The sequence below is a fragment of the Hibiscus syriacus genome, unplaced genomic scaffold (genome assembly GCF_006381635.1).
Source record: "Hibiscus syriacus cultivar Baekdansim isolate YM2019G1 unplaced genomic scaffold, ASM638163v2 tig00110214_pilon, whole genome shotgun sequence".
Classification (NCBI taxonomy): Eukaryota; Viridiplantae; Streptophyta; class Magnoliopsida; order Malvales; family Malvaceae; genus Hibiscus; species Hibiscus syriacus.
Window position 1 is genome coordinate 91,664 of NW_024062631.1, and position 72,089 is coordinate 163,752.

The window sequence follows — 72,089 nt, forward strand, 5'->3', positions numbered from 1 at the left end:
TGTTATTTTTAATAAAATATTAATTTTTATTAAAAAGACAAACTTGGGGTATGCGTTACCAAAATTTGAGTTCTAGAGTCGGTTACGCGTAGGGAAGTATTAGCACCCCACAACACCCTAAATCTGTACTTAGTCGATTAATTAATTGTCTTTGCAATGAAATTTACAAGTTCGAGTCTAATTTAATTTAAGATCCCCTAAAATAACATTTTTCGAAATTTTGGATGAAAAATAATAATATTTAATTATTTCCTATCGAGAAGAACCGATCTATCATACCTTAAAACAATCAATTCTTAATCCAATCGAAATAAAAAATATTAAAATTCCATTCTAAATTTCTAAATAATAACGCCCAAAAATAATTTTTAAAGAGAAAACAATAATATTTAATTATTTTTGATCGAACATTATTTTTTGAAAACCTTTTGAAAACACATGCAAAAGTAAAATATGTTAAAAAGCCTATCAAGCAATTGATTAATTATTTATTTTATCAATATTTAATGAGAATAAGGATATTCAATTAATTAAATATCTTGAGACGAGACCATAGATTCGATCTAACTGTCTTTTTTCGATGAATTTAATTAAAAGAATACGATCTTTTTCTCAATCCCCAAATTTTTAAAAATGGATTCAATTTAATTAGTGTCACTTAACAGGATAGACTCTTATTTTAAAATTATCGAAAGTAACTTTCTTATACGTTAAGACAATTACTTTACTACAATATTAAAATGATCGAATATTACCCTTAGTCAATTTATTTAGATGCAAGTCAAGTGATGCTTATGAAGATATCATAAGAGATAATAAAAAATGAATTACATCTAGACCTATATGTACAAATAAGCAAGCTTATAAAAACATGTAAGAATTAAGTTAAGTAACATGCTATTTTTGCGTAAATCAAACTAACTAAGATTTAAAGACCTCAAACAAACATATTTATTGTAAATAATATATATATATATATATATAGAAGATAATACATGTGGTATTAATAAATGAAATATGACATTAAACTTAACATGGAAAGGTTTAATAAAATACATATATATCACAACATTCGTGAAACATGGTAAATAAAATATATAATTTTTCATTTTTTGCATGTGTTTAAAAATATTGCCATTTTCCATTGTAGTATAATATATATATATATATATGGTACGAAAGTTACCTAATATGTAAAAAATAGGTCATAAATAATTTAGGTAATATAATATAATATAAGATCAACTTATACATATATATAAGGAAAAACCTTAGCTTTAAAATTAATTCACCGTAATAAAGGTGAAATTGTTTCAAAAATAGAAAGAACCCATAATATGTGCATTAAAATCTACAATAAACCCAAATATTATGCATGAATAAAATTGTGGTATTTAATACAAGGCACCTCGTATACAAAGAATGCATGTTTTGAAAATAAATGAGTAAAATTTAAAAATTGACAAAATAATAACGTAAAATATAGGATGAATAAATTTAAAGAGACAAGAATTAAGGGCCCGAAAGATAAAGGTACAAACTTCACCTAGGGACAAAAAACGATATTAAACAAAAAAATTAAGGCATGCTTAAAAATGGATAAATATTATTTTCAGTCCTTACAAGTGACCTTTTTGTAAACAAGGTTAAACGTAGAGGGATTTATGAAGAAATTTAGCCCGAAACTATTCCTATATATACAACTTTTTAGCTTTTTTTTCATTTAATACAAAACTAAGAAAAAAAAAATTGAGAGCTCTCTCTCAAAACACTTGGCCGGTCACTCACCAGCCACCATACGTTTCCCCGACCGTCGCCTGAACACCACTCCGGCCACCCTACACGGTGGTCGGACCTCCTAAACTCAACCAAAACTCCTCAAAACGCTCATCCCACTATTCCTAACCTAGATCTAGGGGTAAAACTACCTAAAACTCCCTTTAACAAACCCAAAAAGGTCATTGAACCTTTCGACTTCCTCACCTCCGGCGACCAGCGAAGACGTATCGACTTCCCTCTGACTCAGGTAACTACACTCCCTCTTAGGCTTTGATTTCGTTTGCATGCAAGAGATTTATTTTTTATATATATAATTTTATTCGAAACAGTGAAAACAAATAAAATAAAAATATACCTCGAAAGTTTTGATTCTGCTTCTCTTATTGCTTTTTGATTTCAGAGTTCCCCTTACAATGTTTATGATTCGGGTATTTATAAGCCCTGATTACATTTGTTTTTGATTTCTTCTGTAAATCTCGTGACTACACTGAAGTCCAAATGTTTGTGTATGTCTTGGTACTCGGTTGTTCAGTGATGTTCTGATCTATGCTTCTGGCACTGCAGGGACCCTGATCGGTGACAGCGACGGTGGCAGCCGACTGGTGGAGAGAGGCGGTTGATAGAGGCTCGATCTGGTCCGTTGGATTGGTCCAGATCCGATGGCTCTCGTGGAAGGCGGCGCCTGAAGGGTTCTGGAAACCTTATCAGAAACCCTAAATGAGTTTAGGGTTTCCCTTTGGGCTTGGATCGGTTATGGGCCTCAAATGGGTCTTGGGGTTGGGCTTGTCTGGTTGAGACTTGGGGGCTCTGGACTGGTTGAATCTGTTGTAATTTGGGCCCAATTATTTTGAATCCTGCAATAATAATAATAATAATAATAATAATAATAATAATAATAATAACAGTAATAATAGTAATAATATAAAAACAGGACAAAAAAACGAGTGTCGACAATGTTAATATTGTCATAATTCTCAGCTTTGTGCCATTGTTTCACTTTCTCTTGCAATGTTTCATGCTCTTATCTTTAGTAGTTAATAATACTACTATTCATAAATTAAAGAGGCAAATAAACTTTTTAAATTATTATTGTTAGTCTTCCCTATATTGATCAAACCACCTACTACCCAGCATTAATGACCATTATCAAAGTGGAGAAACCTTTAACACGACTAAATTACATAAACAAGTTAAAAATGTAACCCCCTTCATTCCATTTATGTCCTATTCAAGCATTACATTCATCATTTGCCCTTCAAATTTGGTAGCACTAATTATTCGATATTTATCCGATATTATTGAATTTATTAAATGGTCTCAGTAGTTAAGGAGATCATTGTTCTATCTAGAGGTCCTAAATTCAAACAATTATATTTTTGAGTGTGTGTGCGTTGTCAATAACTAAAGAAAAAATTTAAATATATTATATTTAAACATTTTATGTTTTTTATTTTAAGTTGATGACGAGTAGAGCACTTAGACATTGTATAAATAAATAAATAAAATGGGTTGAACTTCAAACGTGGAAAGCAATTGAGATAGTGGCGTCGGAAAAATTAATTGTTCTTCTATATATATATCCACACTAACTACACCAACTCTGACCACTAGATTTTTCTTTTTCCCTTATAAATCACAGAATTGACATTAAAGAAATGGGGTATCATAGATCAAGGAGACATGGAAAATTCAATCAGGAAAGATTTGTCTCTCGGAATCCTGTTGACTACCTTCATGATTCTGCTCAATATTACAATCCCATCGGAATCAAAAAGTGTTTCAGAGCTGAAACATTACTTCCATGGCCTTGAAAACGTCACCACCATCGCTGATAACATGGAGTTTGAGTTCTTATATAGCTCCAACATCGAAAGGATGCTCGCCGACCAAGGCGAGTCGTACGTCAGTCCCGGTGCTCTCATAGCCGAAGAAGCTGCTGTGACCAAGTGCAGTAGAGGGAAACCCTATCAAAGCTGCCTTCCTCCTCCGAATGTTCACAAAAAAGACGAAAACTGTAAGTCATCAATTTACAATCGCGCATGCAAGTAGGATTTTCCAGACTATATATGGTTCTCTTTAGCTACTGCTTATGTATTGTACACTAAATAAAGATTGTATGTATTTTCGTAGCTCTTCGTCGTTGATGCTCACTTAACGGTGGCGATCGCTTTAGCTAGTCCATTATTTTTGGATATTTTATTTATGCTTTTTTATTTCTTGGTCTACTTACCTTTTTTTATATACTTTTTTCTTTCTGATTTTTCTTGTAAATACTTGCATGTTAATGTTGGCGAGAACATATGTCGTTATTTTAAAAACTTAAATCAATAAATATACTTTTTAAATAGATTATAAATAAAATATTTAATTTAGATTAATTAATTTTAAATTTTAAATAGATTATAAATCATTACGACCCTCTATATTATATTAACAAGATAAATTGTCCGTAAACACAGACTCCAACTTCATATATCAACACATTTAAATATACATTAAAAACACATGATAATATTCTAACTCCTGTAATATAATTAAAATTCTATCACATATACAATAAAAAATTGTTGATATATATATATATATATATGTAATTGATTTATATTATAATGATCTCAAAAATTAAAATCTTAAACACCGATAAAATTATATCATTTCATCAAATTTTAAAAACATAAAAATATAATAATACGTTCATCCCTATTTAAATTCTATCAACTCATTTTAATTATAATTAAATGATTGAAAAATGCATTCATTCTTACCTAATATTATTTGCTATATATATATACACACGAACACGGCCAATGTGTACAAGTTTACATATGTAGTTAAAAATGTAGAACGTGCAGGCAATGAGAAGGATGTGGGTATTGGTTTTCATTATTTTAAAACCATGATTTAAAGTTCCACTTGCTAGCAAACAGTTGACAGTTATGGTTTAGTTGCAATTTGCATGAATAGTCCGAAGAACCATTCTTATTTCAGCTATATATAAACAATATCCCACCGGCCACCACCTTAAAAAGACGCGTTTGAGTTGCGTTATTTATTAACACGTCTGAGAGAGAATAAAGTCGGGGGTAAAACCTGAAGCCAAAATGAAGAAAGAATGTCTCTCTCTTGCAATTTTAGTGGTGGTATGCTACAATTCAATGAATCCCTCCAGAGCTGGTTTAGTAGAAACCAACAGCACCACCTCCATAATCGCTGACGACATCGAGTTGGTGTTTCTGATGGATTCGCATTTTGGTAGGATCCTTCAAGGTGGCGGAAGTGTGACCAGAAACACCGGCAATGCCGGTCGGCCAGCAGCAAATTGTGGCAGAGGAAATCCTTATGATAGCTGCCTTCCGAACCCCAACCGCCCGGTTACGCAACAAAATTGCGGGACTTACACCCGTTCCTGCGGAAGGTGAAAGGCCATGAAATATCTCTCCGTATAATGTTAAGGTTTGTTGAAGCCTTTGGTTGCTTGGATAATTTGCTGTGAATTTAATAATCTCTTTTCAATCTCTGTTGGGTAGTGTCATTAATATGTACTAAACTGATCTGCGAATATTCAAAATTTGAATCAACTGCCGCTCTACCAAACAACACTTCAAATAGAACCACACCGAAAAAGTAGACATCGGATTTCTCGGTTAATTGTAGGCGCCTGTAATATTCAGGATCCATGTAGCCGAGAGTGCCCTTTACCACTGTTGTAAGTGGAACATCTGTCTTGCTAAATGGACTCATTTTAGACAAGCCAAAATTAGAGACTTTAGCCGCATATTTCTCATCCAATAAAATTTTGGAGCTCTTCACATCCCGATGTATGACTCTGCGAGCTGCTCCTGAATGAAGGTAATCTAACCCATGGGCTGCACCAATTAAAATTTCGAGTGTCTTTTTCCGGGACAGATGAGCTTTTTCAGTGTTATAGAGATGATCACGGAGAGTTCCATTGGTCATATACTCATAGACAAGTATCATCTCATTGTTATCGTCGCAATAGCCGATTAGAGACACTAGATGCCTGTGTCGAAGTTGAGAAAGCAGTTGGATTTCTGTCCAAAACTCAGGTGCTCCTTGTTGGGACATCGAGGCTAACCTCTTGATTGCTACTTCACATTTTATCCTCTCGATGCAACCCTTGTAAACATTACCATATCCACCACGCCCTACGACGAAAGCATCATCAAAGTCGTTGGTTGCTGATTGGATTTTTACTAAAGTAAAGCACTGGCATAGTTGGTCCGGTAATGATGAAGCTTTTCTTCTTTCCATGGACTTGCTTTCGTAATAAGAGTTGTTTTTTCCTCGAGAAAATCAAGAAAGCTACAAGGGAAAGTGATATTGTTGCTGTGCAGCCCAGGGCAGCTCCAATGATGGTCTTGATATGATGCGAAATTGTTTTGCCCTTCCTTTTTTTTCATGTTCTCAGGTTTTGGCACCGCAAGACTTGAACCAGGTTCCGGATTTGGCACCGCAAGACTACCATCTGATTTGTTGAGTCTAAAAATCTCTAAACCGTTTAGGATTGCATCAACGAACTTTGAACCAACATCTATGGCAGGGTGTAACGATAGCCATAGAATTTGCTTACTTTGACCTTCACTTGGAACAAAAAAGTGTAGTCTCTATACACCGGAATGTTATTACCGCCACTCTAATGTATCACATCGGCACCAGACTCGGCAGTTTTATTGTCCATGAATATTTCAAAGACGCGTTGGCCTTCCTCTGTTACTTGTAGTTGTGTCTCACAGAAATGGAGCCTAAGGAGATAGTTGAAGCCAGGATCGATATATAAGTTCCATGTGAGATTGTAGTTCATATTGATATATGGGTCCACGCCCATTGTTCTTGACGTGGTGTGAACAATAGCGGGAGCAGTATAAGCCGGGGTTTCTTCTTTGTATTTGACTTTCATGTTAGACCCAACTAGTAACAACTCCTGTTGCAGCTCCAATGATATAGGGTGAATCGTAGTACCAAGTTCGAAACATGCCTGAATCACCAACGTATGCCATGGTTGCTCCCCCGACGTTTAGACGACAAACAGTTTCAAAAGTTGTGGCGTCAGGAATACCCATTGCGGTAGCATCATTTACAAAGGTTACTGAATTTTGCTTTTGGTTCTCGTACATGTTGTTTCGCATGGAAACGACTTCAATACCGTTTACAAAGGCCAAAGAGTGTGGTGATGGCAAAAAAGGTGACATATAGTTTACCGGTTTCTGAGACGGCAACAATTAAATTCTTTGAACAACTATGCTTTCCCGTCATCTTCCGCAGAAATGGTTAAATAGGCACTGAAATCTTGTAGTACGTAATCATTGGCGATAACAGAGAAGAATGAAACAGTTGCATCAAAGCCAGAGTATCTAACGGGATAGAAATACAATCGGAGAAATTTAAGGCCAGCTGATACCGGAAAGCTATAAGTGAATTTATCACGAAAAACTCTAGCAGTCATGTAAGGAACTTGAGTAACAGATTGATCATGCCTGGAGGCTTTGGATGTGAATGAAGTGTTGTTGGAATTTAAGGTGGAAAAGTTGGACCCTTCATCAGTGACCCATTTCCGGCCATCTTCTGGTTTTGGAAATGATGATGGAGCACCACAACTGAGGAGAATATAATCAGTTGGTGTGTAGGCTGCTGATTCGCCACCCATAGTACTAGTAGTGGCGGAGATTTAGAAGATGAGAAATAAACACGTACACAATAAAAGTGAGCATTGCACGAGACTGAATTCAAAATCTTCCCTCTTTTTTGGGGTAGATGATTAATTAAGGGTTATAGGGAACACTAACTTGGAAGCAATTATAGGGCTGGAGAGACCAACGAAATTGATCAAATTCTAAAAAAAGTGATAACTATGTAGGTCTTCTAATGAAAACAACTGGTAAATTGTCATCTTTGGCCATTGCACCATTGTTGTGTCATTTTTTCTTAGACCCTTAACAAAGTCAATAAAACTTGATTTGGCTTTTGCTAAGTTTCCATAGGATGGCTTCAAAGTTCCAAAACATAAAAGGGATGGAAGCTTGGGACCCCTGTCCCGGTGACTCATTCAATCATGTGTTTCGCGGAAATTTTCTGAAAGCTGAGTTTTGATCTCATATTTTTAATCTGATTATTGCTCAAATTTAAAATCGATATCTAATATCAATCAGGACTCAAGTGATATCTTTTATATTACACCACAAGTTCGATCTGCTAATTCCAATAAATTTTTTTTGATGATAAGGCGATGGAGACTTGCTTGCATTTGCTTATTCCATATTCGAATTGCTTACATTCCATTGGATAGTTGTAAACTTCATATAGCTCTCAAATGAAAGTGTTTGTAGTTCCCTAAAGATACTGTTAGTTGTAAACTTCATTCTCTGGTAAGGGACAGTGGTTGGTTATTATACCTCTCTCTCTCTCTTTGCTTTCCCAGAATTTTAGGTTAAAGAATCAATCAACAGTACGCAGTAATGTTACAATGTTCCTTAGAGACACTGGATCTGTCTTTAGAGTTCATATATATCAGATTTATTATTTCTCTGGTTTTTCACACCATATACGTGGTACATTCTTTAACCTTGTCACAGACGGAAGAAAATAACATTCTTCCAAACAACAGTAACATCAACAACGAAAAACAAAACATCGTGTCTCTATGTCTTTTGGCCAGAAATTTATTTGACTCCTCGTTTGCATCGAGTATAAACAGTGCATGTCCGATAAGTCTTACCAATAGGCTTTATGCAATTCCCGTAGATATTTGCATTGCAGACTGGCGGTTTCTCCAACCCTTTATAAGAAAGATAATTTGGAGGCGAAACAAGAATCCTCTGCTCCATGCCGAATAACAATTCTTCTTCTTGGTCTTCAATGAATCCACCGATTGTTTCATCATAGGCCGTACCATTCGTTTTGCTCTCAGGAAGGGCTGCTTTTACCACTGTTGCTCAATGGGATTAACAGCAAAGAAGCTTGCAAAAAATCCCATTTGATCCTTTTTTCATCTCTCTCACAACTTATTTTCCGAATCTGTAGGACTAAATAGATATTATATTGGCAGATTATCCATAAAAAAAAGATGGAAATTGAGGATAAGCAATGAAAGGTATCCCTTCATTGATTGGTTAAGGTCTTACATTTTGTGTGTGTGTGTGTGGTGGGAGTGGGGGGTTGTGATTTTTTGTGTTCAATTTTGGTGAATGAAAATGATCGTGCTTTTCCTTGACTGGGTCAAGTTCAGTTTTTAGCATGGAAATTAAGAGTAAACTACCAATTTTCGATTGCATAATTTTCTTCAATTATGGATTTGGATAGGCGTAGTTTAAGTATGGCATATAAACAAGATAATTTCAATGTTTAGTCACTTACCTTTCAGCGTATTTTTGTTTTGGTCACTCAACTTAAAAAAATCGATTTTATCATTAAACTTTTAAATTTCACTCTTTGATATCACTAGACTATTAAGTCTTTAAATGTTGTTTTTTTAGTAAAAACACCCCTGAAATTTTCCTCTTAACCCCCTAAAACTTTTATATCATAGAGTTTTCTTTCGAGTTTCAAGATTAAGAAGGAGAAAGATAATATATCTCAATTCTAATTGATATTATAAATCATGCTAGAAATAATATTGAAGGTTTAATTTGAGTTTTATAGATTTGAAGTTGAATACAATAATAAAGCAAAATAATTATTACATTAATGACACAAAAATCTAAAATATATCAAACCACGGTGGAGAAGATTAAAAGTTTAGGTCAAGAGAATATTTTAAAAGTTAATTGACCAAGAAAGAAATGTGCTAAAAGTTGGATGAATAAAATATAATTTTACCCATCCAAAGTTGAATTTTTCCATACTTTGAGAATCAATGTCTGGGTATCCCATGTGGGCTCGCAATGTTTGTCGAAACAGTCTTTTTCCGGGGAGAAAGGGATGGTCCCGTTTTGAAAATGAAATTTGAATCGATTGGTTAGTGATAAAACGTGGTTCGGGGATTCACCAGCAATCGTTGATTAGGGTGTGATTGGGCACCCAAAAATATATTTGTTATTTTAATAAAATATTAATTTTTATTAAAAAGACAAACTTGGGGTATGCGTTACCAAAATTTGAGTTCGAGAGTCGGTTACGCGTAGGGAAGTATTAGCACCCCACAACACCCTAAATCGGTACTTAGTCGATTAATTAATTGTCTTTGCAATGAAATTTACAAGTTCGAGTCTAATTTAATTTAAGATCCCCTAAAATAACATTTTTCGAAATTTTGGATGAAAAATAATAATATTTAATTATTTCCTATCGAGAAGAACCGATCTATCATACCTTGAAACAATCAATTCTTAATCCAATCGAAATAAAAAATATTAAATTTTCATTCTAAATTTCTAAATAATAACGCCCAAAATAATTTTTAAAGAGAAAACAATAATATTTAATTATTTTTGATCGAACATTATTTTTTGAAAACCTTTTGAAAACACATGCAAAAGTAAAATATGTTAAAAAGCCTATCAAGCAATTGATTAATTATTTATTTTATCAATATTTAATGAGAATAAGGATATTCAATTAATTAAATATCTTGAGACGAGACCATAGATTCGATCTAACTGTCTTTTTTCGATGAATTTAATTAAAAGAATACGATCTTTTTCTCAATCCCCAAATTTTTAAAAATGGATTCAATTTAATTAGTGTCACTTAACAGGATAAACTCTCGTTTTAAAATTATCGAAAGTAACTTTCTTATACGTTAAGACAATTACTTTACTACAATATTAAAATGATCGAATATTATCCTTAGTCAATTTATTTAGATGCAAGTCAAGTGATGCTTATGAAGATATCATACAAGATAATAAAAAATGAATTACATCTAGACCTATATGTACAAATAAGCAAGCTTATAAAAACATGTAAGAATTAAGTTAAGTAACATGCTATTTTTGCGTAAATCAAACTAACTAAGATTTAAAGACCTCAAACAAACATATTTATTGTAAATAATATATATATATATATAGAAGATAATACATGTGGTATTAATAAATGAAATATGACATTATACTTAACATGGAAAGGTTTAATAAAATACATATATATCACAACATTCGTGAAACATGGTAAATAAAATATATAATTTTTCATTTTTTGCATGTGTTTAAAAATATTGCCATTTTCCATTGTAGTATAATATATATATATATATATGGTACGAAAGTTACCTAATATGTAAAAAATAGGTCATAAATAATTTAGGTAATATAATATAATATAAGATCAACTTATACATATATATAAGGAAAAACCTTAGCTTTAAAATTAATTCACCGTAATAAAGGTGAAATTGTTTCAAAAATAGAAAGAACCCATAATATGTGCATTAAAATCTACAATAAACCCAAATATTATGCATGAATAAAATTGTGGTATTTAATACAAGGCACCTCGTATACAAAGAATGCATGTTTTGAAAATAAATGAGTAAAATTTAAAAATTGACAAAATAATAACGTAAAATATAGGATGAATAAATTTAAAGAGACAAGAATTAAGGGCCCGAAAGATAAAGGTACAAACTTCACCTAGGGACAAAAACGATATTAAACAAAAAAATTAAGGCATGCTTAAAAATGGATAAATATTATTTTCAGTCCTTACAAGTGACCTTTTTGTAAACAAGGTTAAACGTAGAGGGATTTATGAAGAAATTTAGCCCGAAACTATTCCTATATATACAACTTTTTAGCTTTTTTTTCATTTAATACAAAACTAAGAAAAAAAAAATTGAGAGCTCTCTCTCAAAACACTTGGCCGGTCACTCACCAGCCACCATACGTTTCCCCGACCGTCGCCTGAACACCACTCCGGCCACCCTACACGGTGGTCGGACCTCCTAAACTCAACCAAAACTCCTCAAAACGCTCATCCCACTATTCCTAACCTAGATCTAGGGGTAAAACTACCTAAAACTCCCTTTAACAAACCCAAAAAGGTCATTGAACCTTTCGACTTCCTCACCTCCGGCGACCAGCGAAGACGTATCGACTTCCCTCTGACTCAGGTAACTACACTCCCTCTTAGGCTTTGATTTCGTTTGCATGCAAGAGATTTATTTTTTATATATATAATTTTATTCGAAACTGTGAAAACAAATAAAATAAAAATATACCTCGAAAGTTTTGATTCTGCTTCTCTTATTGCTTTTTGATTTCAGAGTTCCCCTTACAATGTTTATGATTCGGGTATTTATAAGCCCTGATTACATTTGTTTTTGATTTCTTCTGTAAATCTCGTGACTACACTGAAGTCCAAATGTTTGTGTATGTCTTGGTACTCGGTTGTTCAGTGATGTTCTGATCTATGCTTCTGGCACTGCAGGGACCCTGATCGGTGACAGCGACGGTGGCAGCCGACTGGTGGAGAGAGGCGGTTGATAGAGGCTCGATCTGGTCCGTTGGATTGGTCCAGATCCGATGGCTCTCGTGGAAGGCGGCGCCTGAAGGGTTCTGGAAACCTTATCAGAAACCCTAAATGAGTTTAGGGTTTCCCTTTGGGCTTGGATCGGTTATGGGCCTCAAATGGGTCTTGGGGTTGGGCTTGTCTGGTTGAGACTTGTATTTTGGGGCTCTGGACTGGTTGAATCTGTTGTAATTTGGGCCCAATTATTTTGAATCCTGCAATAATAATAATAATAATAATAATAATAATAACAGTAATAATAGTAATAATATAAAAACAGGACAAAAAAACGAGTGTCGACAATGTTAATATTGTCATAATTCTCAGCTTTGTGCCATTGTTTCACTTTCTCTTGCAATGTTTCATGCTCTTATCTTTAGTAGTTAATAATACTACTATTCATAAATTAAAGAGGCAAATAAACTTTTTAAATTATTATTGTTAGTCTTCCCTATATTGATCAAACCACCTACTACCCAGCATTAATGACCATTATCAAAGTGGAGAAACCTTTAACACGACTAAATTACATAAACAAGTTAAAAATGTAACCCCCTTCATTCCATTTATGTCCTATTCAAGCATTACATTCATCATTTGCCCTTCAAATTTGGTAGCACTAATTATTCGATATTTATCCGATATTATTGAATTTATTAAATGGTCTCAGTAGTTAAGGAGATCATTGTTCTATCTAGAGGTCCTAAATTCAAACAATTATATTTTTGAGTGTGTGTGCGTTGTCAATAACTAAAGAAAAAATTTAAATATATTATATTTAAACATTTTATGTTTTTTATTTTAAGTTGATGACGAGTAGAGCACTTAGACATTGTATAAATAAATAAATAAAATGGGTTGAACTTCAAACGTGGAAAAGCAATTGAGATAGTGGCGTCGGAAAATTAATTGTTCTTCTATATATATCCACACTAACTACACCAACTCTGACCACTAGATTTTTCTTTTTCCCTTATAAACACAGAATTGACATTAAAGAAATGGGGTATCATAGATCAAGGAGACATGGAAAATTCAATCAGGAAAGATTTGTCTCTCGGAATCCTGTTGACTACCTTCATGATTCTGCTCAATATTACAATCCCATCGGAATCAAAAAGTGTTTCAGAGCTGAAACATTACTTCCATGGCCTTGAAAACGTCACCACCATCGCTGATAACATGGAGTTTGAGTTCTTATATAGCTCCAACATCGAAAGGATGCTCGCCGACCAAGGCGAGTCGTACGTCAGTCCCGGTGCTCTCATAGCCGAAGAAGCTGCTGTGACCAAGTGCAGTAGAGGGAAACCCTATCAAAGCTGCCTTCCCTCCGAATGTTCACAAAAAAGACGAAAACTGTAAGTCATCAATTTACAATCGCGCATGCAAGTAGGATTTTCCAGACTATATATGGTTCTCTTTAGCTACTGCTTATGTATTGTACACTAAATAAAGATTGTATGTATTTTCGTAGCTCTTCGTCGTTGATGCTCACTTAACGGTGGCGATCGCTTTAGCTAGTCCATTATTTTTGGATATTTTATTTATGCTTTTTTATTTCTTGGTCTACTTACCTTTTTTTATATACCTTTTTCTTTCTGATTTTTCTTGTAAATACTTGCATGTTAATGTTGGCGAGAACATATGTCGTTATTTTAAAAACTTAAATCAATAAATATACTTTTTAAATAGATTATAAATAAAATATTTAATTTAGATTAATTAATTTTAAATTTTAAATAGATTATAAATCATTACGACCCTCTATATTATATTAACAAGATAAATTGTCCGTAAACACAGACTCCAACTTCATATATCAACACATTTAAATATACATTAAAAACACATGATAATATTCTAACTCCTGTAATATAATTAAAATTCTATCACATATACAATAAAAAATTGTTGATATATATATATATATATGTAATTGATTTATATTATAATGATCTCAAAAATTAAAATCTTAAACACCGATAAAATATATTTCATCAAATTTTAAAAACATAAAAATATAATAATACGTTCATCCCTATTTAAATTCTATCAACTCATTTTAATTATAATTAAATGATTGAAAAATGCATTCATTCTTACCTAATATTATTTGCTATATATATATACACACGAACACGGCCAATGTGTACAAGTTTACATATGTAGTTAAAAATGTAGAACGTGCAGGCAATGAGAAGGATGTGGGTATTGGTTTTCATTATTTTAAAACCATGATTTAAAGTTCCACTTGCTAGCAAACAGTTGACAGTTATGGTTTAGTTGCAATTTGCATGAATAGTCCGAAGAACCATTCTTATTTCAGCTATATATAAACAATATCCCACCGGCCACCACCTTAAAAAGACGCGTTTGAGTTGCGTTATTTATTAACACGTCTGAGAGAGAATAAAGTCGGGGGTAAAACCTGAAGCCAAAATGAAGAAAGAATGTCTCTCTCTTGCAATTTTAGTGGTGGTATGCTACAATTCAATGAATCCCTCCAGAGCTGGTTTAGTAGAAACCAACAGCACCACCTCCATAATCGCTGACGACATCGAGTTGGTGTTTCTGATGGATTCGCATTTTGGTAGGATCCTTCAAGGTGGCGGAAGTGTGACCAGAAACACCGGCAATGCCGGTCGGCCAGCAGCAAATTGTGGCAGAGGAAATCCTTATGATAGCTGCCTTCCGAACCCCAACCGCCCGGTTACGCAACAAAATTGCGGGACTTACACCCGTTCCTGCGGAAGGTGAAAGGCCATGAAATATCTCTCCGTATAATGTTAAGGTTTGTTGAAGCCTTTGGTTGCTTGGATAATTTGCTGTGAATTTAATAATCTCTTTTCAATCTCTGTTGGGTAGTGTCATTAATATGTACTAAACTGATCTGCGAATATTCAAAATTTGAATCAACTGCCGCTCTACCAAAAACACTTCAAATAGAACCACACCGAAAAAGTAGACATCGGATTTCTCGGTTAATTGTAGGCGCCTGTAATATTCAGGATCCATGTAGCCGAGAGTGCCCTTTACCACTGTTGTAAGTGGAACATCTGTCTTGCTAAATGGACTCATTTTAGACAAGCCAAAATTAGAGACTTTAGCCGCATATTTCTCATCCAATAAAATTTTGGAGCTCTTCACATCCCGATGTATGACTCTGCGAGCTGCTCCTGAATGAAGGTAATCTAACCCATGGGCTGCACCAATTAAAATTCGAGTGTCTTTTTCCGGGACAGATGAGCTTTTTCAGTGTTATAGAGATGATCACGGAGAGTTCCATTGGTCATACTCATAGACAAGTATCATCTCATTGTTATCGTCGCAATAGCCGATTAGAGACACTAGATGCCTGTGTCGAAGTTGAGAAAGCAGTTGGATTTCTGTCCAAAACTCAGGTGCTCCTTGTTGGGACATCGAGGCTAACCTCTTGATTGCTACTTCACATTTATCCTCTCGATGCAACCCTTGTAAACATTACCATATCCACCGCGCCCTACGACGAAAGCATCATCAAAGTCGTTGGTTGCTGATTGGATTTTTACTAAAGTAAAGCACTGGCATAGTTGGTCCGGTAATGATGAAGCTTTTTCTTTCCATGGACTTGCTTTCGTAATAAGAGTTGTTTTTTCCTCGAGAAAATCAAGAAAGCTACAAGGGAAAGTGATATTGTTGCTGTGCAGCCCAGGGCAGCTCCAATGATGGTCTTGATATGATGCGAAATTGTTTGCCCTTCCTTTTTTTTCATGTTCTAGGTTTTGGCACCGCAAGACTTGAACCAGGTTCCGGATTTGGCACCGCAAGACTACCATCTGATTGAGTCTAAAAATCTCTAAACCGTTAGGATTGCATCAACGAACTTTGAACCAACATCTATGGCAGGGTGTAACGATAGCCATAGAATTTGCTTACTTTGACCTTCACTTGGAACAAAAAAGTGTAGTCTCTATACACCGGAATGTTATTACCGCCACTCTAATGTATCACATCGGCACCAGACTCGGCAGTTTTATTGTCCATGAATATTTCAAAGACGCGTTGGCCTTCCTCTGTTACTTGTAGTTGTGTCTCACAGAAATGGAGCCTAAGGAGATAGTTGAAGCCAGGATCGATATATAAGTTCCATGTGAGATTGTAGTTCATATTGATATATGGGTCCACGCCCATTGTTCTTGACGTGGTGTGAACAATAGCGGGAGCAGTATAAGCCGGGGTTTCTTCTTTGTATTTGACTTTCATGTTAGACCAACTAGTAACAACTCCTGTTGCAGCTCCAATGATATAGGGTGAATCGTAGTACCAAGTTCGAAACATGCCTGAATCACCAACGTATGCCATGGTTGCTCCCCCGACGTTTAGACGACAAACAGTTTCAAAAGTTGTGGCGTCAGGAATACCCATTGCGGTAGCATCATTTACAAAGGTTACTGAATTTTGCTTTTGGTTCTCGTACATGTTGTTTCGCATGGAAACGACTTCAATACCGTTTACAAAGGCCAAAGAGTGTGGTGATGGCAAAAAGGTGACATATAGTTTACCGGTTTCTGAGACGGCAACAATTAAATTCTTTGAACAACTATGCTTTCCCGTCATCTTCCGCAGAAATGGTTAAATAGGCACTGAAATCTTGTAGTACGTAATCATTGGCGATAACAGAGAAGAATGAAACAGTTGCATCAAAGCCAGAGTATCTAACGGGATAGAAATACAATCGGAGAAATTTAAGGCCAGCTGATACCGGAAAGCTATAAGTGAATTTATCACGAAAACTCTAGCAGTCATGTAAGGAACTTGAGTAAGATTGATCATGCCTGGAGGCTTTGGATGTGAATGAAGTGTTGTTGGAATTTAAGGTGGAAAAGTTGGACCCTTCATCAGTGACCATTTCCGGCCATCTTCTGGTTTTGGAATGATGATGGAGCACCACAACTGAGGAGAATATAATCAGTTGGTGTGTAGGCTGCTGATTCGCCACCCATAGTACTAGTAGTGGCGGAGATTTAGAAGATGAGAAAAAACACGTACACAATAAAAGTGAGCATTGCACGAGACTGAATTCAAATCTTCCCTCTTTTTTGGGGGATGATTAATTAAGGGTTATAGGGAACACTAACTTGGAAGCAATTATAGGGCTGGAGAGACCAACGAAATTGATCAAATTCTAAAAAAAGTGATAACTATGTAGGTCTTCTAATGAAAACAACTGGTAAATTGTCATCTTTGGCCATTGCACCATTGTTGTGTCATTTTTTCTTAGACCCTTAACAAAGTCGATTAAACTTGATTTGGCTTTTGCTAAGTTTCCATAGGATGGCTTCAAAGTTCCAAAACATAAAAGGGATGGAAGCTTGGGACCCCTGTCCCGGTGACTCATTCAATCATGTGTTTCGCGGAAATTTTCTGAAAGCTGAGTTTTGATCTCATATTTTTAATCTGATTATTGCTCAAATTTAAAATCGATATCTAATATCAATCAGGACTCAAGTGATATCTTTTATATTACACCACAAGTTCGATCTGCTAATTCCAATAAATTGTTTTTGATGATAAGGCGATGGAGACTTGCTTGCATTTGCTTAGTTCATATTCGAATTGCTTACATTCCATTGGATAGTTGTAAACTTCATATAGCTCTCAAATGAAAGTGTTTGTAGTTCCCTAAAGATACTGTTAGTTGTAAACTTCATTCTCTGGTAAGGGACAGTGGTTGGTTATTATACTCTCTCTCTCTTTGCTTTCCAGAATTTTAGGTTAAAGAATCAATCAACAGTACGCAGTAATGTTACAATGTTCCTTAGAGACACTGGATCTGTCTTAGAGTTCATATATATCAGATTTATTTCTCTGGTTTTTCACACCATATACGTGGTACATTCTTAACCTTGTCACAGACGGAAGAAATAACATTCTTCCAAACAACAGTAACATCAACAACGAAAAAAAAACATCGTGTCTCTATGTCTTTTGGCCAGAAATTTATTTGACTCTCGTTTGCATCGAGTATAAACAGTGCATGTCCGATAAGTCTTACCAATAGGCTTTATGCAATTCCCGTAGATATTTGCATTGCAGACTGGCGGTTTCTCCAACCCTTTATAAGAAAGATAATTTGGAGGCGAAACAAGAATCCTCTGCTCCATGCCGAATAACAATTCTTCTTCTTGGTCTTCAATGAATCCACCGATTGTTTCATCATAGGCCGTACCATTCGTTTTGCTCTCAGGAAGGGCTGCTTTTACCACTGTTGCTCAATGGGATTAACAGCAAAGAAGCTTGCAAAAAATCCCATTGATCCTTTTTTCATCTCTCTCACAACTTATTTTCCGAATCTGTAGGACTAAATAGATATTATATTGGCAGATTATCCATAAAAAAAAGATGGAAATTGAGGATAAGCAATGAAAGGTATCCCTTCATTGATTGGTTAAGGTCTTACATTTTGTGTGTGTGTGTGTGGTGGGAGTGGGGGGTTGTGATTTTTTGTGTTCAATTTGGTGAATGAAAATGATCGTGCTTTTCCTTGACTGGGTCAAGTTCAGTTTTTAGCATGGAAATTAAGAGTAAACTACCAATTTTCGATTGCATAATTTTCTTCAATTATGGATTTGGATAGGCGTAGTTTAAGTATGGCATATAAACAAGATAATTTCAATGTTTAGTCACTTACCTTTCAGCGTATTTTTGTTTTGGTCACTCAACTTAAAAAAATCGATTTTAAATCATTAAACTTTCACTCTTTGATATCACTAGACTATTAAGTCTTTAAATGTTGTTTTTTTAGTAAAAACACCCCTGAAATTTTCCTCTTAACCCCCTAAAACTTTTATATCATAGAGTTTTCTTTCGAGTTTCAAGATTAAGAAGGAGAAAGATAATATATCTCAATTCTAATTGATATTATAAATCATGCTAGAAATAATATTGAAGGTTTAATTTGAGTTTTATAGATTTGAAGTTGAATACAATAATAAAGCAAAAAATTATTACATTAATGACACAAAAATCTAAAATATATCAAACCACGGTGGAGAAGATTAAAGTTTAGGTCAAGAGAATATTTTAAAAGTTAATTGACCAAGAAAGAAATGTGCTAAAAGTTGGATGAATAAAATATAATTTACCATCCAAAGTTGAATTTTTCCATACTTGAGAATCAATGTCTGGGTATCCCTGTGGGCTCGCAATGTTTGTCGAAAACAGTCTTTTTCCGGGAGAAAGGATGGTCCCGTTTTGAAAATGAAATTGATTCACCAGCAATCGTTGATTAGGGTGTGATTGGGCACCCAAAAATATTTTGTTATTTTAATAAAATATTAATTTTTATTAAAAAGACAAACTTGGGGTATGCGTTACCAAAATTTGAGTTCGAGAGTCGGTTACGCGTAGGGAAGTATTAGCACCCCACAACACCCTAAATCGGTACTTAGTCGATTAATTAATTGTCTTTGCAATGAAATTTACAAGTTCGAGTCTAATTTAATTTAAGATCCCCTAAAATAACATTTTTCGAAATTTTGGATGAAAAATAATAATATTTAATTATTTCCTATCGAGAAGAACCGATCTATCATACCTTGAAACAATCAATTCTTAATCCAATCGAAATAAAAAATATTAAATTTTCATTCTAAATTTCTAAATAATAACGCCCAAAATAATTTTTAAAGAGAAAACAATAATATTTAATTATTTTTGATCGAACATTATTTTTGAAAACCTTTTGAAAACACATGCAAAAGTAAAATATGTTAAAAAGCCTATCAAGCAATTGATTAATTATTTATTTTATCAATATTTAATGAGAATAAGGATATTCAATTAATTAAATATCTTGAGACGAGACCATAGATTCGATCTAACTGTCTTTTTTCGATGAATTTAATTAAAAGAATACGATCTTTTTCTCAATCCCCAAATTTTTAAAAATGGATTCAATTTAATTAGTGTCACTTAACAGGATAAACTCTCGTTTTAAAATTATCGAAAGTAACTTTCTTATACGTTAAGACAATTACTTTACTACAATATTAAATGATCGAATATTCCTTAGTCAATTTATTTAGATGCAAGTCAAGTGATGCTTATGAAGATATCATACAAGATAATAAAAAATGAATTACATCTAGACCTATATGTACAAATAAGCAAGCTTATAAAAACATGTAAGAATTAAGTTAAGTAACATGCTATTTTTGCGTAAATCAAACTAACTAAGATTTAAAGACCTCAAACAAACATATTTATTGTAAATAATATATATATATAGAAGATAATACATGTGGTATTAATAAATGAAATATGACATTATACTTAACATGGAAAGGTTTAATAAAATACATATATATCACAACATTCGTGAAACATGGTAAATAAAATATATAATTTTTCATTTTTTGCATGTGTTTAAAAATATTGCCATTTTCCATTGTAGTATAATATATATATATATATATGGTACGAAAGTTACCTAATATGTAAAAAATAGGTCATAAATAATTTAGGTAATATAATATAATATAAGATCAACTTATACATATATATAAGGAAAAACCTTAGCTTTAAAATTAATTCACCGTAATAAAGGTGAAATTGTTTCAAAAATAGAAAGAACCCATAATATGTGCATTAAAATCTACAATAAACCCAAATATTATGCATGAATAAAATTGTGGTATTTAATACAAGGCACCTCGTATACAAAGAATGCATGTTTTGAAAATAAATGAGTAAAATTTAAAATTGACAAAATAATAACGTAAATATAGGATGAATAAATTTAAAGAGACAAGAATTAAGGGCCCGAAAGATAAAGGTACAAACTTCACCTAGGGACAAAAACGATATTAAACAAAAAAATTAAGGCATGCTTAAAAATGGATAAATTTATTTCAGTCCTTACAAGTGACCTTTTTGTAAACAGGTTAAACGTAGAGGGATTTATGAAGAAATTTAGCCCGAAACTATTCCTATATATACAACTTTTTAGCTTTTTTTTCATTTAATACAAAACTAAGAAAAAAAAATTGAGAGCTCTCTCTCAAAACACTTGGCCGGTCACTCACCACCACCATACGTTTCCCCGACCGTCGCCTGAACACCACTCGGCCACCCTACACGGTGGTCGGACCTCCTAAACTCAACCAAAACTCCTCAAAACGCTCATCCCACTATTCCTAACCTAGATCTAGGGGTAAAACTACCTAAAACTCCCTTTAACAAACCCAAAAAGGTCATTGAACCTTTCGACTTCCTCACCTCCGGCGACCAGCGAAGACGTATCGACTTCCCTCTGACTCAGGTAACTACACTCCCTCTTAGGCTTTGATTTCGTTTGCATGCAAGAGATTTATTTTTTATATATATAATTTTATTCGAAACTGTGAAAACAAATAAAATAAAAATATACCTCGAAAGTTTTGATTCTGCTTCTCTTATTGCTTTTTGATTTCAGAGTTCCCCTTACAATGTTTATGATTCGGGTATTTATAAGCCCTGATTACATTTGTTTTTGATTTCTTCTGTAAATCTCGTGACTACACTGAAGTCCAAATGTTTGTGTATGTCTTGGTACTCGGTTGTTCAGTGATGTTCTGATCTATGCTTCTGGCACTGCAGGGACCCTGATCGGTGACAGCGACGGTGGCAGCCGACTGGTGGAGAGAGGCGGTTGATAGAGGCTCGATCTGGTCCGTTGGATTGGTCCAGATCCGATGGCTCTCGTGGAAGGCGGCGCCTGAAGGGTTCTGGAAACCTTATCAGAAACCCTAAATGAGTTTAGGGTTTCCCTTTGGGCTTGGATCGGTTATGGGCCTCAAATGGGTCTTGGGGTTGGGCTTGTCTGGTTGAGACTTGTATTTTGGGGCTCTGGACTGGTTGAATCTGTTGTAATTTGGGCCCAATTATTTTGAATCCTGCAATAATAATAATAATAATAATAATAACAGTAATAATAGTAATAATATAAAAACAGGACAAAAAAACGAGTGTCGACAATGTTAATATTGTCATAATTCTCAGCTTTGTGCCATTGTTTCACTTTCTCTTGCAATGTTTCATGCTCTTATCTTTAGTAGTTAATAATACTACTATTCATAAATTAAAGAGGCAAATAAACTTTTTAAATTATTATTGTTAGTCTTCCCTATATTGATCAAACCACCTACTACCCAGCATTAATGACCATTATCAAAGTGGAGAAACCTTTAACACGACTAAATTACATAAACAAGTTAAAAATGTAACCCCCTTCATTCCATTTATGTCCTATTCAAGCATTACATTCATCATTTGCCCTTCAAATTTGGTAGCACTAATTATTCGATATTTATCCGATATTATTGAATTTATTAAATGGTCTCAGTAGTTAAGGAGATCATTGTTCTATCTAGAGGTCCTAAATTCAAACAATTATATTTTTGAGTGTGTGCGTTGTCAATAACTAAAGAAAAAATTTAAATATATTATATTAAACATTTTATGTTTTTTATTTTAAGTTGATGACGAGTAGAGCACTTAGACATTGTATAAATAATAAATAAAATGGGTTGAACTTCAAACGTGGAAAGCAATTGAGATAGTGGCGTCGGAAAAATTAATTGTTCTTCTATATATATCCACACTAACTACACCAACTCTGACCACTAGATTTTTCTTTTTCCCTTATAAATCACAGAATTGACATTAAAGAAATGGGGTATCATAGATCAAGGAGACATGGAAAATTCAATCAGGAAAGATTTGTCTCTCGGAATCCTGTTGACTACCTTCATGATTCTGCTCAATATTACAATCCCATCGGAATCAAAAAGTGTTTCAGAGCTGAAACATTACTTCCATGGCCTTGAAAACGTCACCACCATCGCTGATAACATGGAGTTTGAGTTCTTATATAGCTCCAACATCGAAAGGATGCTCGCCGACCAAGGCGAGTCGTACGTCAGTCCCGGTGCTCTCATAGCCGAAGAAACTGCTGTGACCAAGTGCAGTAGAGGGAAACCCTATCAAAGCTGCCTTCCTCCTCCGAATGTTCACAAAAAAGACGAAAACTGTAAGTCATCAATTTACAATCGCGCATGCAAGTAGGATTTTCCAGACTATATATGGTTCTCTTTAGCTACTGCTTATGTATTGTACACTAAATAAAGATTGTATGTATTTTCGTAGCTCTTCGTCGTTGATGCTCACTTAACGGTGGCGATCGCTTTAGCTAGTCCATTATTTTTGGATATTTTATTTATGCTTTTTTATTTCTTGGTCTACTTACCTTTTTTTATATACTTTTTTCTTTCTGATTTTTCTTGTAAATACTTGCATGTTAATGTTGGCGAGAACATATGTCGTTATTTTAAAAACTTAAATCAATAAATATACTTTTTAAATAGATTATAAATAAAATATTTAATTTAGATTAATTAATTTTAATTTTAAATAGATTATAAATCATTACGACCTCTATATATTATTAACAAGATAAATTGTCCGTAAACACAGACTCCAACTTCATATATCAACACATTTAAATATACATTAAAAACACATGATAATATTCTAACTCCTGTAATATAATTAAAATTCTATCACATATACAATAAAAAATTGTTGATATATATATATATATATATATTGAATTGATTTATTATAATGATCTCAAAATTAAAATCTTAAACACCGATAAAATTATATCATTTCATCAAATTTTAAAAACATAAAAATATAATAATACGTTCATCCCTATTTAAATTCTATCAACTCATTTTAATTATAATTAAATGATTGAAAAATGCATTCATTCTTACCTAATATTATTTGCTATATATATATACACACGAACACGGCCAATGTGTACAAGTTTACATATGTAGTTAAAAATGTAGAACGTGCAGGCAATGAGAAGGATGTGGGTATTGGTTTTCATTATTTTAAAACCATGATTTAAAGTTCCACTTGCTAGCAAACAGTTGACAGTTATGGTTTAGTTGCAATTTGCATGAATAGTCCGAAGAACCATTCTTATTTCAGCTATATATAAACAATATCCCACCGGCCACCACCTTAAAAAGACGCGTTTGAGTTGCGTTATTTATTAACACGTCTGAGAGAGAATAAAGTCGGGGGTAAAACCTGAAGCCAAAATGAAGAAAGAATGTCTCTCTTGCAATTTAGTGGTGGTATGCTACAATTCAATGAATCCCTCCAGAGCTGGTTTAGTAGAAACCAACAGCACCACCTCCATAATCGCTGACGACATCGAGTGGTGTTTCTGATGGATTCGCATTTTGGTAGGATCCTTCAAGGTGGCGGAAGTGTGACCAGAAACCCGGCAATGCCGGTCGGCCAGCAGCAAATTGTGGCAGAGGAAATCCTTATGATAGCTGCCTTCCGAACCCCAACCGCCCGGTTACGCAACAAAATTGCGGGACTTACACCCGTTCCTGCGGAAGGTGAAAGGCCATGAAATATCTCTCCGTATAATGTTAAGGTTTGTTGAAGCCTTTGGTTGCTTGGATAATTTGCTGTGAATTTAATAATCTCTTTTCAATCTCTGTTGGGTAGTGTCATTAATATGTACTAAACTGATCTGCGAATATTCAAAATTTGAATCAACTGCCGCTCTACAAACAACACTTCAAATAGAACCACACCGAAAAAGTAGACATCGGATTTCTCGGTTAATTGTAGGCGCCTGTAATATTCAGGATCCATGTAGCCGAGAGTGCCCTTTACCACTGTTGTAAGTGGAACATCTGTCTTGCTAAATGGACTCATTTTAGACAAGCCAAAATTAGAGACTTTAGCCGCATATTTCATCCAATAAAATTTTGGAGCTCTTCACATCCCGATGTGACTCTGCGAGCTGCTCCTGAATGAAGGTAATCTAACCCATGGGCTGCACCAATTAAAATTCGAGTGTCTTTTTCCGGGCAGATGAGCTTTTTCAGTGTATAGAGATGATCACGGAGAGTTCCATTGGTCATATACTCATAGACAAGTATCATCTCATTGTTATCGTCGCAATAGCCGATTAGAGACTAGATGCCTGTGTCGAAGTTGAGAAAGCAGTTGGATTTCTGTCCAAAACTCAGGTGCTCCTTGTTGGGACATCGAGGCTAACCTCTGATTGCTACTTCACATTTTATCCTCTCGATGCAAACCCTTGTAAACATTACCATATCCACCGCGCCCTACGACGAAAGCATCATCAAAGTCGTTGGTTGCTGATTGGATTTTACTAAAGTAAAGCACTGGCATAGTTGGTCCGGTAATGATGAAGCTTCTTCTTTCCATGGACTTGCTTTCGTAATAAGAGTGTTTTTTTTCCTCGAGAAAATCAAGAAAGCTACAAGGGAAAGTGATATTGTTGCTGTGCAGCCCCAGGGCAGCTCCAATGATGGTCTGATATGATGCGAAATTGTTTTGCCCTTCCTTTTTTTCATGTTCTCAGGTTTTGGCACCGCAAGACTTGAACCAGGTTCCGGATTGGACCGCAAGACTACCATCTGATTTGTTGAGTCTAAAAATCTCTAAACCGTTTAGGATTGCATCAACGAACTTTGAACCAACATCTATGGCAGGGTGTAACGATAGCCATAGAATTGCTTACTTTGACCTTCACTTGGAACAAAAAAAGTGTAGTCTCTATACACCGGAATGTTATTACCGCCACTCTAATGTATCACATCGGCACCAGACTCGGCAGTTTTATTGTCATGAATATTTCAAAGACGCGTTGGCCTTCCTCTGTTACTTGTAGTTTGTCTCACAAAATGGAGCCTAAGGAGATAGTTGAAGCCAGGATCGATATATAAGTTCCATGTGAGATTGTAGTTCATATTGATATATGGGTCCACGCCCATTGTTCTTGACGTGGTGTGAACATAGCGGGAGCAGTATAAGCCGGGGTTTCTTCTTTGTATTTGACTTCATGTTAGACAAACTAGTAACAACTCCTGTTGCAGCTCCAATGATATAGGTGAATCGTAGTACCAAGTTCGAAACATGCCTGATCACCCAACGTATGCCATGGTTGCTCCCCCGACGTTTAGACGACAAACAGTTTCAAAAGTTGTGGCGTCAGGAATACCCATTGCGGTAGCATCATTTACAAAGGTTACTGAATTTTGCTTTTGGTTCTCGTACATGTTGTTCGCATGGAAACGACTTCAATACCGTTTACAAAGGCCAAAGAGTGTGGTGATGGCAAAAAGGTGACATATAGTTTACCGTTTCTGAGACGGCAACAATTAAATTCTTTGAACAACTATGCTTTCCCGTCATCTTCCGCAGAAATGGTTAAATAGGCACTGAAATCTTGTAGTACGTAATCATTGGCGATAACAGAGAAGAATGAAACAGTTGCATCAAAGCCAGAGTATCTACGGGATAGAAATACAATCGGAGAAATTTAAGGCCAGCTGATACCGGAAAGCTATAAGTGAATTTATCACGAAAAAACTCTAGCAGTCATGTAAGGAACTTGAGTAACAGATTGATCATGCCTGGAGGCTTTGGATGTGAATGAAGTGTTGTTGGAATTTAAGGTGGAAAAGTTGGACCCTCATCAGTGACCCATTTCCGGCCATCTTCTGGTTTGGAAATGATGATGGAGCACCACAACTGAGGAGAATATAATCAGTTGGTGTGTAGGCTGCTGATTCGCCACCCATAGTACTAGTAGTGGCGGAGATTTAGAAGATGAGGAATAAACACGTACACAATAAAAGTGAGCATTGCATGAGCTGAATTCAAAATCTTCCCTCTTTTTTGGGGTGATGATTAATTAAGGGTTATAGGGAACACTAACTTGGAAGCAATTATAGGGCTGGAGAGACCAACGAAATTGATCAAATTCTAAAAAAAGTGATAACTATGTAGGTCTTCTAATGAAAACAACTGGTAAATTGTCATCTTTGGCCATTGCACCATTGTTATGTCATTTTTTAGACCCTTAACAAAGTCAATTAAACTTGATTGGCTTTTGCTAAGTTTCCATAGGATGGCTTCAAAAAGTGTTTGTAGTTCCCTAAAGATACTGTTAGTTGTAAACTTCATTCTCTGGTAAGGGACAGTGGTTGGTTATTATACCCTCTCTCTCTCTTGCTTTCCCAGAATTTTAGGTTAAAGAATCAATCAACAGTACGCAGTAATGTTACAATGTTCCTTAGAGACACTGGATCTGTCTTTAGAGTTCATATATATCAGATTTATTATTTCTCTGGTTTTTCACACATATACGTGGTACATTCTTAAACCTTGTCACAGACGGAAGAAAATAACATTCTTCCAACAACAGTAACATCAACAACGAAAAATAAAACATCGTGTCTCTATGTCTTTGGCCAGAAATTTATTTGACTCCTCGTTTGCATCGAGTATAAACAGTGCATGGCCGATAAGTCTTACCAATAGGCTTTATGCAATTCCCGTAGATATTTGCATTGCAGACTGGCGGTTTCTCCAACCCTTTATAAGAAAGATAATTTGGAGGTGAAACAAGAATCCTCTGCTCCATGCCGAATAACAATTCTTCTTCTTGGTCTTCAATGAATCCACCGATTGTTTCATCATAGGCCGTACCATTCGTTTTGCTCTCAGGAAGGGCTGCTTTTACCACACTGTTGCTCAATGGGATTAACAGCAAAGAAGCTTGCAAAAAATCCCATTGATCCTTTTTTCATCTCTCTCACAACTTATTTTCAGAATCTGTAGGACTAAATAGATATTATATTGGCAGATTATCCATAAAAAAAGATGGAAATTGAGGATAAGCAATGAAAGGTATCCCTTCATTGATTGGTTAAGGTCTTACATTTTGTGTGTGTGTGTGTGTGGTGGGAGTGGGGGGTTGTGATTTTTTGTGTTCAATTTTGGTGAATGAAAATGATCGTGCTTTTCCTAGACTGGTCAAGTTCAGTTTTTAGCATGGAAATTAAGAGTAAACTACCAATTTTCGATTTCATAATTTTCTTCAATTATGGATTTGGATAGGCGTAGTTTAAGTATGGCATATAAACAAGATAATTTCTATGTTTAGTCACTTACCTTTCAGCGTATTTTTGTTTTGGTCACTCAACTTAAAAAAATCGATTTTATCATTAAACTTTTAAATTTCACTCTTTGATATCACTAGACTATTAAGTCTTTAAATGTTGTTTTTTAGTAAAAACGCCCCTGAAATTTTCCTCTTAACCCCCTAAAACTTTTATATCATAGAGTTTTCTTTCGAGTTTCAAGATTAAGAAGGAGAAAGATAATATATCTCAATTCTAATTGATCAGATAGTAGAGATTATAAATCATGCTAGAAATAATATTGAAGGTTTAATTTGAGTTTTATAGATTTGAAGTTGAATACAATAATAAAGCAAAATAATTATTACATTAATGACACAAAAATCTAAAGAGAAAATCGCCTCAGTGACCAAAAATGCCTTATAATATACGATTTTAACCAACTTTTTTTGGATTTGCCAAAATGACCAACAAAATCGCAACGCGAAATAAAAATCGCAACGCGATCCCCAGAATCGCAAATCAGTTTCCAAAATCGCAACGCGATTCTTGAAAATCGCAATGCGATAGTACAAATTCGCATTGCGATTTTCCAGAATCGCAACGCGAATATGAAAATCGCAAACGCGAACACATAAATCGCAACGCGTATCCGTAAACCGCAACGTGTATCCGTAAATCGCAACGCGTATCCGTAAATAGCAATGGTATCCGTAAATCGCAACGGTATCCGTAAATCGCAACGACAATACGTTAAATCGCAAAGCGTATCCGTAAATCGCAACGCGATTTTTAAAGCGCCATTATAATCGTACGCGTATTTTTTTCAAATTACAAAAACGAATATTAAGACAAAATCCCGTAATCGCAACTCATAACCTAAAACCTAAAATCACAAACTCAGTCCCATCTCTATCTCTCACTCTCTACGGCGAAATCCGTCCCCATCTCCGAAGATTTCCGTCCCCATCTCCGGCGAAATCCTCACAACATTCACGGTCAGAAATCCCTCACATATTCAGAAATTGAAAATCAACCTCCGAGGGTTAGTTTTTTAATTATTTTTATTTGAAATTTTTGCATTATTGTAGGTTTTCATATTGAAACTGATTTTCATTTCGCGTTGCTATTCTCTCATTGCGATTTTTCAAGTTAGTATTTTTCTTTGTCTTTGTTCTGTCTTTGGTTGAAAGTAATGCATCCATTCAAGTTTCAATTTGCAGAAGAGTCGCAACGAGAGAAATGAAAATCGCAACGCGAAATGACTATCTGCACGAGAGAAATGAAAATCGCAACGAGAGAATCGCAACGCGAAATGAAAATCGCAACGAGAGAATCGCAACGCGAAACCAAAATCGCATTGCGATTTCATTTCGCGTTGCGATTCTCTCGTTGCGATTTTCATTTCGCGTTGCGATTCTCTCGTTGCGATTTTCATTTCTCTCGTTGCGATAGTCCATCTCTCGTTGCGATTTTCATTTCAACCAAAAGACAAAACAGTGTTGCAAATTTAGTTTCAAGAATAAACTACTACTTTTATGTTATTGTTTTTGGTATATCTTCCAGTGTAGTTTTTGGTATATCTAACTTGGTATGTTTATTGTTTTTGTAGAAATTTTTTTCGGCTTCATTGACATTAAGGAATAAAGTTAGCCTAGCCATACAATTGCTCGAAGCTTTCACCTGCACAAGACAATTGTTTGAGGAAACCTGCTTCGGGCCATGGCTGAGAGTACAGCATACGGGTGGAGATGCTAATTGACCCATTGTGGCTTCAGACCATGACATCAAATCTACCCGACAGTATACAACGTGGTGAGGAAGAGATATGGTTTCATTTTCCACCAGCGTATACTTGTTTGGGGAAGGAGTTCTGCTTAATCACTGGTCTACGATTCGGACACGATGATGTAGGCCGGTACACTCGTCATATCGCCCGCCCATCATGGTTATCCCGGGTTTTCCTGATGAGTCAATGAAGAAGCCGAACCTACACGTCGACGACCTGAAGAAATTGTTTAATAAGAAAGAGGTTTCACTCGGATGGATGACGTCGATGTTGTCCGAGTATGCCTTCTACTACTTTGTATGCCGACTTTTTAGGCAGAGAGGCACAACCTATTCCTCGGGAGCTAATATTGGTAGAGGACCTGAATGCATGGAATCTGTTTCCGTGGGGTTCGTATATGGAAAGCTACTTGGACTAAGTTGTCTACTGCATTTGATGACCGCAAAAGTTTGCGTGGCGATGGGTCGAAATACACTTTGTCAGGCTTTGTTTGGGCCTTTAAGGTAAGAATTTATATATAATGTTTCTAAAATTATAATTAATTATTTAACAATTACTAATTTTGTTATTATATTGTTTGTAGATTTGGATATTCGAGGCTTTCCCCAGCATGCATACATATGCAATAAAAACGTCAAATGATATTCCCAGGGCTATTTCCTGGAAGAGGAAAAATCTGTTGGATTGGGAAGACTTAATACCATATGCGACAATAAATAATGTAAGTTAACACAAATACTTTCATATAATATATAAACAAGTTATTAATAGTAGACGTTTAACTTTGTTTGAGTTTTTATATTGTTAGGAGGCCAAAATTCCATTACAAAGACTGACACCCACGGAGGAAGAGCTTGCCACTGATTGGTGGCAAGCTAGTCAGAGTTTTTTTGATGGCACGGATGATGAGCAGCATCCACTTCCTCCAATTCGAGAGCCATCACCTCACCTAGAGCCATCACCCGATCGACCCGACTATACACCTCTAGAACGAGAGCCATCACCTATCCGTCACATCATCGAGCCTCTTCTCCACCATCACCTCATGATAGGCGACCGGCAAAGATGCCACGACTCCTATCTCCCTGTTCTCCACCTCCACCTCTACGGGATGAGTCAAGGGAGTTACGTGATGAGGTCAATGCCTTGCGTGAGGAGATCGGTACTCTACGCGATAACGATGGTGCATGGCGTGTGGAGGTGTCAACTTTACGTGGTGAGGTTGCCGCTCTACGTGAGATGATAGTATCGTTGCAGAATGAGGTTCATACTCTACGCAACGAGGTAAGTTTAAGATATTCCATATTTAACTTGATGATAAATTTACTCGTAATTTCACTTAGATTAGCCATTTCACTTAGATTGCTTAGTAAATTTATTCGGTTGCTGCCAATTCTGCTAAACTGTGTATTCTTTAACACTGTGAAATAGTATTTGTCTTTATTTTGTCTTTTGGTTGAAAGTAAATTTGTTCGGTTGCTACCAATTCTGCTAAACTAATACCCTGAAGTCAGTATTTGTCTTTGTTTTGTCTATTGGTTGAAGTAATGCAATCCATTCAAGTTTCAATTTGCAGAAGAAGAAATAGTTTACTTTCGCAACACGAAACTTAAAATCGCAACGCGAAACCAAAATCGCAACGCGAAACCAAAATCGCAACGCGAAATGAAAATCGCAACGACAGAATCGCAATGCGAAACCAAAATCGCAACGACAAAATCGCAACGCGAAACCAAAATCGCATTGCGATTTTCATTTCGCGTTGCGATTCTCTCGTTGCGATTTTCATTTCGCATTGCGATTCTGTCGTTGCGATTTTCATTTCGCGTTGCGATTTTGGTTTCGCGTTGCGATTTTGGTTTCTCGTTGCGATTCTCATTTCGCGTTGCGATTTTAAGTTTCGTGTTGCGAAAGTAAACTATTTCTTCTTCTGCAAATTGAAACTTGAATGGATTGCATTACTTCAACCAATAGACAAAACAAAGACAAATACTAACTTCAGGGTATTAGTTTGAAACATATTTTTCTTTGTTATCTGATGCATTTTGTGAACTATGATAGAATAATGACTTGGGTGAATACAATGCAAGTTTGAAACATATTTGTCTTTGTTTTCACTGTTTAAATAGCATGTCTGTTTATTTACTGATTTTTGTATTTAATTATTTAGCGGCCCGATAGAGTGGATGCTTTACGTCGGGTTATGCTTGCACGACGGAGTTCACGCATCAGACAGCGTGCACGTGCTATTAAGTCTCCGTACACCCCAATAGTGCGAAGACACCGCAAGAAGAAGCCCGACTCGCCTGTCATCCCTCAAGAGTCCATTCCTATCGTTGAAGAGGCCCCCCTATCATTCCTCGAGAGTCCCCTCCCACCGTTCAAGAGGCCACTATCATCATTGAAGAGGTCCCTCCCACCATTCAAGAGCCCGATTCACATGGCGTCATATGTAGGCTTCTTGAGAAACCCTCTGACGTGCCGGACATAATGGATGAGAGTTGGCTCTCGTATAAGTTACCGGCCAGTACCATTCCAGTATCGGAAGTGGAGAGGAGACAACTACCAGACACAATTCTGGAAACACCCTTGGGCTAAGACCGCAGTTGATTTTTATCTACATGAGCGGAGCCAGGGGTGTTTCACTGACATATGCAAGCTCACCGATGATATCTATTTGTTGCTTGATCGGTCTTGTTGGGGCGTATTATTAGGGGTCGGAGACAATGGCTATTTCGATGGGGGGGTAAGTCTTATATTTTTCTTATATTTCAATTTGATTAATTTTTTTTAAATTTATGTATGTCACTAATATATGTCTTTTTTTGTAAAACAGCATATCGATGCGTGGGTGACACGTCTTATAATAATAAGAAAACTTAAGAAAAATAAAAATATACGATATACAATTATGCCGACGTCTTTTAACGCCGTTCACTTGAAGAATCAACGAGATGAATCATTTGATTTGGGCAATGGACAAGCTAAACTTTATCCTGCATGGTGGGAGGTCGATAAGGTTAGTATTTATTTTAGATTGAGTTTAAAGGTTTTATGAAATAAGTGCGCAAATGAATGAATTATTACTTATGATTGCAGGTGTTTATCCCTGTTTTGGAACGTAAACATTGGATTCTCGTCGAGCTTCAGCTCCCATCCCTTAAGACAATAGTGTATGACAGCATGATAAATTACATATCATTGGCTGATTTAAGAGATATATTAAGGGATGGAACTCTCATTTGGCTAAATTCTTGGATGCGATCAATTATTGGACTCGTTCTGGAAACAAGAAGCCAAAGAAGCTCAATATTACAGTTATTAGAGACGAGACCGTGCCACAACAACGGAAGGAGCCAGAGGAGATTGTGGTCCTCTCGTATGCTTGGCGTTGGAGCGTTTGACGACGGGAAGCACCAAGTATCTACCTCCCACCGATAGAGATAGAGCTGCAGTAGGCTTGTGGTTTCGGCATTATATGGCTAAATCGATATATACGAGACGCTGCCTACCTGCATCCGCGTTATAAAAATGTCCATAAACAATTGGTAAGTTTATAGACTTTGGTTTGAAAATGTTTGGTTAAGTACCTAGAATTCAATAATTTGCTGTTTGTAGGTTTTAGATGTGTAGAAAGTGTTGTTTGAGCAAATGTTTGGTTTCTGCAGGTTAATTTCAGAAGTGAACTGCGTGAAAATGATGTATGGCTGCAAAAGTTGATTCAATAGTTTAATTGATTGTTTTTTGATTGTTAATTGATTTGTAAAAGTTGATTCAATAGTAGATGATTGGAAATAAGAATTATGCTTATTTTTTGATTGTTTAATTGATTTGTAAAAGATGATTTGTAAAAGTTGATTTGTTTAATTGATGCGAACATAATTCTTATTTGTGCTTGTTTAATTGATTGAAATGTAATGGTTGATTTTGTTGATTTCAATCTGCATTATGTTGAAGGCAAAAATGACTATCGCAATGCGGAAATGAAATCGCAATGCGAAATGAAAATCGCAACGAGAGAATCGCAATGCGAAATGAAAATCGCAATGCGGAAATGAAAATCGCAACGAGAGAATCGCAATGCGATTTTCATTTCGCATTGCGATTTTCATTTCCGCATTGCGATTCTCTCGTTGCGATTTTCATTTCGCATTGCGATTTTCATTTCGCATTGCGATTTTCATTTCCGCATTGCGATTTTCATGTTGGGATTTTCATTTCGCATTGCGATTCTCTCGTTGCGATTGTAATTTCTGTGTTGCGATAGTCAAATGCATGCCTAATAAGTGATAACAACTGAATAACAAGAGTTGGTTAAGTCAAAATGGTTGGCCTGAGTCATTAATTCAACTGAAAATGTTAAAAGTTCACACATAAAATCCACATAATACAACGTTTGCATTTAAAAATCACCTAAGTTAACAGTCCCAAAAGGTGAAGCCAGTTGTGATTGGGATTTTAAAGATGATTGCCTTTTGCTTGACACCATATGAGCTTTGGATTTTGATGAGGATCCATATTTTGGTAGAGGAAAAGATGATTGTGATGGCACTGGTGATCCACATGTCAACCTTGTATGACCACTTTCCTTGCACCGACTACATGTCGATCTCTTCTTCTCTTCACCCTTAGACGGTATACGATCGTGACTTTTTGGTCGGCCAAGTAGCCTTCTGTCCATGGCTGGTGGCAAAACTGTTTGTAAGTCATCTGGTATGTCCCACTCAGAAGGATGTGGAATAGGGTAGACAATCTCGGCATAAGTCTGTCGATAAACTTCTGTAGTGTAGCAATCCATAGCGTATGCGCTTGAATCATCTTGGTTTAAATGAAGAGCAACTTTTATAACATGGCCACACGGATAACCAGATGTTTGCCATTTCATACAACTACACGTCCTTGCATTTAGATCGACAAGCCCATTTAAGTTATTATCCAGTACTTCAAACAAAGTGTTTGAACATGGTTCAACTCTCCATGACGTTGACTTCACAACACGTTTCGTTATCTTTTTTCAGTCCATGGTGTAACACGATGTTCCAATGTTCCTGTAAATTTAAATAAATAATACTTAGTAAAATATATGATAAGTTACGAATTCAAAGAAATAATACCTGCATGGTTTCTTTTCTTGTAGTACCACTGTTGAATAGAGGCTCGAAAAAACTCCATTAACATAGTAATGGGTAATTTCCGGGAATGATGACTTAGAGCGTTGATTGATTCTGCACTATTAGACGTCATGAAACCATATCTTGCTCCAAGTTGATGTACTCTTGACCATCTTTCAAACCCGACATCTTCTAGTGTTTGAGCACACTGAGGTAAAACACGTCTTAAACAGTTTATATGCTTATTAAAATCCACTTCCCGATAAGCTTTTACAGCCTTCCAGTATGTCCATTTGTGCTTTTTTATACCAGCAGACCTTGATTTTAGATTTCTATACAAATGAACACCACAAAGTCCATGAAAAGCATCTGGGAAACACCTTCTAACAGCGTTGTCAATTGAGTTTGCCCTATCGGATATGATTGTCAGATTGCTAATAGGACCTATGCAATCCCTAAGATGCCCCATAAACCATGTCCATGAATCAGAGGTTTCAGATTTTCCAACCCCGTAAGCTATTGGCAATATCCCATTGTTAGCATCTATGGCTACTGCTAATAAGTTTACTCCAAGGTATCGACCTTTCAAATGTGCTCCGTCAACTATAATAACTGGGCGCATGCAAGTAATAAACGAACGAATCTACAAAATAATATACACAAGAAATATAATCATTTAAATGTGAAATGCATGTAACTAACAAAAATGAGTCAACAAAATTATATTGATTTACTAACCGTAGCACCAATGGCGATAAACAACAACTCAAAGTGTCCATCTCTATCTGTTTTGATATGAGTTACCGACCCAGGATTTTTCAGCTTTAAATTGTGACAATAAGCCGGCAGTTGGGCAAACGATGCTTCTGGCGACCCCCTCAACAATTCCAAGGCATAACATTTGGCTCTCCAAGCTTGAGAATATGATATACTAATCTTGAACCGAGCATTCATGTCAGTCATAATTTCATGTCCCCGATATACCCTGCCATTCAAAAACATTAACTCAGCCAGAAAACCACCCAACACCTTTTTGTTTGCCTGTCTATGGTGAGGAAAAACTTGGGTTCTTGAACATGTATGTTTATCAATAAAAGTCCTAACTTGAAACATTTCGCAATCTTTTATTCTCTTTGCAATCATACGCCACGTACAGTTTTTGTCAATCATACACCTTGTTTCGAAACGATCTTTGCTTGATTTGTTAACTTTTAGTTGATAGCCATCTTCCACACATTTCGTATACAAAGCTATCTTCAAGTCTTCCTTTGTATCAAAACAATCATCTTTCTTGATACGAATAACTTTTGTGTAACAATCAACTGCTTTCTTTACCAACTCTTCTTCCGGTATCTGAAGTAATTCTGGCATATTCCAGTTATACGCCCGTGGCATTTTCTTTTCTTCGGGGACTTTTTCTTCTTCTTTTTCTTCTTCAGGATTATATGAATTACAGAATGGATGTTCAACATGTTCATTCACAGTCGTAACTTCCTCCTCATTATCATCAACAATATCTTCTTCGGCAACGGCTGTTTCATCATCAAAATTCGGGTATTGACCAATATCAAAATCATTACACGCAGGGTCTGTTTCTTCTTCTGAAACATCATCAAAATCCGTGTATTGACCAATATCAAAGTCCGGATATTGACCAAGACCAAATTTCGAATACTGACTAGTACTCACAATTTTTTCTGTTGGCTCATCATCGTCTAACTGGTCAATAAGAAAACCGGAATTTGGTGCTGAAAGTTGATTGGGATTTGGATTAGAGAAAGGTTGTGGGTTTTGAGAAAAACTTAGTTGATTACTACCCGCTACTAACCCAACAATACTACTTCTAGTTTCAACAATATACAATGTAACATCATCTTGTGAAACACTAATGTAAGCAATGAATCGTTCAACATCTTCATTGTCGGTTAACAAATAAACTTTACCATTTCTCTGATAAGATAGACTAAATCCACTTAGGGGCTCTAAATTCAATTTCTTTGAAACACGTAGCATTAGAGTTTCATAAGTTAACTTTTGTAAAGACAATTTTAGTTGAAGATTCATGGGTAAAGGCATATATTGTAAAACACCATGAACATTATCCCATGACCCTCCAAAACACAAATCTATCCAAACATGATCAACATTAGATGATTTCATGGTTGTAAATTAATTTACTAAACAGACCAGCTGCGAAACTAAAACCTGTTGTCGGATTGGGAAGGATGTCGTTGGATATAGGAACGGATGTCGCCGGAGAGAGTGATAGATGGAGATGGAATGAGTTGCGATTAAGGGATTTAGTTTATGATTTGCTGCTGTTGCGTAGTTATATACCCAAAATTTCAGTGTTGTGATTTACAGATTCTCGTTGCGATTTACGGATTATCGTTGCGATTTACAGATTCTCGTTGCGATTTACGGATTATCGTTGCGATTTACGGATACGCGTTGCGATTTACGGATACGCATTGCGATTTACGGATACGCGTTGCGATTTACGGATACACGTTGCGGTTTACGGATACGCGTTGCGATTTATGTGTTCGCGTTGCGATTTTCATATTCGCGTTGCGATTCTGGAAAATCGCAATGCAAATTTGTACTATCGCATTGCGATTTTCAAGAATCGCGTTGCGATTTTGGAAACTGATTTGCGATTCTGGGGATCGCGTTGCGATTTTTATTTCGCATTGCGATTTTGTTGGTCATTTTGGCAAATCCAAAAAAAGTTGGTTAAAATCGTATATTATAAGGCATTTTTGGTCACTGAGGCGATTTTCTCAAATCTAAAATATATCAAACCACGGTGGAGAAGATTAAAAGTTTAGGTCAAGAGAATATTTTAAAAGTTAATTGACCAAGAAAGAAATGTGCTAAAAGTTGGATGAATAAAATGTAATTTACCCATCCAAAGTTGAATTTTTCCATACTTTGAGAATCAATGTCTGGGTATTCCATGTGGGCTCTCAATGTTAATATTGTCATAATTCTCAGCTTTGTGCCATTGTTTCACTTTCTCTTGCAATGTTTCATGCTCTTATCTTTAGTAGTTAATAATACTACTATTCATAAATTAAAGAGGCAAATAAACTTTTTAAATTATTATTGTTAGTCTTCCCTATATTGATCAAACCACCTACTACCCAGCATTAATGACCATTATCAAAGTGGAGAAACCTTTAACACGACTAAATTACATAAACAAGTTAAAAATATAACCCCCTTCATTCCATTTATGTCCTATTCAAGCATTACATTCATCATTTGCCCTTCAAATTTGGTAGCACTAATTATTCGATATTTATCCGATATTATTGAATTTATTAAATGGTCTCAGTAGTTAAGGAGATCATTGTTCTATCTAGAGGTCCTAAATTCAAACAATTTTATTTTTGAGTGTGTGTGCGTTGTCAATAACTAAAGAAAAAATTTAAATATATATTATTTTGTAATCATCCTAAACTATTCAAGAAGAAAATAAATCGACATTATATCAATATAACATATAAAATAACACAAAATTAAATATATTTAAACATTTTATGTTTTTTATTTTAAGTTGATGACGAGTAAAGCACTTAGACATTGTATAAATAAATAAATAAAATGGGTTGAACTTCAAACGTGGAAAGCAATTGAGATAGTGGCGTCGGAAAAATTAATTGTTCTTCTATATATATATCCACACTAACTACACCAACTCTGACCACTAGATTTTTCTTTTTCCCTTATAAATCACAGAATTGACATTAAAGAAATGGGGTATCATAGATCAAGGAGACATGGAAAATTCAATCAGGAAAGATTTGTCTCTCGGAATCCTGTTGACTACCTTCATGATTCTGCTCAATATTACAATCCCATCGGAATCAAAAAGTGTTTCAGAGCTGAAACATTACTTCCATGGCCTCGAAAACGTCACCACCATCGCTGATAACATGGAGTTTGAGTTCTTATATAGCTCCAACATCGAAAGGATGCTCGCCGACCAAGGCGAGTCGTACGTCAGTCCCGGTGCTCTCATAGCCGAAGAAGCTGCTGTGAGCAAGTGCAGTAGAGGGAAACCGTATCAAAGCTGCCTTCCTCCTCCGAATCTCGAGCCTAAGCCTGATACGTGCTCCACTTATAAGCGAGGATGTCCTAAGCCCCCCAGATAAGGCATGCCAAATGATTTCTCTGCCTACCTTCCTTTTGTTCCACTTCAATCTGCATGCCCTATTACTACTATGGAATAAACAATGTCAATTTTACGATTATGCTTTCAGTTTCAGATGGATTCGAGTCTAATCTGCCTTAATAATTTTATCAAATAAAATATAGATAAAATATATATACTAGAATATACTTCCTCACTGTGTTCCATAAAATCCAATTAAATCAAGTTCTTATCTACTTGTAATTTATTCTTAAATGTCAAATTATAATTTTAGTCCCTCTATTATTCTTAAATTTTGAAAATAATATTAGAGGACATATACCGAATTTTAAATTTAAATATAATTTAGTGATCAAAATCAAAATTTGATCATTCTAATATAAAATAAATTTAGAACTAAAGATTGAATTATTGTGACAAAATATAAAATAAATTAAACATGAAATGAGATAAATAAAAAATATGGGTAATAATGAACAAGATATAAATACATGAACGAGTTAAATATTTGTGTAAGGAAGCAGTAATGTGTAAAAAGCTATAAAATTATATAATATTGTATACGTACAAAATAATTAGAACTTGATATAAATATTTAATATTTTGTTCAAATTAAATCAATACTACGAAATAGTTGTAAGGCATGTGGGTGCATTGAATTATAGGACCATCCAAGTAGCCCACAGTAGCATGCACTCATTAATTGTTTTTATTTGATGTCTCGTCCTTCTTGCCGTAGCACCCAATCCTATCCACTTAGAATGCCATAAGAACCATACATTGTTTTTCTTATCAAATTAGAAAACTAGTGAGAAGAGAGAATAAACTAAACATGGGAAACAACGTGAAGGGAGGCGGTCTCCAATCATGTATACCGATTTTGGCAATGATGGCCATGTTCATTCTTTATGAGGCTTCAGCATTTCCGGCTACAACGATCAACAACAGCTCGGCTTCCCAGTGCAGTGCCTCCGGCTTGGAGGAATGCACGGTCGACGTCGACCATGCGAATCTTGTCATTTTTGCCGATCCGGAGACAAGCCTGAAAGTCCCTTCCGGTCATAGATTTTCGGACATTTCCAAGTTGAGGAAAGCTACTCCAAATGGTATATGTAGTAGACCAGCACGTCCAGGTCAGCCTTATAATTCTTGCGTCCCGGACCCGAATCATCCCAAAAAACCAGAAAACTGTAAGACAATTTACAATCGCGCATGCAAGTAGGATTTTCCAGACTATATATGGTTCTCTTTAGCTACTGCTTATGTATTGTACACTAAATAAAGATTGTATGTATTTTCGTAGCTCTTCGTCGTTGATGCTCACTTGACGGCGGCGATCGCTTTATCTAGTCCATTATTTTTGGATATTTTATTTATGTTTTTTTTATTTCATGGTCTACTTACATTTTTTATGTACTTTTTTTCTGATTTTTCTTGTAAATACTTGCATGTTAATGTTGGCGAGAACATATGTCGTTATTTTAAAAACTTAAATCAGTAAATATACTTTTTAAATAGATTATAAATAAAATATTTAATTTAGATTAATTACTTTAAATTTTAAATAGATTATAAATCATTACGGCCCTCTATATTATATTAACAAGATAAATTGTCCGTAAACATAGACTCCAACTTCATATATCAACACATTTAAATATACATTAAAAACACATGATAATATTCTAACTCCTGTAATATAATTAAAATTCTATCACATATACAATAAAAAATTGTTGATATATATATATGTGATTGATTTATATTATAATGATCTCAAAAATTAAAATCTTAAACACCGATAAAATTATATCATTTCATCAAATTTTAAAAACATAAAAATATAATAATACGTTCATCCCTATTTAAATTCTATCAACTCATTTTAATTATAATTAAATGATTGAAAAATGCATTCATTCTTACCTAATATTATTTGCTATATATATATACACACGAACACGGCCAATGTGTACAAGTTTACATATGTAGTTAAAAATGTAGAACGTGCAGGCAATGAGAAGGATGTGGGTATTGGTTTTCATTATTTTAAAACCATGATTTAAAGTTCCACTTGCTAGCAAACAGTTGACATTTTTGGTTTAGCTGCAATTTGCATGAATAGTCCGAAGAACCATTCTTATTTCGGCTATAAACAATATCCCACCGGCCACCACCTTAAAAAGACGCGTTTGAGTTGCGTTATTTATTAACACGTCTGAGAGAGAATAAAGTCGGGGGTAAAACCTGAAGCCAAAATGAAGAAAGAATGTCTCTCTCTTGCAATTTTAGTGGTGGTATGCTACAATTCAATGAATCCCTCCAGAGCTGGTTTAGTAGAAACCAACAGCACCACCTCCATAATCGCTGACGACATCGAGTTGGTGTTTCTGATGGATTCGCATTTTGGTAGGATCCTTCAAGGTGGCGGAAGTGTGACCAGAAACACCGGCAATGCCGGTCGGCCAGCAGCAAATTGTGGCAGAGGAAATCCTTATGATAGCTGCCTTCCGAACCCCAACCGCCCGGTTACGCAACAAAATTGCGGGACTTACACCCGTTCCTGCGGAAGGTGAAAGGCCATGAAATATCTCTCCGTATAATGTTAAGGTTTGTTGAAGCCTTTGGTTGCTTGGATAATTTGCTGTGAATTTAATAATCTCTGTTGGGTTGTGTCATTAATATGTACTAATAAGATCATATTTATAAAATTTGCAGTTTTGGGTGTGATTCAAAGCTCCACCACTCTGCATCTTTTAGTTTTTAAAGGACTATATTCATGGATGGGGATCTGGGGTGAGGTATCATATCGACCCTTCAGATCTTAGCTTCACAAGTCCTTATTTTTTTTTTCTATTTTATATTTTTGTCAAAAGAATAGTATCACAAACTTTTAAATCTAAATTAAAATAAAATTTAAATTATAAAACTCTAAATTGTAAATTTATCAAAATTTATAAATTTGAATCATAAAACTCTAAGTTGTACGTAAAAATAAATTCTATTTTTTAAGTTGAAGTTTAATTTTAATTGCTACAAAAATTAAAAACACATGATGCTTGACATCGACTTAAACCAACCATTGAATTAATCAAATTTATTCAAAAATCATCAATCAAGCTTTTAATTCAAATATTCACCAAATCCAATTGATATAAATAAATAAATGAACAATCATTCATATATTTTTAATGAATTAGGTTTGATTCTTACCGCAGATGATGTTGTCGTGGCTTCCCCTCACCTTGTCTTTTTGTTACTTGGAATTTTCCCCCCTACTCTCAATATACATAAAATGCAAATGAAACTGAAGGTTGTTGACTATAATAATAGCATAAAAATTAATGCAAACACTTGTTCAAATGATAATCGCCGTTTTTAACTATTAAATCGTCGCCCTTCTGCTATTAGTGGTTTAGGGTAAAACCCTGAATTGGGTTAGTGGTTGGATATTGATGGGATGGAATGAATATTTTCCTCTGATCTGCTTATGGCCCCTATCTCGATCTTCTTTCTTTTATCTATATCGAAGTGTTTTATTTTTAGCTTGCAACAAAGATATAAGAGACATTGATATGGAATATGATACAACGACGAATCCAAAAATAATTTTTGAGAATGAATATATATATATATTAATAAATATTTTGAGATTCATATTTAAATGGAATTTTTTTGGTGGACAAAATCAATAAATTAAAAATTTAATCAAATAAAATTTGAACACTTGTCTACCCTAAATCTAATGTACATCTGCCATACATGATGGATGATTATGCGCACAACATCGATGAGGACTTCTTCTCTTTACGATTGGAGATTCATGAAATCCTTAAAATCTCTGTTGGAAAACTACTCTGGGAACACAACAGGGTCAATCTTGGGTTTGCAAGAGGTATTGTTCATGGTGCAACCATCAAGGTTTGAACGACGACCGACTTGTAAATCGTTGGTGTGCTAATTACAGAAGGTTTTGTAGAGATTGAAGCAAGCACCAAGGATGCAGTATGCCAAGCTTAAGCAATACTTTCTTAGAGTAGGGTTTAAGGAATCTGCGACCGATGCATCTTTATTTGTTCGACGAGCAAAGGGCCTGAAAGTGTTTATACTTGTCTATGTGGATGATATTATTCTCTCAAGGGATTCCAATTCAGTTATTAAGGAGGTAGTTCGTCAGCTAGGTGAGTAGATCTCTCTTAAGGACCTAGGCGAACTGATTTCCTTGGTATTGAAGCCACACTAAGTAAAGATCAAATTGTACCATTGTAAAAGAAATTATACTAGAGTTGTTAGAGAAAACTAAGATGACTGACGCAAAGTCAACTCCAACATCGATGGTGGTGTCACCCAAAGATTACCTCTTATACAGGGCGACCACTTGAAGACGCACATGTATATAGGAGTATAGTTGATGCATTACCATATCTAAGTCATACTAGACCGGACCTTCAACGTTAACAAGGTGACTCAATACATGTACATACCGTGTGAGAAACATTGGTCATTTGTGAAGAGAATCCTGCACTATTTGAATGTAACTCTCAATCATGGTCTTATTTTTAAAGCCTCATGTTCCTCGTCCAGACTGGTAGCATTTGCAGATGTAGATTGAGCGAGCAATGTGGATGATCATCAGTATGTATCCGGTTATTGTATATTTCTAGGATGCAATTTACTATCTTGGAGCTCTAAGAAACAAAAGACGGTGGCACAATCTACTATAGAAAACGAAATATATAAGTATAGCAGATGTTATGTATGAAGTGGTGTGGCTGGAGATGTTGTTAGCTGACATGGGGTTAAGTCAACAAGAAGCACCTGTCGTGTGGAACGATAATACGAGTGTTGAGGCACAAAACACAAACCCTGTATTCCATGTAAGGTCTAAACATGTGGAATTGGACACGCATTTTATACTAGAGAAGGTGACAAATAAAGGATGAGGGTGAACTATGTTCCCGCAATGCAGCAAACAGTGGATGGGTTGACAAAGCCTTTGATAAGATCCTACCTTTTCTTATTTCGACAAAAAGTTCATATAGTTGGTCAAGAAGGTGCTGAAGAGAAGATTAGGAAGAATGTTGAAGTGTAGGCTGATATAAGTTCATACAGTTTCTCCTTATTCTTTGTTAATTAACCTAGTTTGTTTGTAAGTCTACCCATATTTTAAATTAGATCTTTTGAAAATAATATATAAGGTTTTCTAAAAGTATTTTTATCCACGATTAAAAGCCAGTCCGCTGCAAAATATATCTGGTCATTGTCTAGATTTGTTAACAACTTCTCCATTGTCATTTGTTATCCATTGAAAATTTTCATTGCAACATATTTTTATCATTTAACAAGACGGATGATATAATGCACATAGAAACCGAACATGGGGAAACCGGAAAGCTATTTATATATTTATCATATAAAAACGTACAAAGATTAATACACGGAAAGGACAACAATACAACTGTAGGAGTTTAGGGTTGAAATCGATGAGTTTAGCCACGGCAGTAAGTTCCCCTTCAATTAGCTGAACCTCCTCTGGCAAGACAACTAGCATACTGAGGACTGGGGCAATTTCGTTGCGCCGGAACATTACGATTCCCCGTGTTACCGGTTACTGCTCTGTTTCCGCTCTGGAGGATTCTAACAACGTCAGAATTCATCACCAACTCTGACTCTATGGCCTCCGCGATCCTGCATTCATTGAGGTGGCCTTTGAAGCCTTAACTGGTGTTGCTCTTCGCCGGAAAAGCAGCTTCGCAACGATTTGTTTTCAGGAGTAATATTATCACCATGAAAGCAAAAAGAAAGTCCGTTTTTCTCTTCTGAATTAACTCCATTTCCCCCTCAATTGGCTAAAGGTGAAGGAACCGTTAATCATCTAGTTTATTTTATAGGCGAGGAGGGAAATAAAAGATTAGGAGTTGTTGTACTCGAAATTGACCCTATTAATATCTTATTCATTAAAGGGACAACTTTATTAGGTGATGACATAGGATCCTCAGAGTAGGAATTTGAGATGATACAAAATTCAGAAAATAATTAAGAAATACTTTGCAAATATATTATATTATTTTTAATTTCTCAAATAAATTTAGTTTGTAAATATTGTAAGCAATGTATAATAAGATGTAATGTTATAATAAACAATTAATTAATCATATTTGAACTCGATTAAACTCATTTATAATCTTACTCCTACTCCAAATCCTTCCCATGGCATGTTCAAACCCCATCAAGCAACAAGTACACAACTGCGGACGTGGCAGCTTGGAAACTCGATGCCGCTGTCAAAAACGTAGCTGGTTCCGCAACTTGTTGCAGTAGCCTGGAAGATGGCGCCCTCAGCGACAAAACAGCACCGAGCAGTACTGTATGAGCAAATAAAACATATACATGGACCAAGTTGATGCAAGAAACAACTTTCTTTTGGGCGGCAGCACTCTTCCATGGTTGTCATCATCCACGTCCAGTTCTGCAATGCAGCAGTCTCCGTTTACGACCACTAATAGCTCCGCATTTTGGAATCATCCGAAATGCGATGTCGATGTGTTTAGTAACGGAAACTGGGATGAGTTAAGACCTGTGGTTGAGGTAGCCCTTGAACCCTACCCCAGCGATGTCTTTGATTGTACATAATTATACATAGAAATCGAGCATGTATGTGGCAGCCAGTCATAGCATTCCCTACCCCCCTTGAACTGCCTAATAATGGGGAAAAGAATAGAACCAACCATATGGTATTGGGCATGATCCAACTCTCATGCCATTTATAACACCGTTAGCTGGATTTACTTTCGGGAATCGGTCTTTTAGCCCAGCCCAACTATGTACACCTAACATATCTCAGTTGTACGGCGGAAGGTCCAAGTTGATTAAGGGCATGTTTGTTTTGGGTAAAATGTTTTATGGAAAAATTATTATTTTATATTCTTTTTTATGTTTTAAGTTTGTGCAATCTATTCTCGAATTAGTTATAGACTTAGATAATTTGTACAAAATTAATAAATTAGGGAAGATGAATGTTGATTGAGAAAGGAAGTGTATTGAGTGGTTGGCATTACAAGACTAATGTTGTGAAACGTTGTATTTTTTTAAGACCCGGAATAGCAGTTTTAAAGCTTTACATGTCATAGTTTACGTATGATGAGAAATTTTATTTATTGTTTAATGAGTAATGAGATAGATTTATTTGTCAACGACATAAAAAAAACCCCACCGATTCAGTATCATTTTCCCGAAACTAATCAGGGAAGAGCGAATCTTTACGACTCGTCATCATCAGTGCCACCTAAATCATCACAACCTATTTTATTGATGCAATATTCTTAATATTTTGTTTCACATATTTCGAGTCTTACGCACAGTAATTATACATCAATGCTATCAAACTCAACGTTTGCCAAGGGTCCGTTAAAAGTAAAATATTTTTCGAAAAATATTTTCTTTACTTTTAGTGTTTGGTTAGAGAAAAATTAGTTGGTCAACGTAAAACATTTTCTTGATTAACATAAATTTTTTTTTGTTTTCTGGAAAATGATTTACGTCTGATTTTCCGTAAGTCATTTTTCGAATTTTTCACTCTAAAAAATTAATACTCAAAATAATTTTATTTTATGAATTTAATATTAATAAAAAATTTAATATCATTTTAATCAAAATATTAATTATTAAAATATTTAAAATACATTTATTAATATTTCTAATAATATAACATTATATTTTTAATATTATAATAAAACAATCAATTATATTATAATAATATAAGATATTATATTTATATTTTAATAATATATAATAAATTATTAATAAAATTTATATTATTTATTAATTTCATAGAAATAATATTATTAAATTATTAATAATGAATAATATTATTTATATATTCAATATTAATATAACAATCTAATAATATTTTAATAAAGATATTTAAAATATACTAATTAATATTTTTAAAATATAATATAACACTATTACTTTAATAAATAATTAATATAATTTATAATATTTTATTTCAATAAAGTATTCCAATATTAATATTTTTATTAATAAAATTATAAACAATATTTTCATAATACATAAATTATTTTAATATTTTAAAAATAATAATATTAAGTTTTATGATAAATATTATTATTTATTGTATTTTAATATTTATAATAGACAATTTTTAAAAACTTCATCAACTAGTGAAAAAATGATTTAAATAACATCTTCCAAACATAATAAAATATTTTTCAAAATATATTTTTTAAAAAATATAATTCATTTTACGAAAAATATTTTTCAAAAAATATTTTCAGTGAAACAAACGGACCTTTAATATACATCAATGTGAGTTTTGTTGCTCTTCTCTCAATACCATCATTATTAGTCCAACTTCAATCAACTACGTCATGTGCATCAATGTCATTCTTTAGATTTTCGTAAGTCTCATTCAATCGTGAGATTGTTGATTACACTTATGTAGTCATTTTTCTTCATTAGTCATCTATCATCTTACAATTAGAATGTGCCTATGGACGAATCTATCCCATTAGTACATTATAAAATTAAACACAAACTAAAACCTAAAAAGTTATGAAAGATCTGAAAAAAAGTACATTTGTTACAACAAATCAAAAGTGCCATGTATGATAAATGAATATCATGTTAACCATGATTCTAAAAAATTGAAGAAAAAAGTATTTTTATTCTACATGAAATTAATGATCGATAGTTAAATAACATTTAATAATTAATTAACTTTAGATATTTATTTAAAAAGTAATCTTTTATAATTAACTTTAGATATTTAACATTATATAATGAATATTAGTCATTATTAAAAAAAGGTTTATTACAGGGAATCTAAAAATGTAATAAGTTGATCCACAAAAAATATAAAATGTAATAAATTTGTCAAAAAGAATGTAATAAGTTGATCCACAAAAAAATATAAAATGTAATAAGTTGATCAAAAAAAATATAGAATATAAAATGTAAAAAATAATTTTGTCCTTAGAAATTAATTTTGATTCTTCACGTTACGTCTCTACACAGCTCACCCCGGTGTCACTCATCTAATCTCGTATCTCATGGAGTATATCGCAACTTGTCTGTTGACTTTCATTTTAAAATGGTTTATTGAGATCACCAATGAGATGGTTCCACAGCAGCAGAACCACATCTTCCCTTCATCTGTGCTCACGCTGTATCAAATCTGAAACCCAATGGCATCGATATATTTAACACGTCATTAACATTATCCCTAAGAAAATCCCCACCTCAAAATCGTCATCGCTCATTTTATATTACACCCCAACTCTTCTTCATTTTCTCCTAAACTCGCATCGGCAGGACCCGACCCGACCTCCACAAATATGGTCCACTCTAATTCCACCGACGATTTCAAGCTGGTCGGATTCTCCAATTTCATTCGCACCAATCCCAAATCCGACCGCTTCGCCGTCAAGCGTTTCCACCATATCGAGTTCTGGTGCACCGATGCCACCAACACCGCCCGCCGTTTCTCTTGGGGTCTCGGCATGCGATCCGTCGCTAAATCCGACCTCTCCACCGGCAACATGACCCACGCTTCTTATCTCCTTCGTTCCGGCCAACTTAATTTCCTCTTCACCGCCCCTTACTCCCCCTCCATTGCCCTTTCCCAAAACCTCTCCCCTCATTCCACCGCCTCCATTCCCTCTTTCGATCACGCCCTCTGCCGCTCTTTCTCCGCCTCCCACGGCTTAGCCGTCCGTGCCATCGCCCTCGAAGTCGACGACGCCGAAACCGCCTTCACCACCAGCGTCTCCCACGGTGCCCTACCCTCTTCCCCTCCTATCACCCTCGGCGACAACAACGAAGCCACCCTCTCCGAAGTCAAACTCTACGGCGACGTCGTTTTGCGTTACATCAGTTACAACAAAAACACCAACTCCCACCCTGATTCCTTCTTGCCCGGCTTCGAGAAAGTGGAAGAGGAGCTTTCTTACCCATTGGATTACGGAATCCGAAGACTCGATCATGCGGTCGGCAATGTCCCGGATCTGGGCCGCGCCGTTTCGTACGTTAAATCATTCACTGGTTTTCACGAGTTCGCAGAGTTTACAGCCGAAGATGTGGGGACCAGCGAGAGTGGGCTAAACTCCATCGTTTTAGCCAACAACGATGAAATGGTGTTGCTCCCGATGAACGAGCCGGTGTTCGGGACAAAGAGGAAAAGCCAAATTCAGACGTATTTAGAACACAACGAAGGTGCGGGCGTTCAACATTTGGCGCTGGTGAGCGAGGATATATTCAGGACGCTGAGAGAAATGAGGCAGAGAAGCTTGGTTGGTGGTTTCGAGTTCATGCCGTCGCCGCCGCGCACTTACTACAAGAATCTGAAGCAAAGGGCAGGGGACATTTTGAGTGATGAGCAGATTAAAGAGTGTGAAGAGCTGGGGATTTTGGTTGATAGAGATGATCAAGGCACCTTGCTTCAGATCTTCACTAAACCCATCGGTGATAGGCAAGTTTCCCCCTACCAATCAATTACCTTAGTATTTCAGTACTAATCACATAACTTTACGTGAGCAGGGGAAAAGAAATGTAGAAAGGAATCTTTTATATATAAAAAGAAAAAATGAGTTCATATGCATTTTCATATATAGAATTCTGAATTGGAATGGGAACATTTGTGTAGGCCAACGATATTCATAGAGATAATTCAGAGAATTGGGTGCATGGTGAAGGATGAAGAAGGAAAGCAATACCAGAAAGGCGGATGCGGGGGTTTTGGGAAAGGTAACTTTTCGGAGCTCTTTAAATCCATTGAAGAATACGAGAAATCTCTTGAAGCCAAACAAATTCCTCAATCCCTCACCGCCAAGGCTTGAGATTTTTACTTGGATCTTTTTTATTATTTGAAATATCATACACATGTTCGAAGAAAGAAAATACTACTACCAGATCTTGAACCCGACACCGATAGTGTTAACCACTACCCAAACAGGTGTTGTGCAGTTGGCAGTTCATAGGTGTTTTAAGATTAATTATGCATTTTAGGTGGAAATCAAATTTATTAGCTATCTACTGTATACGGTCCCATATTTCCTTTAATTTACTCTTTCAACTTTCGTTTTGAAACAATATTTTTTAATATTTAAAAAAAGTTGTTTTTTAATAGCACGAGATAAATATAAAGTATTATGTATCTATATATTTTTAATCATTGAAAACACTATTTTACAGACAAAACATGAAATTCACTCGAACAATAAAGTGTGAAAATAACAGTCGAACAAATTAACATGATAAAATCAAAAAAGGTGAAGTACAAAATTTGTGCCATGAATCCGATGGACATCTTCGAATGGTTCAAAACAATTTATGATATTCTTTCAATAAAAGAGGAACAACTTATTATGCCTCTAGAAGTCGCCTACGAAAACTATTAACTTTATGTCAGTCTAGATTTTTGGATATCCTCCTTCACCTATTTGAGTTTCTAAAGAATCTACGTTCTCCGTGCACATGAATATCATAAGCTCTTGACCATCTATAATGCATAGATAAAATCTTTGATAGGCCCATGTGACCTATAAGTATTAGTCATAATTACCTTATACTATATAGTTAGTTAGGATCACTATAAATATTTCTCAACTACAACCGAAAAGGAGATCATATTTATCATCTCATTTTTCAGTCTCATTACTTCTTTTATATTTTGTTTTCTCTCACAAAAAATAACGGTTAACAGTTGTTATTTCATTAACCATAATTCATCTAAATCAAAAAAATAAACTATCAATGATCGATTAAACAAACTTATTTCCTTCAGCGATTTATATAAATTTCATATATATATCATGATATTATCGAATAACCCAAATTTATTATTAGGCTAAAATATTGTGTAGGTTTGTATTTTAACAGGGTTTAAAAATCCTTGAAAACCAAAAAATAATCATTTTTATTTAATTAACTCGAACTATTATATCGAAGTATTTTATTTAACTGGTGAATAAAGTATAAAATCCAACTCGGTTAAATGTAATTTTCAAACTAAGATAAAATAAAAGATAAACTACCTATATAGTTACCTTACTATTATCGTATTTTAATTTTGATTATCAAACTAAAAAAATAATTTAATTATTTATATTATAAAATTTTATAATTTTGATCATCCGACATTAAATAACTAATAAAGATGTTGATATATTATATTTTAATTGATATACTAATTCACTAATTTAATTTTCATTCTAAATAATTTAATAAAAATAACTCTTGATATATTCAAATTTCATCAATTAATTCAACTCCATCACCAAAATCATTATCATTAAGCTACACTGCAATAACCCCTTCGCCATATCAAAATGATTATCAACCATGTAGCTTAGCCTCCATAGGAACACCACTAAGAGTAACTCCAGCGATGCGCTGGAGAGGAGTTAAATCTCTATTTGGAGTCTCCAGCACTGCGCCAAATTCATCTCCACTTTCAAGAGCAATGAAACTGCACGTTACATGTAGTGTGCTACTGTAGCAACGCTACAAAATAGTTTTTTTTATGATTTTTTGTTTTTGTTTTTTATTTTGTTATTTTCTTTTTATTTTTTTCTTCTTTGTTATATTATTTTCTCTTATTCTATCTTTTATGTTTTTTATTGTAATTTCTACACAATAAAATAAAAATTAAACATAATATAATATATTCAAGTAGATTAAATTACAAGATAGATAAAAATACATTGAAATTAGATGAATAAACATACTAATTTTGCTCTATGAAATTGATACATGCACCAGGGTCCATAATACATGCACCAGGGTCCATAATACATGCTTCTTTGGACTAATGTTTCTACTCGAACCTATTAGAAGAACAAAGTCTCGAAGATTCAAAGCATATCTATTCGGTAAGTATAATGTGAATGAATCATTAAACGATTCTAATGTTGCTCCCTTTAATGTTTCAAATTCGAGGTCGAATCTTTTTGAAGAAAGGGAGGATGATACATGCATCACAAGGCTCACATCAAAGGAAGAAGTAATAACTCTTCTAAATGATCCACTCGTCCAAGCATTGGAAAAGAAGATCAGAACAAAAGCAGACTTGTGATGACTTTTTGAATGGGATCCTGATCTTATTTGGTCAAGATGTCTTCTGGATATACGACCATCTATCTCTTACCTTTCTAACGGTTCTTGAATCGCATCAATCCGATATCGGGAACTCAAGATATGTCCATTTTACTGAAGACAATGTATGCATGAAATCTTATACGGGATTAATACATAATTTTGTAAATATTACGAATTTTCAATATTTATATTGATTATTTGTAATATAATTTAATATAGGATGAAGAATTATCTTTTAGGATCAGATTTATTATTTTATTAGGAATTAAGGTTGGGTTAAAAAATATTTTTAGTTATTATTATTTTATTAGGAATTAGAGTTAAGACATGTTTAGTTTATTGTTATTTTATTCTTTAGTTATGTAGGACCTTTAGAACTCAGCCCCTATATAAAGGAGGCTTCATTCAACTTTGTAAACAAGATTTATTTGATTAATAATACAACGAGAGTTCGTTTTTGCAAGTGTTGATTGTCTTGTGCCTTCGAAGCTTCTTCTCTTGGAGTTCTTTCAAGTTCTCGTGAGGGAGATTAATCTTCACACTCCAATTTGCCTTTTCATTGCGACTAGGAGGGCTCGATAGGACACTTATCCATCTATTTTCCACAAATCCATCCTCACCATCATCATCTTTACCGTTCACCTTCATAAGGGAGATCTTTTGATTTCTTAGTTATCATACTTTATTTTCAATTTCTTTATCTTTTGTTTATATTGTTCTAATCTTATTTCTTACCTTGTTTCCAGTACCTAAAAGAAACCCTAAGAATCCTACTTGTTGTCGCCACCTTCCCCTATTCATTCCAATTGTTCTTCATCGAGTCTAGAGCTTTCTAAGTTTGATTCTTCAACGAGAGCAACGTTCATTAACCGCCACCACTTCCCTATCAATTGGTATCAGATTTGGGCCGATTCTTGGAAAGAAGCAAGCAATCTTGCTTGTTCTTGCACACAAAACCGTCAAGGTATCCCAAAGAGCTAGTTCAGAGAAGATTCATCGTTTCAGGTTCTTTTTATTTAATTTTAATTTAGATTAAAATTCTTCTTGTTAGTTTGCTATTTTTTACACACACAAAAAAGGCAAAAAAAAAACAAAAAAGCCAAAATTTAAAAAAAAAAATTACAAACAAAAGTATTTAGGGCTGATTTTCTCCGGATATCATATTCATCCTAATAGAAATCTCCAGTCCAAAATTCACCCAAATCGGAGTCCATTAGAGCCATCAAATATATCCTTCAAGTTTCATCGGCAGATTCGGTCTAGGATATTGTCGAATTTCTTGAAAATTCTAAAGGAGAAATTTCGTGATGAAAATTTCCAGATTGCAACTTCATATATTTAATATCATTTACACAAAAAATAAGAATTTTTGGAGATCAATAACACCTTCGAACAAAACGATCAAGAAAAACAGATTGTTTGAGAACTCACCGTTCAACAGAGTCTACTGGATACTACTTAAGGTATTTGGTTCTGAAATTTTACAGGTGGTTTCTTGACACATCTAAAGACATTCAAGAATTTTTTCCAAAACTTTCGGACACCAGTAACCCCCTCAAAAACGTTGCTCAAGTTGATCCAGCTTTTTTCAGGTTTCTGGGTTGGTTCTTTTTTTTTCTTTTACTCATAGTGCTTTAGGTTCTTTTGTTTTCCTTTTTATTGTTCTTTTTCATTATCTAACACATTATCTTTCTTGTGTTATTAGGACTAAAGAGTTTGCATACTTCTTCATTCTTTGCATTCTCGTTCTCTTGGAGTCTAACCCTTGTTTGACCTCTTAGAGCTTTTAGGCTTTTCTTATCGCCTTTGCTAGTAATCAAACTCTGATACGAACTGTGGAAGACTACTTGGTAAAGTGAGTTTTAAAGAGTACAAGATTGGCTTACTTGCCTCTCGTTGTTTTACTTTCTTGGTGTAACTTGTGAGGTTTCTTGTTTTGTTGAATTTACTTTATTTTATTTTTTATTTTACTTTAAAATTTTCTTTCAAGTGTTATGATTTCAGGATGCGCGACAATAACAATAAGACACTTACGACTATCTTAGCCACACTTGCATGACTTACGACTCAAGTTGAAAGATTTGATGAACTTACCAATACCGTGAGAGAACGACAAGAACCAGAACTAGATCTATCAAACCAGAATCCAAGAACAAACAATGCTGAACTTTTGGTACCCAAGCGAGAACAACCACGTTTCCAAGCACCCGAACTCTTTGCAAAACCAAAGTTCATGATCCCGTCTTTCAAAGGAGACAACGATCCAGACATGTACATCGATTGGGAAGGAAAAGTTGATCTCATGTTTTCATACCATGACTACCCCCAAGCTAAACATGTTCCCTTTATCACCATGCAATTCGAAGGATATGCTCGAACTTGGTGGATGCAAACAAGGAAAAAAGATCCAGAACTTCCAAATTCCAACGATCACTTCTTGGACCAACCTTAAACAAACCATGAGGAAGCGATTCCTACCGACACATTATACACGAGAAGTTAAACTACAACTACACCGACTTCGACAAGGTAGAAGTTCAGTTGAAGACTACTGCAAGGAGATGCAGTCCTTACTAATAGGGCTAACATAACCGAAAAAGAAGAGGTCACCATGTCAAGATTCGTCTTCGGCTTGAACTCAAACATCACTGATCTTCTTGACCTCTATGGGTATGAAAACCTTGAAGATACACTAAAGAAAGAAATGACAATCGAAGCACAAATCCAAAGGAGAATCCGATTCAAAGAACATTACGAAGGTACTTCATCCTCTTACGAAGGTAATCCTTCAAATCCTTCCTCATCTTCTACTCCATCTTCTCTAAAAAAGCCAAGAGATGAAAAACCTGACAAGGAGAAAGAACTACCAGCAAATAATGACACACTTTCAGCCCCTAAAGATCAAATGATAATTTGTGAGGAGGTAGGGATAGCAAAAAAGAAAAAGATGAGAAAAAGGCAAAATCAAAAGAGGTCACTAGTTACAAAAGCCAAAAGAATAATGACCCATGGGTGGTGAGTGAACCTAAATGTGAGAAGAAAAGAGTGACTCAAAATCAATTTGTGAGCACAAAAGAATTAAGAGAGAATCTTCTTTACAAACAACCTTCCATCCTTGTTCACTTTAGGGAATCAATTGTTTCGATTTCTAACATTAACAAGGATTTACCTATTGTGTTTTCATCTTTGTTACAGGATTTTCGAGAAGTGTTAGGTGATCCACCTAACAAATTACCACTGAAAAAAAGAAAACAACACCAAACCAATCTAATTCAAGGTTCCATTATACCTCGTCAAACATATTATATCGAAGAAACCAAAGAGTTAGATTTGTTACGAAAAGGCTACATCCATGAAAGCCTTAGTAACGACGTCATCTTAATGACGAAACATGATTTGAAAAACTCCACAGGCTTTATAGTTCGTGCACAGGGAATCCATGTAAATGATGAAAAAGTAAAAGCAACACGAGATTGGCCCACACCATCTTCCATCTCCAAGAGTTGTCGAATAATGTTAGGTGACCCTCTTGACGGGTTACCACCTGAAAGCCCTAATCACTATGCCATATCAATGAAGAGTCACGATTTACGGGAGTCCAAAGGTAAGTATTTTATTACTCATTTTTATGACAATGTAATATACTTCTTCTCCTTTTTACAAAGTAAGGCTCGTGAAGTTGTCATCCATACTAAACACAACTCTTTTAAGTGCGTAACAGACCGAGGTAAGTAAAATATAGTAGACAATGCACTACCACGGAGGTATACTCTTACCTATCAAACGCATACTACTATTCCGAGAATTAACATATCAAAGATGTATATCACAATAACTCAGATATTTTTTATATTTCTACCTATACTTTTAAAAGTGCTTCTAATGAGCTTTATCTTGTATATGAGTTTCCTTGCCAACTAAACAGGTTTTACAGTCCACAAATCTCCTCCAGAGAATTCTTAATTCATGAACCACACTTAGGAGACTTAAGGGATTACTTTAACAAACCAGTTGACATGGTTTTTAAACACTTATTCTCGCCACACAAGAATAAAACCATGGATAAATTATCTGAAGCAATCATGCAGAAAGCCAACAGTGGTCGGCGCCATGTTGAATTTCAACCTAAACATCAGATTACAAGACTTGTATGAAAAAGAGGATTTCAAGACTACAAGAAACCAGTTCCTACAAAGAAAAAACCTCGACTAAAATGCATAAAGACACATCACATTGATCCTGGTAAATGTTTCACAAGTTTTTCTTTCAACATATCTAATTCTCTTTCTTTTGGATTTTCATATTCGAGGATGAATCCTTTTGAGGAGTGGGGGAATGATACATGCACCAGGGTCCATAATACATGCTTCTTTGGACTAATGTTTCTACTCGAACCTATTAGAAGAACAAAGTCTCAAAGATTCAAAGCATATCTATTCGGTAAGTATAATGTGAATGAATTATTAAACGATTCTAATGTTGCTCCCTTTAATGTTTCAGATTCGAGGTCGAATCTTTTTGATGAAAGGGAGGATGATACATGCATCACAAGGCTCACATCAAAGGAAGAAGTAATAACTCTTCCAAATGATCCACTCGTCCAAGCATTGGAAAAGAACATCAGAACAGAAGCAAACTTGCGATGACTTTTTGAATGAAATCCTGATCTTATTTGGTCAAGATGTCTCTGGAGATACGATCATCTATCTCTTATCTTTCTAACGGTTCTTGAATCGCATCAATCCGATATCGGGAACTCAAGATATGTTCATTTTACTGAAGACGATGCATGCAAGAAATCCTATACGAGATTAATACGTAATTTTGTAAATATTGCAAATTTTCAATATTTATATTGATTATTTGTAATAAAATTTAATATAGGATGAAGAATTATCTTTTGGGATCAGATTTATTATTTTATTAGGAATTAAGGTTGGGTTAAAACAATATTTTTAGTTATTATTATTTTATTAGGAATTAGAGTTAAGACATATTTAGTTTATTGTTATTTTATTCTTTAGTTATTTAGGACCTTTAGAACTCAACCCCTATATAAAGGAGGCTTTATTCAACTTTGTAAACAAGATTTCTTTGATTAATAATACAACGAGAGTTCATTTTTGTAAGTGCTGATTGCCTTGTGCCTTCGAAGCTTCTTCTCCTGGAGTTCTTTCAAGTTCTCGTGAGGGAGATTAATCTTCACACTCCAATTTGCCTTTTCATCGCGACTAGGAGGGTTGGTTAGAGCCATATTATCGTGTTTACCTTTTCATTGCGACTAGGAGGGCTCGATAGGACACTTATCCATCTATTTTCCATAAATCCATCCTCACCATCATCATCTTTACCGTTCTCCTTCATAAGGGAGATCTTTTGATTTCTTGGTTATCATACTTTATTTTCAATTTCTTTATCTTTTGTTTATCTTATTCTAATCTTATTTCTTACCTTGTTTCCAATACCTAAAAGAAACCCTAAGAACCCTACTTGCTACTGTCACCTTCCCCTATTCATTTCCATTGTTCTTCATCGAGTCTATAACTTTCTAGGTTTGATTATTCAACAAGAGCAAGGTTCATTAACCCGCCACCGCTTTCTTATTAGAAATGCACTAATTGAGCATTTGTAGAATGGATATTCTAATTCGGAAAATTAAAATAAATAATTATGTAACTTATGTTTTTCACATTATTATTATTAATTGTAATTTTCTTATTTATTTGTATTTTCGCAATGTTATTTATGAATGTTTTATTTATGCATTTTATCTTGATATATTTTAGAAATGTATATGTTTTATTTTATATTTGCAAAATCAATATTATAATAGTTAAATATTGTGAATAAAGTAAAGTTGGTGGTAATGTAGAGATAGTACTAGAGATGAATTATTGTTTTATCTTTAGAGTAAAGATAGAGATATTATAGAGTAGAGATTAGAGCTGAAGATGACCTAAACTGTTAAGATAGGAAAAAGAGAGACCACGCTCTCATAATTTTATTGACAATTTTCCCTGTAATATTCTTAAAGAGAACCAGATATATATACAAGAGATAAGAAGTTAATGACTGGTGAATAAAGATCTAACAACTTCAATCAATCATTAACAGCATAACAACAAAGCAGCAAAGTAAGGGGTAAACACGCCTTTAGCAGCACCTAACAACCATACATCTCACATAAACAAAGTCAACTATTTCTCTTTCCCTCACCAGAAACTCTTACCTCTGGTTTGGCCCACAATTAAAAAAAACTAATGCAATTTTGAATGCGCTCGTGCCCCATACGATATTCCAATTTTATTTTTTTAATTATGGAAAATATATAAATGTGTTATCAAACAAAGTTTAATTCATTCTTGTAAAGAGAGAAGAGGTTATTAATCATATTAATTCTGGAAAATGAATATCATTGAACTAAATTTGAGATGTTTTGTTCGACCATTTAAATCAGATGATCCACCTCTATAATATTCAGTATACTTCTTTAAATTACGTGAAACACTCAACGACTTCCAATACATTTTTTTCTTCTAATTGTTTAAGTTACATCATAGTATTTTAAGAATTGTTTGAGACATTCCATATACCTTATTTAGAAGTAGAAAAGATTAAAATAAGAGAAAATAATCTCAGTGACCAAAAATCCTATATAATATATGATTTTAACCAACTTTTTTCGGATTTGCCAAAATGACCAACAAAATCGCAATGCAATCGCTAATTCGCAACGCGATCTCCATTATCGCAAATCAGTTTCCAGATTCGCAACGCGATTATGACTATCGCAATGCGATTTTCCAATTTCGCGTTGCGATTTTCCCACTTCGCAATGCGAATAAGTAAATCGCAATGCGAATTTGGAAAATCGCAATGCGATACTGACTATCGCAATGCGAATTTGGAAAATCGAAATGGGATACTGACTATCGCAATGCGATTTTCCTAATTCGCATTGCGATTTACTAATTCGCGTTGTGATTTACTAATTCGCGTTGCGATTTTCATAATTCGCAATGCGAATACGTAAATCGCAACGCGAATTAGTAAATCGCAACGCGAATTAGGAAAATCACAATGCGAATACGTAAATCGCAATGCGAATCTTACTATCGCAATGCGATTTACATAGCGCCATTCGTATTAACGCGTATTTTTTTTTCAAATTCCAAACACGAATTTTTTCTTAATAAATTGGAAATTGAACCGTCCACAGTAATCGCAACTCATAACCTCAAACCCAAAATCACAACACTCAGTCCCATCTCCATCTCTCACTCTCTACGGCGAAATCCGTCCCCATCTCCGAAGATTTCCGTCCCCATCGCCGGCGAAATCCCTCACAATCATTCACAGTCAAAAATCCCTCACAATCATTCAGAAATGGAAAATCAACCTCCGAGGGTTAGTTTTTTTTGTTGTTGAAATTTTTGCATTATTTTAGGTTTTTCATATTGAGATTAATGATAAGTTTACTGGTAATTTCAATAATAGATTAACCATTTCACTTAGATTTCTTATTAAATTCATTCGATTGCTGCCAATACTGCTAAACTGTTTAGCCTGTGAAGTTAGTATTTGTCTTTGTTTTGTCTTTTGGTTGAAGTAATGCAGAAGAAGAATAGTTTCGAGAATGAAAATCGCAACGCGGAAATAACTATCGCAACGCGAAATAAAAATCGTAACGCGAAACCAAAATCGCATTGCGATTTTCATTTCGCGTTGCGATTCTCTCGTTGCGATTTTCATTTCGCGTTGCGATTCTCTCGTTGCGATAGTCATTTTCGCGTTGCGATTCTCATTATCTCGTTGCGATTTTCATTTCAACCAAAAGACAAAACAGTGTTGCAAATTTTAGTTTCAAGAATAAACTACTATTTATGTTTATTGTTTTTGGTATATCTTGACAGTGTAGTTTTTGGTATATCTAACTTGGTATGTTTATTGTTTTTTCGGCTTCATTGACATTAAGGAATAAAGTTAGCCTAGCCACTACAATTGCTTCGAAGCTTTCACCTGCACAAAGAAAATTGTTTGAGGAAACCTGCTTCGGGCCATGGCTGAGAGTACAGCATCCGGGTGGAGATGCTAATTTGACCCATTTGTGGCTTCAGACCATGACTAGCGATCTACCCGACAGTATACAACTTGTTTTGGGCGGAAGGAGTTCTCATTAATCACTGGTCTACGATTCGGACACGATGATGTAGGCCGGTACACTCGTCATATCACCCGCCCATCATGGTTATCCAGGGTTTTTCCTGATGAGTCAATAGAGAAGCCGAACTTACACGTCGACGACATGAAGAAATTGTTTAATAAGAAAGATGGTTTTACTCGGATGAATAACGTCGATGTTGTCCGAGTATGCCGGCTTTTTAGGTAGAGAGGCCAGACAACCTATTCCTCAGGAGCTAATATTATTGGTAGAGGACCTAAATGCATGGAATCTGTTTTCGTGAGGTTCGTATATATGGAAAGCTACCTGGACTAAGTTGTCGTCTGCCTTTGATGACCGCAAAAGTTTGCGGGGCGATGGGTCGAAATACACTTTGTCAGGCTTTGTTTGGGCCTTTAAGGTAAGAATTTCTATATAATGTTTTCAAAATTATAATTAATTATTTAACAATTACTAATGTTTGTTATTATATTGTTTGTAGATTTGGATATTCGAGGCCTTTCCCGCCATGAAGACATATGCAATAAAAACTTCAAATGATATTCCCAAGGCTATTTCCTGGAAGAGGAAACGTCTGTTGGATTGGGAAGACTTAATACCATATGCGACAATAAATAATGTAAGTTAACACAAATACTATCATATATAAACAAGTTATTAATAGTAGACGTTTAACTTTGTTTGAGTTTTTATATTTTTAGGAGGTCAACATTCCATTAATGAGACTGACACCCATGAAGGCTGAGCTTGCCACTGATTGGTGGCAAGCTAGTCAGCATTTTCTTGATGGCACGAATGATGAGCAGCCTCCACTTCCTCCACTTCGAGAGCCATCACCTCACCTAGAGCCATCACCTGATCGACCCGACTATACACCTCTACAACGAGAGTCATCACCTATCCCGTCACATCATCGAGCCTCTTCTCCACCATCACCTCATGATAGGCGACCGGCAAAGATACCACGACTTCTATCTCCCTGTTCTCCACCTCCACGGGATGAGTCAAGGGAGTTACGTGATGAGGTCAATGCCTTGCGTGAGGAGATCGGTACTCTACGCGATAACGATGGTGCATGGCGTGTGGAGGTGTCTACTTTACGTGGTGAGGTTTCCGCTCTACGTGAGATGATAGTATCGTTGCAGAATGAGGTTCATACTCTACACAACGAGATAAGTTTAAGATTTTCAATATTTAACTTGATGATAAATTTACTCGTAATTTCCCTTAAATTAACCATTTCACTTAGATTGCTTAGTAAATTTATTCGGTTGCTGCCAATACTGCTAAACTGTTTATTAACACTGTGAAGTTAATATTTGTCTTTTTGTTTTGTCTTTTGGTTGAAGTAAATTTATTCGGTTGCTGCCAATTCTGCTAAAATGTGTATTCTTTAACACTGTGAAGTTAGTATTTGTCTTTGTTTTGTCTTTTGGTTGAAAGTTTGAAATATATTTGTCTTTGTTTTCACTGTTTAAATATCATGTCTGTTTATTTACTGATATTTGTATTTAATTATTTAGCGGATCGATAAGGTGGATGCTTTACGTCGGGTTTTTCTTGCACGACAGAGTTCACGCATCAGACGGCGTGCACGTGCTATTAAGTCTCCGTATACCCTAATAGTGCGAAGACACCGCAAGAAGTAGCCCGACTCGCTTGTCATCCCTCAAGAGTCCACTCCTATCGTTGAAGAGGCTCCTATCATTCCTCGAGAGTCCCCTCCCACCGTTCAAGAGGCCACTGTCATCGTTGAAGAGGTCCCTCCCACCATTCAAGAGCCCGATTCACATGGCGTCATATGTAGGATTCTTGAGAAACCCTCTGACGTGCCGGACATGATGGATTCAAGTTGGCTCTCGTATGAGTTACCAGCCAGTACCATACCGATATCTGAAGTGGAGAGGAAATAACTACCGGACACAATTCTGGATAACACCCTTTGGGCTAAGACCGCAGTTGATTTTTATCTACATGAGCGGAGCCAGGGGTGTTTCACTGACATATGCAAGCTCAACGATGATATCTATTTGTTGCTTGATCGGTCTTGGTGGGGCGTATTATTAGGGGTCGAAGACAATGGCTATTTCGATTAAGGGGTAAGTCTTATATTTTTCTTATATTTTAATTTGATTATTTTTTTTAAATTTATGTAAGTTACTAATATATGTCTTTTTTTGTAAAACAGCATATCGATGCGTGGGTGTCACGTCTTCTAATAATTAGGAAACTTAAGGAAAATAAAAGAAATACACGATATACAATTATGCCGACGTCTTTTAACGTCGTTCACTTGAAGAATCAACGAGATGAATCATTTGCGTTGGGCAATGGACAAGCTAAACTTTATCCTGCATGGTGGGAGGTCGATAAGGTTAGTGTTTATTTTAGATTGAGTTTAAAGGTATTCATAAATAAGTGCGCAAATGAATGAATTATTACTTATGATTGCAGGTGTTTATCCCTGTTTTAGAACGTAAACATTGACTTCTCGTCGAGCTTCAGATCCCATCCCTTAAGGCAATAGTATATGACAACATGATAAATTACATATCATTGGCTGATTTAAGAGATATTATTAAGGGATAGAGCTCTTATTTGGCTAAATTCTTGGATGCGATAAATTATTGGACTCGTTCTGGAAACAAGAAGCCAAAGAAGTTCAATATTACAGTTAGCAAAGACGAGACCGCACCACAACAAACGAAAGGACCCAGAGGGGATTGTGGTCCTCTCGTATGCTTGGCGTTGGACCGTTTGATCACAGAAAGTATAAAGTATCTACCTCCCACCGATAGAGATAGAGCTGCAGTAGGCTTGTGGTTTCGGCATTATATGGCTAGATCGATACATACCATAAATAATTGGTATGTTTATAGGCTTGTGGTTTGAAAATGTTTGGTTAAGTACCTAGAATTCAATAATTTGCTGTTTGTAGGTTTTAGATGTGTAGAAAGTGTTGTTTGAGCAAATGTTTGGTTTATGCAGGTTAATCTCAGAAGTGAGTTGCGTGAAAATGATGTATGGCTGCAAAAGTTGATTCAATAGTATATGAGGAAATAAGAATTATTGCTTATTTTTTGATTGTTTAATTGATTTGTAAGAGGTGATTTGTAAAAGTTGATTTGTTTAATTGATGTTAACATAATATTTGTGCTTGTTTAATTGATTGAAATGTAATGGTTGATTTTGTTGATTTCAATCTGCATTATGTTGAAGGCAAAAAGTATTATCTCAATGCGAAATGAAGATCGCAACGAGAGAATCGCAATGCGAAATGAAAATCGCAACGCGAAATTAAATTCGCGTTGCGATTTTCATTTCGCATTGCGATTCCCTCGTTGCGATTTTCATTTCGCATTGCGAAATTCGCGTTGCGATTTTCATTTCGTATTGCGATTCTCTCATTGCGATAGTAATTTCCGCGTTGCGATAGACATTAAGATGATTGCCTATCAACTAATAACAACTGAACAGATCATAGCAATTTTCAAACTCAAGTTACTAATACATGCCTAACTGAAAATGTTAAAAGTTTACACATAAAATCTACATAATACAACGTTTGCATTTAAAAATCACCTAAGTTAACATTCCCAAAAGGTGAAGCCAGTTGTGATTGGGATTTTAAAGATGATTGCGATTTTGATTGCCTTTTTCTTGACACCATATGAGCTTTGGATTTTGATGATGATCCATATTTTGGTAGAGGAAAAGATGATTGTGATGGCACTGGTGATCCACATGTCAACCTTGTATGACCACTTTCCTTGCACCGACTACATGTCGATCTCTTCTTCTCTTCACCCTTAGACGGTATACGATCGTGACTTTTTAGTCGGCCAGGTAGCATTCTGTCCATGGCTGGTGGCAAAACTGTTTGTAAGTCATCTGGTATGTCCCACTCAGAAGGATGTGGAATAGGGTAGACAATCTCGGCATAAGTCTGTCGATATACTTCTGTAGTGTAGCAATCCATAGCGTATGTGCTTGAATCATCTTGGTTTAGATGAAGAGCAACTTTTATAACATGGCCACACGGATAACCAGATGTTTGCCATTTCATACAACTACACGTCCTTGCATTTAGATCGACAAGCCCATTTAAGTTATTATCCAGTACTTCAAACAAAGTGTTTGAACATGGTTCAACTCTCCATGACGTTGACTTCACAACACGTTTCGTTATCTTTTTTTCAGTCCATGGTGTAACACGATGTTCCAATGTTCCTGTAAATTTAAATAAATAATACTTAGTAAAATATATGATAAGTTACGAATTCAAAGAAATAATACCTGCATGGTTTCTTTTCTTGTAGTACCACTGTTGAATAGAGGCTCGAAAAAACTCCATTAACATAGTAATGGGTAATTTCCGGGAATGACGACTTAGAGCGTTGATTGATTCTGCACTATTAGACGTCATGAAACCATATCTTGCTCCAAGTTGATGTACTCTTGACCATCTTTCAAACCCGACATCTTCTAGTGTTTGAGCACACTGAGGCAAAACACGTCTTAAACAGTTTATATGCTTATTAAAATCCACTTCCCGATAAGCTTTTACAGCCTTCCAGTATATCCATTTGTGCTTTTTTATACCAGCAGACCTTGATTTTAGATTTCTATACAAATGAACACCACAAAGTCCATGAAAAGCATCTGGGAAACACCTTCTAACAGCGTTGTCAATTGAGTTTGCCCTATCGGATATGATTGTCAGATTGCTAATAGGACCTATGCAATCCCTAAGATGCCCTATAAACCATGTCCATGAATCAGAGGTTTCAGATTTGCCAACCCCGTAAGCTATTGGCAATATCCCATTGTTAGCATCCATGGCTACTGCTAATAAGTTTACTCCAAGGTATCGATCTTTCAAATGTGCTCCGTCAACTATAATAATTGGGCGCATGCAAGTAATAAACGAACGAATCTACAAAATAATATACACAAGAAATATAATCATTTAAATGTGAAATGCATGTAACTAACAGAAATGAGTCAACAGAATTATATTGATTTACTAACCGCAGCACCAATGGCGATAAACAACAACTCAAAGCGTCCATCTCTATCTGTTTTGATATGAGTTACCGACCCAGGATTTTTCAGCTTTAAATTGTGACAATAAGCCGGTAGTTGGGCAAACGATGCTTCTGGCGACCCCCTCAACAATTCCAAGGCATAACATTTGGTTCTCCAAGCTTGAGAATATGATATACTAATCTTGAACCGAGCATTCATGTCAGTCATAATTTCATGTCCCCGATATACCCTGCCATTCAAAAACATTAACTCAGCCAGAAAACCACCCAACACCTTTTTGTTTGCCTGTCTATGGTGAGGAAAAACTTGGGTTCTTGAACATGTATGTTTATCAATAAAAGTCCTAACTTGAAACATTTCGCAATCTTTTATCCTCTTTGCAATCATACGCCACGTACAGTTTTTGTCAATCATACACCTTGTTTCGAAACGATCTTTGCTTGATTTGTTAACTTTTAGTTGATAGCCATCTTCCACACATTTCGTATACAAAGCTATCTTCAAGTCTTCCTTTGTATCAAAACAATCATCTTTCTTGATACGAATAACTTTTGTGTAACAATCAACTGCTTTCTTTACCAACTCTTCTTCCGGTATCTGAAGTAATTCTGGCATATTCCAGTTATACTCCCGTGGCATTTTCTTTTCTTCGGGGACTTTTTCTTCTTCTTTTTCTTCTTCAGGATTATATGAATTACAGAATGGATGTTCAACATGTTCATTCACAACCTCCACTTCCTCCTCATTATCATCAACAACATCTTCCTCGGCAACGGTTGTTTCATCATCAAAATTCGGGTATTGACCAATATCAAAATCATTACACGCAGGGTCTGTTTCTTCTTCTGAAACATCATCAAAATCCGAGTATTGACCAATATCAAAGTTCGGGTATTGACCAAGATCAAATTTCGAATACTGACTAGTTCTCATATTTTTTTCTGTTGGCTTATCATCATCTAATTGGTCAATACGAAAACCGGAATTTGGTGCTGAAAGTTGATTGGGATTTGGATTAGAGAAAGGTTGTGGGTTTTGAGAAAAACTTAGTTGATTACTACCCGCTACTGACCCAACAATACTACTTCTAGGTTCAACAACATACAATGTAACATCATCACTTGAAACACTAATGTAAGCAATGAATCGTTCAACATCTTCATTGTCGGTTAACAAATAAACTTTACCATTCCTCTGATAAGATAGCCTAAATCCACTTAGGGGCTCTAAATTCAATTTCTTTGAAACACGTAACATTAGAGTTTCATAAGTTAACTTTTTTAATGACAGTTTTAGTTGAAGATTCATGGGTAAAGGCATATATTGTAAAACACCATGAACATTCTCCCATGACCCTCCAAAACACAAATCTATCCAAACATGATCAACATTAGATGATTTCATGGTTGTAAATTAATTTACTAAACAAACGAGCTGCGAAACTAAGACCTGTTGCCGGATGGGGAAGAATGTAAGAACGGATATAGGAACGGATATCGCCGGAGAGAGTGATAGATGGAGATGGAATGAGTTGTGATTTAGGGATTTAGGTTATGAGTTGTTGCTTCTACGTAGATATATACACAAAATATTTGTGTTGCGAAACTAAAACCTATTGCGAACTTTGAAAATCGCATTGCGATTATGTATTATCTCCTTACGAAAGTAAGTATCGCGTTGTAATTTTCCTAATTCGCAATGAGAATAAGTAAATCGCAATGCGAATTTGGAAAATCGCAATGCGATACTGACTATCGCAACGAGATAATACAAAATCGCAACGAGATTCTGACTTTCGCAACGAGATTCTGAAAATCGCAATCATCTTCAAAATCCCAATCACAACCGGCTTCACCTTTTGGGACTGTTAACTTAGGTGATTTTTAAATGCAAACGTTGTATTATGTGTATTTTATGTGTGCACTTTTAACATTTTCAGTTAGGCATGTATTAGTAACTTGAGTTTGAACATTGCTATGATCTGTTCAGTTGTTATCACTTATTAGACATTCATTTGACTATCGCAACGGGGAAATCGCAACGCGAAAATGGTTATCGCAACGCGAAAATGGCTATCCCAATTCGAAATGAAAAATCGCAACGCGAAAATGGCTATCGCAATGCGAAATGAAAATCATATTGCGATTTTCTCGTTGCGATTTTCATTTCGCATTGCGATTTTCATTTCGCATTGCGATAGTCAGTTTCGTGTTGCGATAGTCTGTTTTGCCTTCAACATAATGCAGATTGAAAATCAACAAATCAACTATTACATTTCAATCAATTAAACAAGCACAAATAAGAATTATGTACACACCAATTAAACAAATCAACATTTACAAATCATTTTTTACAAATCAATTAAACAATCAAAAAATAATAATAATTCTTATTTCCTCATCAATTATTGAATCAATGAATCAACTTTTGCACCCGTACATCCATTTCACGCAGCTCACTTAAGGATTAACCTGCAAAAACCAAACATTTGCTCAAACAAGACTTCCTACACATCTAAAACCTACAAACATCAAATTATTGAATTATGGGTACTTAACCAAACATTTTCAAACCAAAAGGAGTATATATGTTAACAAAACTTGCATTTGACTTACCAATTAACAATTGATACTTTCATAACGCGGATGCAGGTAGGCAGCGTCTAGAATATATCGCTCTAGCCATATAATACCGAAACCACAAGCCTACTGCAGCTCTATCTCTATCGGTGGGAGGTAGAAACTATGTGCTTCCCATCGTCAAACGCGCCAAGCACATGCATACGAGAGGACCACAATCCCCTCTGCCTCTCGACGATTGTTGTGGCACGGTCTCGTCTCTGACAACTGTGACATTGAACTTCTTTAGCTTCTTGTGTCCAGAATGAGTCCAATAATTAATCCCATCCAAGAATTTAGCCAAATGAGAGCTCCATCCCTTGATAATATCTCTCAAATCAGACAGTGATATGTAATTTATCATGCTGTCATATACTATTATCTTCAGGGATGGGAGCTGAAGTTGGATGAGAAGCCAATGACGACATTCCAAAATAGGGATAAACACCTGCAATCATAAGTAATAATTCATTTATTTGCGCACTTATTTATGAACACCTTTAAAAAATTTAAAAAATTAACACTAACCTTATCGACCTCCCACCATGCAGGATAAAGTTTAGCTTGTCCGTTGCCCAACGAAAATGATTCATCTCATTGATTCTTCAAGTGAACTGCGTGAAAAGCCGCCGGCATTATTGTATATCGCAAATTTTTTTTATTTTTCCTAAGCTTCCTTATTATTAGAAGACGTGACATCCACGCATCGATATGTTGTTTTACAAAAAAAAGACATATATTAGTGAATTACATTAATTTTTAAAAAAATTAATCAAAATCATATATAAGTCAAATATAAGACTTACCTCCCCATCGAAATAGCCACTGTCTTCAACCCCTAATAGCACACCCCACCAAGACCGATCAAGCAATAAAAACATTTCATCGTTGAGTTTGCTTATGTCAGTGTAACACCCTTGGCTCCGCTCATGTAGATAAAAATCAACTGCGGTCTTAGCCCAAAGGGTATTATCCACAATTGTTTCCGGTAGTTGTCTCCTCTCCACTTCAGATACCGGAAGGGTACTAGCCGGTAACTCATACGAGAGCCAACTCTCATCCATCATGTCCGGAACCGGTGGGGGTTTCTCAATACTTCGATATATTACCCCATGTGAATCGGGCTCTAGAATGGTGGGAGGGACCTCTTCAACGATGACAGTGGCCTCTTGAACGGTGGGGGGGACTCTTGAGGGAGGATAGGGGCCTCTTGAACGATTGGAGGGGACTCTTGAGGGATGACAGGTGAGTCGGGCTTCTTCTTGCGGAGTCTTCGCACCATTGGGGTGAACGGAGACGTAATAGCATGTCCACGCCGTCTGATGCGTGAACTCCGTCGTGCAAGGAAAACCCGACGTAAAGCATCCACATTATCGGGCCGCTAAAAAAAATTAATACATAAATCAGTAAATAAACAGACATGATATTAAACAAAGACAAATATGTTTCAAACTAGCATTGTATTCACCCAAGTCATTATTCTATCATAGTTCACAAAATGCTCAGATAACATTCCAGAAGTAAGCACTTATATAAACATTTAAAAGGACAACATATATAAATATTCCAGAAGAAGAATAGTTTACTTTCGCAACACGAAACTTAAAATCGCAACGCGAAAATGACTATCGCAACGCGGAAATGGCTATCGCAATGCGAAATGCAAATCGCAACGACAAAATCGCAATGTGAAATGAAAATCGCAACGACAAAATCGCAATGCGAAATGAAATCGCAACGACAAAATCGCAACGCGAAACACAAATCGCATTGCGATTTTCATTTCGCGTTGCGATTTTATCGTTGCGATTTTCATTACGCATTGCGATTTTGTCGTTGCGATTTTCATTTCGCATTGCGATAGCCATTTCCGTGTTGCGATAGTCATTTTCGTGTTGCGAAAGTAAACTATTCTTCTTCTGCAAATTGAAACTTGAATGGATTGTATTACTTCAACCAAAAGACAAAAACAAAACCAAAAACAAATACTAACAAAAACAGTTTAGCAGTATTGGCAGCAACCGAATGAATTACGAGTATGAAAAATTTTAAACTTACCTCGTTGCGTAGAGTATGAACCTCATTATGCAACGATGCTACCATCTCACGTAGAGCGGCTACCTCACCGCGTAATGTAGACACCTCAACACGCCATGCACCATCGTCTTTGCGTAAAGTACCGACCTCCTCACGCAAGGCATTGACCTCATCACGTAACTCCCCTAACTCATCCCGTTGAGGTGAAGGTGGAGAACAGGGAGATAAACGTCGTGGCATCTTTGCCGGTCGCCTATCTTGCGGTGATGGTGGAGAAGAGGCTCGATGATGTGACAGAATAGGTGATGGCTGTCGTTGTGGAGGTGTATAGTCGGGTCGATCAGATGATGGCTCTGAGTGAGGTGATAGCTCTGGGCGAGGTGATGGCTCTCGAAGTGGAGGCTGCTCATCAACTGTTCCATCAAAAAAACGCTTACTAGCTTACCACCAATCAGTGGCAAGCTCAGCTTCCGTGGGTGTCAGCCTCTGTAGAGGAGTGTTGGCCTCCTAACAATATAAAAGCTCAAACAAAGTTAAACGTGTACTAGTAATAACTTGTTTATAAACACATGGTAGTATTTATGTTAACTTACATTATTTATTGTCGTATACCGTAGTAAATCTTCCCATTGCAAGGTCCGTTTCCTCTTCCAGGAAATAGCCCTGGGAATATCATTTGAAGTTTTTATTGCATATGTCTTTATGGCGGGAAAGGCCTCAAATATCCAAATCTACAAACAATATAATAACAAACATTAGTAATTGTTAAATAATTACTTATAATTTTGGAAACATTATATAAAAATTCTTACCTTAAAGGCCCAAATAAAGCCTGTCAAAGTGTATTTGGAACCATCGCCATGCAAACTTTTTCGATCATCCAAGGCAGACGATAACTTATTCCATGTAGCTTTCCATAAATACGAGCCCCACGGAAACAGGTTCCACACATTTAGGTCTTCTACCAATTTGATTAGATCATTTGGAATAGGTTGTCTGGCCTCTCTGCGTAAAAAGCCGGCATGCAAAAGAATTAGAAGGCATACTCGGACAACGTCGACGTCATCCATCCGAGTAAAACCATCTTTCTTATTCAACAATCTTGCCAGGTCTTCTACGTGTAGATTCGGCCTCTCCAGCTCAAGAAAAACCCGGGATAGCCATGATGGGCGGGTAATGTGTCTAGTGTACCGACCTACATCATCGTGTCCGAAGCGTAGACCGGTGATTAAGCAAAACTCCTCCCGCCCAAAACACATATACACCGGTGGAAAATCAAACCATATCTCTTCATCACGACGTTGTATAGTCTCTGGTAGATCGCTAGTCATGGTTTGAAGAAACAGGTGTGTCAACATCGCATCTCCACCGGGATGTTGTACTTTCAGCCATGGCCCGAAGCATGTATCCTCAAACATTTTTCTTTGTGCATGTGAAAGCTTCGATGCAATTATTTTGGACAGGCTGACTTTATTTCTTAAGGTCAATTGAGCCGAATAAAAGTTCTACAAAAACAATAAACATACTAAGTTAGATATACCAAAAACTACACTGTGAAGATATACCAAAAACAATAATAAACATAAAGAGTAGTAGTTTATTCTTCAAACTTAAATTTGCAACACTGTGAATTTCGTATTTGTCTTTGTTTTTTGGTTGAAGTAATGCAATTCATTCAAGTTTCAATTTGCAGAAGAAGAATAGTTTCTGAAAATGAAAATCGCAACACGAAAATGACTATTGCAATTCGAATTTGACTATCGCAACGAGAGAAT

General features: G+C 35.4%; 1 protein-coding gene and 3 pseudogenes across 2 annotated transcripts; 1 reads left to right on the forward strand and 3 right to left on the reverse strand.

Annotated features, from left to right (window-relative positions):
• Nucleotides 1-5,274: 5,274 nt before the first annotated feature.
• Nucleotides 5,275-7,444, reverse strand: LOC120113988 (annotated as a pseudogene).
• Nucleotides 7,445-15,123: 7,679 nt separating this feature from the next.
• LOC120113989 lies at nucleotides 15,124-16,839 on the reverse strand (annotated as a pseudogene).
• Nucleotides 16,840-24,813: 7,974 nt separating this feature from the next.
• On the reverse strand, nucleotides 24,814-25,742 carry LOC120113991 (annotated as a pseudogene).
• Nucleotides 25,743-32,887: 7,145 nt separating this feature from the next.
• On the forward strand, nucleotides 32,888-50,418 carry LOC120113977 (4-hydroxyphenylpyruvate dioxygenase-like). 2 transcript variants are annotated; one of them, XR_005515352.1, is made up of 2 exons: nucleotides 32,888-32,900; nucleotides 49,976-50,113. XR_005515352.1 is itself a non-coding variant. In XM_039135023.1 (2 exons), exons 1-2 carry the CDS (start codon nucleotides 48,669-48,671, stop codon nucleotides 50,166-50,168), a joined length of 1,326 nt encoding a protein of 441 aa, XP_038990954.1. In that variant the 5' UTR covers nucleotides 48,598-48,668; the 3' UTR covers nucleotides 50,169-50,418. The 2 variants fall into 2 exon arrangements, 1 of the variants encoding a protein (XP_038990954.1); XM_039135023.1 differs by lacking the exon at nucleotides 32,888-32,900 and adding an exon at nucleotides 48,598-49,801 and having other exon boundaries at nucleotides 49,976-50,418.
• The last annotated feature ends 21,671 nt before the right edge of the window (nucleotides 50,419-72,089 follow it).

Coding starts and splice junctions, on each gene's coding strand:
- LOC120113977 (XM_039135023.1), top strand. CDS start 48,669: ATGGTCCACTCTAATTCCACCGACGATTTCAAGCTGGTCGGATTCTCC. Junction 49,802..49,975: donor ACTAAACCCATCGGTGATAG/GCAAGTTTCCCC, acceptor ACATTTGTGTAG/GCCAACGATATTCATAGAGA.